The 72,089-nt window shown below is 31.8% G+C and overlaps 3 protein-coding genes across 4 annotated transcripts in view; 1 reads left to right on the top strand and 2 right to left on the bottom strand.

Annotated features, from left to right (window-relative positions):
* Positions 1–24,442: 24,442 nt before the first annotated feature.
* On the bottom strand, positions 24,443–24,796 carry LOC129225006 (protein GVQW3-like). The gene has a single exon (XM_054859553.1). The coding sequence runs from the start codon at positions 24,794–24,796 to the stop codon at positions 24,443–24,445; it is 354 nt and encodes a 117-aa protein (XP_054715528.1).
* A 3,951-nt stretch (positions 24,797–28,747) lies between these two features.
* Positions 28,748–57,315, top strand: LOC129224083 (zinc finger Ran-binding domain-containing protein 2-like). 2 transcript variants are annotated; one of them, XR_008580675.1, is made up of 10 exons: positions 28,748–28,950; positions 32,210–32,262; positions 38,839–38,944; positions 39,158–39,240; positions 40,266–40,342; positions 42,746–42,853; positions 46,225–46,493; positions 55,216–55,308; positions 56,952–57,069; positions 57,143–57,315. XR_008580675.1 is itself a non-coding variant. In XM_054858483.1 (9 exons), exons 1-9 carry the CDS (start codon positions 28,916–28,918, stop codon positions 56,986–56,988), a joined length of 861 nt encoding a protein of 286 aa, XP_054714458.1. In that variant the 5' UTR covers positions 28,748–28,915; the 3' UTR covers positions 56,989–57,315. The 2 variants fall into 2 exon arrangements, 1 of the variants encoding a protein (XP_054714458.1); XM_054858483.1 differs by having other exon boundaries at positions 56,952–57,315.
* A 1,693-nt stretch (positions 57,316–59,008) lies between these two features.
* Positions 59,009–72,089, bottom strand: part of LOC129224078 (chymotrypsin-C-like) — a 63,050-nt gene continuing 49,969 nt past the window's right edge. The window contains exons 5-9 of the mRNA XM_054858479.1: positions 67,688–67,910; positions 64,932–65,055; positions 62,822–62,981; positions 59,398–59,522; positions 59,009–59,255 (exon numbers count right to left, since the gene is read on the bottom strand). Of these exons, the coding sequence (XP_054714454.1) occupies positions 59,067–59,255; positions 59,398–59,522; positions 62,822–62,981; positions 64,932–65,055; positions 67,688–67,910 (821 nt within the window). The 3' untranslated portion in view covers positions 59,009–59,066. The remainder of the gene's footprint in view (positions 59,256–59,397; positions 59,523–62,821; positions 62,982–64,931; positions 65,056–67,687; positions 67,911–72,089) is intronic.

Genomic DNA, 72,089 nt, shown 5'->3' with positions numbered 1-72,089 from the left:
TAAGCAAGTTTATATGAACAATCGCTTGAATAGCAACCTTTTTGTGGTATTTTAACTCATTTTTAGCTGTTTCTCGCCAAAGTGTATTTATGCAATATCATCACAGTCTTTTAACATATTTTGGGGCACCGTTTTTCTCATAATTTCCAATATTGTACACATTACATAGCCCATTAAGCTGAAATAACGATGGTATTTTTGGTACTTCTTAGGTTTTTAGCTCCCCCCTCCCCGTTAAAAAAACGAAACCTGTTAAAAATAATACTAGATGATATTTACACTTTTCGAACTAAAATTTCACTTGTTCTACTTCTCTTTTACAAAAATTAGGATGCCTCTAAAAGTTCACAAAAATAGAATGATGCAATACTTTCACAAAAATAGGTAGCAAGAAAAAATTCCTGGATTGGCCCCTGGTAATATTTTTTTTTGGCATAGATCCCATTACCATCCCATCATAAAACTTTGCATGGCAGTTTATGAAAGTACTGTCTATTTATAGAATTTTTTTGAAAATTTTAAAAGTGGTACTTTTTGAAAAAAATCAAAATCAAAAATTTGATTTGCACCAAAAAAAGCTTTTTTTACTACTACATAGGACATGTTGCATATCTCTTAAAAGAGCATTAAAAAAGCTACAAAATAACACCGGTCCCACCTCTCTAACTCAATTTTGACAGCTTTTAGAGCAATTTGAAAATTGCTTGTTTGTAGTTTTTTCACGATTTTTTGAAAACTTTACAAGGCCGTACACAAAAAACTATTCAAGATAAAAATTTGAAATTTTGTATTTTTGTTATTCTTAGTGCCCACTATATGTGTGCCAAATTTTATCAAAATCTGAGGGGGTGAGGTAAAATGGGTGTGTTGAGTTGACATGGAATGACCCTTATGTACACAACTCAACTTCAAATGATTTCGTTATTAGTTGAAAAAAAAATCTTTTGTAACAAACAACATTGAAATGTATAAAAAACAATAATTAATTACAAAATTTATAGTGTATAACTTGGTTTTAAAATAAAAGAATTTTAAAGTCTGAAAAAAAAAACCTTTGTTTAATCTAAAGCTACAGCGAATAATAAAATGGCAAAAAACAAAGTTGATTTTCATTTAACATTCAATTTTAGCAATTAAATTGAAAATGTCAAGTAAAAAACTTCTTAAGCTCTTAGCAGTATCAATTAAAAAAAAAAAAAAGATTTTTTCTTGAAATTGTGATTACAGTACGCTAGCTACTTCAAGACAATGAGTAAAGGCAATGAAGCAAAGTCTTTAATGGCGGCTTCCTCTTTGCCTGTAGGGTTGTTCATTTTACGTAGCATGGAACGCCTGGCAGAAAACTTCAAAATACGTAAAATAAACAACTTTACAGACACAGAAGCTTAGGAAGTTTATCCTGTGGTTAATAACTTAAGATTCAATAGTTTGACCTTAAGGGGGGAAAAATGAACAAACATGTGTCAGTATATAATCGAATCTCAATATTTTTACTTTTTTTTTAACAAATAATTGGCGGAAAATGCATAGGAAATAAAGGTATTTAATTTTGAAAAGCAAAAAAAAAATTTTTTTTGTCTTTATTTGATCAATTTTCCCTGAATTTTTATTATTTTTTCCAAATTCCCTGATATTTCCCTGATCAATCAAGTTCCCTGACTCTTCCCTGGTCTCCCTGATTTATCGCCACCCTGGCTCAGGTATGCATTGCATTAGGATCTGACGGTCAATTGCATCAAATTACTTTACAAATTAAACAACAATTGCAAAGCCGAACAATAGATTTGTACACTGAACCACAAGAATAAACTTAGGATGAAAAACTGAAGCTTATATCGAACAAAGTTTGAGAGAATTGAATACTTTTTGAACAGAGGTTATTTTTGATGCAGAATTAGCACTACTGCATTTTAGTTGAGAAAGAAAAAGGTTTTTCTTTAAAAATCAGGACAAACTATTTTAAATATTATATTTATACGGATAATCAGGAATATCAGAACGGATGAAATCTGCAGCAAACTTCAAGAGAACACAAATTTTATTCCTGGTAAAGAGAAAATTTCATTGTACAGTCCCAAACTCAATTATCTTTAACTTGTCTATCTTAAAAACCTCCCTAGATGTAATTTTTTTTTTTTTTTTTAGTTTTGCAGGGTTCATACTCTATTTGGATGAAAAAATTCCATGACTTCTTTTGGAAACAAGTATTAGCAAAACTTCTACATGAAAACCACTACCTCATTAGGGTGGTCCAAAATTTCGAAGGTGAAATTTTTTTGAGTCCTACCCTTCCATTTTGTTCCAATGTATTAAAAAATAAATCAGACAAAATTTGAAAACATTTTGATAATATTTAGAGGTAGCTCAACGCAAATAAAGTTTTCATCATTGCCGAATAGAACACGTACGACACACGACCATTGACCTCACTAAGGTAAAACACAATTGCTATTTTTATTAACCAGAAAACAATTGCTTTATAAAATTGCTATTTTATATAGAGACTTAACAATAGTCATTATGAAAATACTTTTGCAAATACAAGTAAATACATAAGATTTATTACTTTAACAGTCGTGATGGAAAAAATTTTCAACTTGTTGTTGCTTATGTATGTATTCTTAATTGTTTTGGTTTTGATATCACCACTGTTACAATGGCAGTTTGCACTTATTTTTGAAATGCATATGTCTCTTTACTTAAAAATAACTGAGCATGGCAAATACATCAATTAGATTAAAATCAGAGGTTTATCTTCTTACTTCAACCAGAAGTGAGCTGACAGGTAGTAAACTACCTTCAATTCGTTTGGCATTGGATATGTTTCTTCATAACCATATAGAATTAAAGAAAACCGTAAGAGAATCTTCAAGAAATACAATAGAATAATTAACAAAATTTTGGCAGAAAGTCAGAATACCCGTACGAAGACCCCAAAACTGTCAGCCCAAGTTAGAAAACTTTATTAACAATGGAAGTTATTGAGAAAAAAAAAACAGAAGTACAATGACACAAAAATATAAAGAAGGTGAGCTTTGCAGGACTGAGGCATAACTGACAAAGTTTCTGCAATGTGCTTTGACACAACGCATGTCAATACCTGGGAAAGCAAGGGTACCCGTGTTTTACTAGAGCAAAAACTAAAGAAAAGGTTACTATATTTTCCATGTCGACATCACATTATGGAATAAATTATTGGTGCAGTGTTTAATAAATGTTTGGGTTTTCCTTCCGCACCAGACTCTTTTTAAACAATTCCAGGCCTGCTGAAAATTCATTAGACAAAGACAAATACATCACAGGCATCAACAATTAGGACATTTTAGCACAAGTGACAGATGTAAAGGATGATACAATAGTATTTGCTGAAAGATTACTACATGACACGCAAACGAGAGATGATTATCAAGAATGTCTTGAACTATGCTTAATATTTCTCGGTAAAGCTCCTCCACATGGTATCAAATTTGTAGCACCTGGGGCTATGCATCATGCTAGATGGATGTCCAAAATTTTGTATTGTTTCAAAATATGGATGTTTAGCTGTCAATTTACCATCATGTCAATAGAAGAAAAGGGATTGCAAAAAATATGCATATTTGTTGTAAGTGTGTATTCAAAGGCTTGGATGACTGCTTCTATGCCTCAAAATGCACCGTATAACAATTTTAATGAAATCTTTATTGAAGTATAAAAGAATTGATGAAGACATAAGCAAAACTGCAACACAGAAATTGCCAATCCTGTGGTATTTGTCAGAAAAGCTTGTGGCATTAGCCCTTTTTGCCAATTAAAGGCCACACTACATTAAAAGACAGATGGTGAAGGCGATGAATGAAGTAAACGGAAAAAATAATGTGGTGAAGAACCCTAAGATTTTGCTAAAATATTTTATGGATATGAAATTTGAAGAACTTGTGACAAAGGGGTCAGTTTCATTTTTTTCAAAGCATGGGTTTACCTGATACCTTCATTCACGTAGATCCAGAAATCTGGGAGCTTCAGGAGGATTTTAAGAAAGCAAAAAGGATTATTCAAGGAATTTCATTGGTTATGATAATGTTGAAAGAGGTATAGCCCTAATAAAAGAGTTTAATGGAAAAATGACACGCAATGAAGGAAATTCCAATTCTTGTTGCAAGTTGTCGCAGAACATTGATGAGCTTATCCCGGATGTAAAAAGCAGAGTTTGTAATGTGTACTAAGGAAAGCCATATACATAACTGTTGAAATATTATTATTATGTAACTATTTTTAACTTACAAAATGCTGGCAATTTTAATCAAATAAATTATATATTTTTCCTAGCGTCAATTTTATTTCTATCTATATTTATGGCATAAAATGGTAAAACATGGAACTTTGAGGCTGTTGAGCTACCTCTAAATGTTAAAATTATGAGCTCAAACTTCACAATATTTATTTTTTACTCAGATGGAACCAAATGAGGGGGTAGGACCAATAAAAATCAGGAATTTTTTTAAAAGGGCCTTTTTTGGACTACCCTACTACCTCATCCTATTTTACTCCCTTGTGATTGAAAGAAGAACAGAGTAAACCTAAACTATTCTTATTTGTCTTCATCATATAAATTTAAGTGAAGTAAAAATACAATGAATGGAATATAATGATGCTTTAATGGATAATAATATTTTAGAAACAGGCAGAATGAAAATGAATGGGACAAAGGTTGAATGAGTCATTACCAAGTCTCAATAAATTTACTTCAAAAACCTCTCAGTTTCAACAATGCATTTAATCATCCACATAACGACAGTAATGGTTCTTTAAACTAAAGTCGTATTCTTTAGTAAATTCATGTTTCTAAACCAGATATTTAATTTAAAAAAAAAAAAAAAATCAGTAGTGGATAAATCTTCTGATTCAAATTTACTTGTTCACTTTTTGTACATTTTCAAATGCAAAAAATTAATAGGTTCAGAAATTCCAGAACATAGTGTTTGATTCTTGACATTGAACTGTCGGTGGGGTCGCAACAATCAGTTTTGAGGGCTGTATGTTGGGTACTACTGTTTTAGAGTATTAGAAACAGGGTTGTCCTATTTTGTCGGCCCCGGGAAAAACTACCAAAAAAACCCATCCCGGACAAAATGTCATTTTGTCCACTTCATCAGTAAACTAAAAGTTATCAAATGATTGGCAATAAAAATTTATTTGCACCTCTCCCATTGAGGAATGTATGTGTACCAATTTTTATATGAATCCTTGTGTTATTGTTTGGCAGACAGCAGTCATGATAAAAGTGCAAAATTGTTCGTTTTGGCAATAATCTCCGTAAAGATTAGTGGCAAAACTAAGCAACACAAGCTCACATGGAGGTGCACGTGTATACCAAGTTTCTTTCAATTCCATGTATTACATTTTGAGTTTGATCGCCCTCAAGAAATCAAATACATGCAAAAATTAAAACAGAGGAACAGATAGTTTCCAAATATGGTTAAGGTAGGCTTAGCGCACCATAAAGCCTGTTAATCTGTGGAAATAAGAAAATTCTCACGTAATCAATAGTTTCTTCTAAGAAAGTAATCAAATGATGATCAGTTTTCAACTTTATCACTTGACTCCCATATTGTTAACATTTTGTCTTTTAGTTACAGTGCAGAACCTTTTATCCGGGAACCAATAAACCGGGAAACCAGAAAACCGGCAACTTTTTCCCTACTTTCCCGTTATTTTTTTAAAATAAGCAATTTTGGCAATTTTTGAAAAATTAAGCTTTTTTTTCTTTTTTTTGAAATACCAAAAAGAATATGAACGATTTCTTAATAAACAACATATTACTCACGCATAACTCGAGAAAATGTTTGCAAACACTAACTTAAAATGGTTATCCTTTATGCGGGTCAAAATTTCCGAAATATTTTCTTGAACTAAAAAGTACATTCGTAAGTTTGAAATTTTCGTGTTTTATTCTAATTGATAGCTAAGGAAATGAATATTGTCGCATAGAAAGCGAATTTTTTTTATACACATAGTAGAAATTTGCAGATTTAGGTTCAAAAACTTATTTTTTGCCCTTCCCTTCATTTTCTTTCGTTTTAAAACATCGAAAAGTGGTGGATTTTTTTTTCTTTTCCAAACAGAATGTGAGGGTCTCATGTATTATGAATAACTTATGTTTTTTAGTGTTTAAATTATTCTCACAATAATAGTTTTTTATATTTCGATATTCATAAGCATTTCTGAACTGTTTTCTTCTTATTTTAATATGCTTAATTATTTATTATATAGTAATTTAAATTTTACAAACAATCGGCCAATAACGCTTTTTAGCAATCCAGAAAACCGGGAAATTCAGATATCCGGGATAGCGATGGTCCCGAACTTCCCGGATAATTGGTTCTCTACTGTACTAACAAAAAATGGGGTTCCTTTAAGTAAGAGTAAATCACTAAGGGTTCTGTGGCCTAAAAAGTTTGGGAACCGCTGCTTTAGAGCAAGAAAAAATTAAAATCTTTTGATTGACTAAAAAATCAAACACAAAAATAAAATCAACAATAAGCATCTTTCTTGACAGAAGTTTACGATAGAATTCTTAAGTGGGGGAGTAGAGGAAATAGAAGTCCTTTCCTTGATGCAAATAAGAGTTTTTGGATGGAATAATGTTTAAAATGTTGTTTTTAGAAATCCAGTTTTACATTTCACTTTTCAGTCATTCTTGTTGTTCTAGACAATCTCATTTCATCAAGAGAAAAAAAATCCATTCTCAGGAAATATGGTTTTGCATCCATGAATTCCACCTTTGTTTATTTTGTACAACTCATTTGTACTTATGGAATTTATTTTTGTCAGTGTATAGGTAACAGGGTTGGCAAGTTTCTGCCGAAGCGGTTAAAACCACTGGTAGAAACCGGTTAAAACCGGCATGGCAAAAACCACTTTCTGCCACATTTGTGGCAGAAACTGGCAAAAACTCGCAAAATGACAAAAAATTAATTACTGACATACAATAGAAAATGCATGGAAAAACATAATTAGTTGTAAACCCCAAAGCATACTTTAATTACAATATCTTCTCAGTTAAAGCTTAAATGTGACATTGTCTTAACTCTGCTGTTGGCTCTTAGAAAAGGTGTTTTCTATAATCTAAACAGTTTCTCAATTTAACGTGCACAAATAAGAAATTTTAGAATAGTCTTGCTACAGAAGAGCTAGGAGGCAATGCACCAAGGAACAAGCAATGTTTGTGAAACTTTCATCTAGTGCATATGTTTCTAAACTGGTCTACCATGCAGTAACTATAAAAATGGTACAAATTTGACTGGAAAAATAAGTTTCGAGAAATAGGGTCAATTTATTTTGCAAAGCTATGACATAAGGGCAAAATATCGTACAATAATATTGGCAAGTAAAATTCGGGCACTTTCTTCTTGAAGCACACAATAATTTCAATCACAAGCAATTTAGATGAAGCTTACATAAGCATTCAAATTACAATCAGTAATGCCTGTTTAATTCTGTATGTCACTCCTCTTTCCTGAGCACCCGAATTATTTCTCGTCCTTTCTAATATTAATCCAAATTTTTCGGGCATCTGCAATTGAAAAGTTCCCTTTCTGAACTAAATTAAGGGCACTAGCATAGGATTTTATTTTTTTAAATGATGAAATAAAGTTTAATTTCTTAGTTGACTTAAACAAATATCATTTAATAATTACTTTAGTTATTAAAGACGCTTTTAAGTTTTTGCCGGTTTTTACCAGTTTCTGCCGGTTTTTACCGGTTATAACCAGTTTCTGCCACTGGCACGGCAAAAACTAGTTTCTGCCGGCAGAAAGCCAACCCTGATAGGTAAGCAGCAGAACAAAGATAAAAGAATTACCCATGGTAAACGGAACTGCAACAGCTTCTGTACAATAGTTCTTTTTTCGTGATTTTTGTGATCCTGAAGTGGCAGGCTCTCTCTTTGGAGAAATAGGTTCACTCTTTACAGCCTTCAATGGAGAATCTACGACAACATAATAAAATGCATTTAAAAATTTTGGAACAAAGATATTTTTACATCAAGATCAGAAATCCTTTTCAAATGGCATTACATTGTTGTACATAATCAAACTTAAAAAACATACATATTTATGGTTATCAACTTCTGAATCAATTCTCGTCCAAAAATTGGTCCAAAAATAAAAAAACATAAAATGCTGCTGGTATACGGCAAATAATCGGGACTAGACTGTTATACAATCCGAATTCCAAAGTCAAATAACAAACTAGGGTCAGGTGGGATAAAATAGGTAGTGGGGTAAAATGGGTAGTCAAAATATATGGTTTTAAAAACAAATTATTTTAAATTAAATTTGCATCTTTTTGAGTGGGACATTATACTTGGCTGTTCTGAATTCTGTTTCACAAAATATATTTTTGCAATAGATTATTTTTTAGTGAGAGGCAACACTTTAATTGAAGTAGATAAATTCAAGCCGCATGTTGTATGCTCAAACTTCTATCTCCCGCTCCTGATTTTTGAGAAATTTTTTTTACTGTGTCATAATATCTTTAGTTGGACATTTTTGTTGCTGCTTCAACTTACAGGGAAGAAAAAAAAGATTTTTTTTCTATTTTTAATCTCATATTTTGAAAATGGGATAAAATGGGTATATGGTTAGGCTTATCATTCCACCAAGTTGTTTTAAATGGTACAGCATATTTTCCTTTAAATGCATATTAATGCATTTTTTTAAATGATTGAAACATAAAAGTATGCAATGCCATGACTTTATGAAATAAACTTCGCTCCATCATAAATAAGAAGAAGCCAGCAGTATACTTATTCTAGAATTTTTGTGCACTCGCGCACAAAATAACAATTTCCTCAGAATATGCTGGGCCCAGCCTGTTGCTGGTTGTCACATTTGTATTTGATTGCAATCAGATGCTACCAATGTCTCTAATGTACCTTTAAATTCTCAGAACACATCCTAGTTTCAATCCGAAAATTATACGTCACAAAGCACAATTTCGTCATCTTATAAAGATTGAAAAGTGCAATATTGTCTGCAATTTCAACGAGAGCTTCAGATTTGACAACTACCTGCATGAGTTATTTAAAACTTAAATGTATGCTGGCAAATACAGGAAGTATTGACAAAGATGTTTCAGAAAGGCTAACAGTTGAAAGTGAAAAAAATAATGAATTAAAAAACAAAAAAATAAAAAATAGTGGAAAAAGAAAGTTTCCATCCAGAGGAAGTATCTGGAATAGAAACTGCTAAAAATATGCTTGTGAAGCAAAGTTTAACCACAGGTGCCTGGGTATAAATATTGTACTTAGAAGAAACAAGCAAGAAAGAATTTATTGGCAAATATATGGCTGTTGAGGAAAATATTATAAGATGAAATATTTTTAAAAAATCCGAGATGGGGATTTTTCTTATTTTTCCTGATATAGATGACATGGATTTCATTAAAAAAAACATCAAATAATACAAAAAATTAATGAGCCACAATTTAACAATAGATGCCATTACTTTTTTTAAAGAATGACAAGTATGGATATTGTGCATGAAAGAAACCTCATCAATATTTTGTCAAATTTACTGTTTGCATTATTTTTTTTTATTGCAAAATTTTGTTAACCGACTCTTAAGTCTATATTATCACAGTGCATTGAACAAATAGTGTGTTTTTTTATCACTTAGACTTCAATACCCATTTTACCCCACAGGCTACCCATTTTCACCTGCGTGGGGTAAAATGGGTATAGAAAACATATAGTCATAAACACTCCTCTCAAAAATAAATTTGTATCAACTTATGTGTGAAAATCATTTAATTCTACTCTCAACATATGTAATGTATACATAAAACAAAACAAAAAATAGAAACAAAATATTTTGACAAAAATATTTGAGTCAAAATCCAAAAGTTGGCTATTTTATACCAATTTTACCTTACCTGACCCTAAACATTCAAAGCAACCATTAATGTTGTGAAAGCAATTGGTATCACATCAAAAAAATTTCTGATTTGATTTAAGTATCTAAGCACAGTGAAAACATTTTAAACAGATTGAGTTAAATAACACTTCTATAATCAAAACTTTTCAAGATAAGAGAATAAAATATAATAAAAAAAGAATCAAAAGAAAAATTTTATTACCTTTATTTGGAGTTTTATCAGCAACTGGAGTATTTCGTTTCTTTGTACTTTCTTTTCCCATACTAACTTTAGCACTTTTTCTTTTGCTTGTTTTTGAGACTGAATCTTCTATGATAGGATCACAGTCAGAAGTCACTGGTTCAAGTTTTATTGTCACAGATTTCAAAGCTAATTGATTGTCACCAGGATCATTTGAAGAGGATGCAGAACTTTCACTGGGCTTTGTTAATTGTTTGGCTCTACTTGCATCAGAATCGATACTTGAATCTAGCTTAGGACTGGGAGAACTATCTGTATTAATTAGCACCTTTTGCTTATCATTTGATTTTCCCTTAGCAGTTCCTAAATCAGAAATATCTGACAGCACAGAATCTGTTGATTCCTTGCGTTGTGAGACATACCAATTCCGAGTATTTTTGGAACCATTCGACTGTTTTGCATCCTTAGCAACAGAAATTTTAAGTTTTGGACATTTTTTTCTTCTCAATCGCTTTGCATCTGGTTTGCTTTCAAATTCTGGTTCTATGGTGGCATCATTTACTTCTGTTTTCACAACTAATTGATCCGTTTCAATTTTCAAATCGCTATCTTCTTCCAAGCCAATTACATCTATAATATCTGATGTATCTTCATCAACAGAAGGTTTTACTTCAGAAATTGTTAATTTTTCTGAATGGGGATATGAGTCTGCTTCAGAACCTTTTTCCATTTCTGAAACATTCTCTGTAATATCCACTTTTGAAACATCTGCAGTCTCAGCACCAATACATGATTGTACTTCAGAAGCAGACATTTCCACTGTTGATTTTGAAACAGCTGATAGAGTTTGTAAATCAATACAAGGTTCTGTGTTCGCAATATTTTCTGTCCGAGTTGGCTTAGTTTCATTTGATTCAGTTAGTGAATTTTCATCGATTTCATCGAATGTTGAAGCATTTTCTAGTAATGAATCTAAAACTTTTTCAGTCTCTAACTCTACACACAACTGTTTTTCAGAAGTACTTTCTTTAATTTCTGATAGTGACTGAATTTCTAAACTAAGTTCCGACTCATTTTCAACATCAGATCTGTTCTTTAAAACGTTTTCAGAGTCCAAAATTATATCTTCAACATCTTTTTCTATTTCTTCTAATTGCATATGTAAATTATTAGATTCAGATTCAGGGCTTTTATAGGTATTCAATGTTTCCAAAGAAACATTTTCCTCCTCTGAGTGATTTCTCAGTGTCATTTCACTTTCTATTAGTTCAGTTTTACTAATCATGCTTACAGAATTACAGTTTTTATCATCATCAATGTCAGATGGTTCAACCTTTTCAGTTACTGATTCAGTATCCATGTCTGTATTTTCTAATGTGCATAAAGGATGTTGAACTTGATTAACATCAGACATATTTTGCATATCTTTAGTATCACTGATCTGAATGTCAGCATTTTCATTATCACAGCTAACAGGGCTATTTTTCTCATTCTCAGTTTTTAATTCATTATTTATTTCATCAAGATTTGAAGAAACATCTTTTTCATTAGTGTCAGAAATGTTTTGAGAAATTTCATTGTCAGAAATGTTTTGAGAAATTTCATTGTCAGAAATTAGACCATCATGCATGCTTTTCGGAAGATGAGCTTCGGAAGATAATTCATCTAGCTTAGTGTCTTCAGTTATGGTCTCTTCTGATTTTGCACAAGCAGCAATAGAAGCAGTTGTTGGATCCTGACACTCGTTAGTATGTTTGGAAGTTTCAATGCTATCTCTTTCTTCAATCTCTGGGTCTACCAGCTTGGATTCATGGACTGCGGCATCAATTTCATTTTTCAATGGTTCCCTGGATGACGCATCCATTGTTTCACCTTTTCCCTTTCTGAAAGTAGAATTAAGATTTTCATTATTTTCTGACAATGAACTTGAACTATTTGCATCTGATAATTTAAGATTCATGGCATTAGCTGACATTTTCAAAGAGTTAGGCAGAGTTTTACGTTTATTTGGCTTAAATAAAACTTTAAGAGTTTTTTTCCTCTTTGAATTGGAACGAGGGCTGCAATGTTTCTTTGTGGAATTAGTTGAGGATTCAAGTTCCGAGTCACTAAAATTATTTTCGTCAGCTTTACCGCTATCAATAGATTTATTATTTAAGGATACAGAATTATTTTTATTCCTAGTTCTTGACACATTACTTCCAGCAGTGATAGTTTTAATCTCTTGAATGATATCCTGGGGCTTAGATTTATTTCTTACAGAAACTTTACTTTGGACAACACTTCTTATAGGTTTAACCTGGGATTTCACTTGTTTTTTTCTGTTTTGAGACATGAAACGCAAGTAATTTCCTTTCCTATTCGTAACTTTCCTAAGAGATAAATTACCTGCATCATCACTACAGTCTGTAACATCAGGTGTTAATTTGCTTGGTGATTCAAGTTTCTTTGATTTGTCATTCACATCTAGTTTCCTCCTGGTTTTTTGGGGAGACCTTTCAGAGAGTTGCTCAGAAGATTTTGGAGCACTACTTAGTCTTCTGGAACGTAAACCTAACGGTTTAGTGTTTTCTATAACATCAACATTTAAATCTGATGAATTGTCTGTTGCTTTTAAAGAATTTAAGTTAACAGTATCATCATCAATACTGAGGCTTTGAGGTTTTTCCGTAGAGAATTCTGTAAGAGAAATATTCAAATTTGAATTTACTTCCGGAGAAGGAGAGCTAGATTTGACAACATTTTCAATTGTTTTAGTGTATGAGGACTTTCTAATATTTTTCATTTGACAATTTTCTTTTGCTGTACTTTCAATTTCACCTTCTGAAGCAGATAAAGTATCAGAACCACCTGGATTATTTGGTTTCTTTTTCTTATACTTTACTTTTTTCATATGTTTATGATGTATTTGAACAGCATTTTCAATGCTACTGTTTTCTTGATTTTGAACATCTGTTGTAGCCTGGATCTGATCATAATTTGCTTCTGAACTGTCAGCATTTTCAGAATTAAATTCAGAGTGTACAGGAGAAAATTCTTCAATGCTGGTAAAGGAGGATTCAAGATCGGTAAAAGCATCTTCATCAGTTCTGAACAATATATCATTTAGTGTGTTGTTGTAAGCTTTACATACACTAGACTGAAAAATTGGAACAACAGTGGGAGGTTCAATTACTTTTTTAACACTACGTTTGGGTTTTATAAATTTTTTATGATTTTGATTGCTAGAAAAGACACTTTCCATTGCATTTACAACAACATCTTTGGCATTTGAAATTATTAAGTTACCCTTATTTGGACTTGTGCTTTTGGTTGGAGAATGCATTTTACCATCTAATTCCGAATTCTTAGTGAAAGATTTCCCTTTAAACTTAGCACACGAATTTTGTAACTTTTTAGGCCTGCTACTAAGAAATGTTGGAGAATTTCTTAAAGGCTTTATCGGAGATTTTTCAGATTGAGATCCAACACTTAAGGAAATCATTCGTTTTAAAGGTTCTGGAGTAGGCACGATTTCAATAGGCACAGTGAGTATTGGTTTCGGTTTAACTGGGGAGGTGGGGTCTTCAACATAAGGTTCAATAACAGTATAATCATTCACAGGTGGTGGTGTAACAGCTGCTTCAATTATTGGTTTTGGTAATTTAGGACTAACACACTTAGGTTGGGTTTCAGTAGACTGTTTTGGCGCAATTAGTTGGAAAAATTTTGGTTTCTCTATTTTTTTGTTGATAGCAGAGATCATTGTTAATTTTTTTTCAACTTCTTTACTTTTAATTGGATAAACTAAGTTTTCTGCTACAGATCCAATTATGTTAACACCTTGATCCAATTTCGTATTACTTGATAATTTCTCCTGAGCAGGCAGTAGCCTAAACTTATTTAATAAATTTGAATTAGAATATATACTTCCTACTTTTTGTTTCCATGCTTCATTATTTATTACAATGGATTTTGCCCTTGCATCAAAAGAGTCTACTAAAATACTGTTGATTTTATTAAATGGAGAACCATTTTTATTTTTAGTAACATATTTTTTATTTATATTTATAGGCCTTTTAAAAATTCTGGTGGATTTTACTGCAAATTTTGGAATACTAACTTTTTTAGAAGAAAGACTATTTTTGGTAACAAGAATTTTAGCTTTGTTTCTGCTATTAATGAGATTTAACGGCCAGTTTCCAATCTTGATTTTGTTTTCTTTCACTAAATTTTCAATATTAAGCTTTTCACACTTAACAACTGGGTATTTTTCCAAACCATTTGAGTCTACTTGAGATGCTTTATTCAATTCTTTTGTTTTAATAAAGTTTTTGTACTTTCGAAGGGGATTTGAGAGGCTTTTAGTAAGTTTAGCTTTGATAAAGGACTTGTTGGCAATAATTTTTTTCTTGCTAAGAATGTTCTCTTTACTTGAAATTTCATCTTTAATACTTGTATCATTTGTCAACTGAGTCTGAACACTGTCTGAAACTGTTGTTGTTTTATCTGCAATAATGCAATTTGACACACTGTTAGACAATACATCTACTTCAGATTTTTCTTCAATGTTTTTTGAAAGTGGAGTTTCATCTGAAGGTGCATTAAAGTCAACCTGAGAATTAGTAACACGAAACTGGGAATTTGAATCAATTCCATCCACTGTTTCTGGTGCATTTTCTAAAGCTTGTTCGGCCAACAATGGATTTTCACTTAAGAAATCTGACAAGTCTATAGTGACTTGCTCTTCATCTCCATCTTCAGCATTTTCTCCATTAATATAATCGTAATCACTGTGATTAAAACTGTAATTACTGTCATCATTTATTATTTCACCAAGCACTTCAGAAGATTCACTATAGGCAGTCGGTTTTTTTACACACCGTCTGCGATTACTTGGGGGAAGGAGACTTGGACAAACAGAATTCATGATGCGAAAACAATGCACAAAGACTGAAATAAAAACATCAAAACACTAAATAAAAAATTCATGACTTTTAGCACAAATTATGAATTATTTTCACCAACTATATAAATTCAGTTAAATAGTACTTCAAAAGCATGAATAATTAAAAATAATGGAAGAAACAATACAGAAAAATACCAAAATATTTCTAAATCAAATGAGACACTCTTATTGCTGGTAAAAAAATAATTGTAGGGATCAGCACAACCTGTTTCAAAAAGGTCATTAACCAAATTAAATAACTGCAATTTGTTAATAACTCTACGTCTGTTTTTGGGCCATTCCAGTTACCTAATGCGACTTTTCGTTTCTTCAAAAAGAGCAACAGACACTGATATGAAATTATAAAATAACTAATACAGTATGATAAATTAATATCTTTGTGCTGAACAGTAAAGTAAGACAAACAACGTTAGAAAAAGCACAAATTTGCCAATTACAGCAGACACGTGTTTCGGCGTTACAGGGAACGCCTTTTTCAATGCAAAAAATAATGAGCTTATGGATGAAAAGACATCTTCTTACTTTAATACAGTACGACTTCGATTTAACGATACCCGATTTTTTCAATTAAATGATACATTTCTCTGGTCCGGATTTGACTGTATTGAATGTCTATGCTCTTCGATTTAACGACATCCTTGATTTTACGATAACTTTTTCCAGTCCCTTGACAATCGTTAAATAGAGCTTATACTGTATTTTCTATCATGCTTATGACATATAAACCTTTTTAATGTTACATGTGCGACTCGGAAAATCAGGCTACACCTCATTTTAGTTTATAATTGCATTAAAAAGCGAAATGAGCCTATCTTTTTTACATACATTAAGTAATTATGCCATACTTTTTTTTTCCCTTAAGTTCATGCATTGTCAGTAAAAAATATATTCATGTAATGTGTGAAACAAAAGAGTGTTGCTTCTGTGACCCTTCTCACAGCAGAATATGAAAGTACAGTTGATGGTATTAATACTTAGTCTGCAGTATTGAACAAAATAACTGTCTTTGTTTTCTTAGATTCCAGGGGTTACCCCTCCCCTCGGCAAGTGATGGTCCATCCTCTTCAAATGCTACTCCACCTGAAGAACTCTCACCTATGCACATAAAAAGACTTAATACCTCCTAAACGGGCACTATTTTTCTACGAAACATCCTATGCCCCATGTCCTCTACTTGAACATATGTGATTTCATCAGTTACGTTCATCATTAACGTAAATTTACGAAATGTTTGATTTATGCATTTAACTCATCCCTGAAGGGACAATCACCAAAACTTCTTTCTACTTCTGATCTTTCAAGTTGCGTATAGGATTTCTCCTAAAATTAACTCACTTCTTTTTAGAAAAATGACAGCACTTTTTACAATTTGATACATCATGAAAAATGCACATCAAATCTGGTGTATATTTAACATCTACATCTGGATCAACTTATCATGAATTGCCAACATAACATGCTTTCCTTACACATCTATAATAGGTATCTTTAATGCTTCCTCAAGGGTTATCTTGTTATAATTTCGCATCAACATCAACTGATTCAACAAAAATAATTTTGAGCGAAGAGAATTTAATATTATTATAATTTAATAAGAGCGCATTAGATCTTATTAAATTATCTTTATTGATGACTGAACAGTGAACATTTATATTTCTTGAAATACTCGTAATTTTCTGCTTCAGCGGAAATTTTCTTCTTATCCCTCACCGTCAACAACGCTTTACTATAAGAGGTACAGTGTTTCCTTCATATTTTTAGGAAGGCGTTGCACCCTGTCCCCTTTCAGGTAATCTTTGATGTTGCTTGAAAGGTAAAAATTCACTCTAGCATAGCTTTGAAATGCAATTCTTATTCCTCTAGTCCACTGGAATGGGTGTGGGAAAATTAAGCTACAAAACTTTTTTTTTTACTACTAAAGTCTTTTAAGTTTTTTTTTTTTTTTTTTTTTAAATCAAGAAGCACTCTGCCCTTTTTTATATCCAGGGGAAACACTAAGGTTGCAAAATATTTTGAGCACCACAAAGCTTCATACTTATTGGATCATTAAATGCAGCAGGAACATCTGCCATCAAACTGAAATGATGATCCATCACTGCAGATGCACTACATCAATGATTTTTCTCTCCATCTTATTTTATACTAATGAAACTCCACAACAGTTTCAAGCAGGAAGGCATTGATAAGTGTGCTTTTCTTCAACTGAATCAGAAAACATGTCCAGCAAAACTCATTCCCTTTCATTAAAATAAAAAAAAACATCAATAAGATGCTTGTTTGAGATCAGAATGCAGAGTCTACCTTTTTTCTGGTACTCACACAGTAACTGTATGCTAAAGCAAAATCAACTTGAAGGAAACAAGTTAAACTTATTCATTTCTAATGCAGATGACTAAATTTGCTTTACTTGAACCTTCATGAAACTGATAATGCTTCCATGTAATATTCTTCAAATGTATCCTATAGCACCAATCATGTGAATAATTAATTCTTCATTTAGTTTTCCTTACGCTCTCTCTTTTTTTTTTTAGACTGACAGACTTCGAGTTTTAGTGTTTGCATTTAATACTTTCAGATGAATCGTTGAAATTCCATTCCCTCTCATAACAAATGAGTCGAGTGAAATCACTCAATGCCACACAACAAAACTCATAGTTAAAAGACTCAATAAGGGTGGAACTAGAAAAAAGGTGGAATGACTGCCAAGGGACCAAGTTCGGTCCAATTCCTCCTATTGCTCTTCACCACTTAACAAAAAGCGAAGATGGTGTAACAATTTGGTTTGGGGAATCCGCTTTTGTTCTCAAGAGAGAAGAGTTTATTAATTTGGAAAAACCAAATTATTTTTAAAAAATCCTTCTTAGATTCACTCAAAAATTCAACTTGATTTCATAACAAACTATTTTTTTAATGAATGGATTTATGTCCATTTTTCTTTCAAATCATTATTTAAACACCTTAATTAAGCAATGAAAATGAAGGAATATTAAAAAAAAGTTCTCTCTTAAGTTTTAAAAAGATTTTACGATCCACAGAAAATATTACCGAAAGAGTTTTGTAAAACTGATTAAATTATTACAAAGCAAGTATTTATAAAGGCAATAAGTTTTCATTCTGTTTGGCTTCATAAATTGACTTAAAATAAGTTTGTGTTTCAACAAAAATTGAAATATTTATTTTTTTTAGCAAGCCGTTATAAATTTAAAAAAAAAATACAGTTCAAAATGTAGTTACTAAAATACTTTTCAAAAAGCTGCCCTCACTTAAATCAAAAGCTCTCGATGTTCTAAAATTTTACAATAGATTTAAAATAGGTTAGTGATGCATTTTATATTGAACATATTAATGTTTTTAAAAAAATGCATAACACTCTTTAATTGCGAAATTGAACTTTTATACATTAACACTAAGTCAAACAAATAATGAATAGCGGTATTCATGATAGAAAAATTTAAAATTCATCTCCCTCAGTGTATAACCAAGGACAATGTGAATGCTTAATGTTCCTACAAAATTAGCTTTTTATATACAAGTGAGAAAGTATAAAAATGTATTCAAAGTTCGCAAGATTTCATTTAAAGTTTCACACTAAATCAGGATGACCTAAGACACTTATCAACAATTTTTGAATTCTAATTCTGATGTACAACACAGCATACCTACTCCCATAAAAATTCACATAAAAGTCGACCATATAAATAATTTTAGTTTACATAAAACCTAAACTTTAAACTGCATAACATCCATTTACGAGATGCCATTATTAATGTAATATAAAGCACAATAAAACAAATATTTAAAAAATCATTCAACTTTTATTGATAATTTCTCTTTAATTTCATCAGAGACATGGTAGGCAAACCTTTGCTTGCAAAAATACTAAAATACTACACTTTATAATTATGATGTAAATTAACTTTATAATTTACATCATAATTATAAAGTTATTCTGATAAAAGTATCTAACGTTTTCCAATGGTTTCAATACGGAAGACTATGTTTTGCACTCTTGGCAGCGATCAGCTGCTTGGAACAATTTTCAAAAACCAGAACACATCTATAACATAGGGCGGGAAGGGGGGGGGGGGGAGCGCACTAGGCAGCAGTTATTCTATGTTCCCTATAGTTCAATAGTGACTGCTTTCAAAATGCCTAATTAAATATTTTACCAAAAATGCAAAGGAAAGTTGATTAGTTATGAAGTAAATTTGTCAATAGGGATATTTATCAAGTTTAATAACATATTAATTTATAATATCTTAGTATATTTTTCTTTTAGTCTACCAATTTCACCTTGAACACAAATAAAACATTTATATGTTATATTAGATATAAAATGTGGTCTAGTTTTATTTATTTTTCGTTGGGGAGAGGGAGGTTAAAAACTTATTAAATATCGTCAGGGATCTGTCCAAGATTTTTCACAGGGTCCGTTTTTTGTGAAAAATCAAATAATTTTGTGAAAAATGAATTAATTTTGTGAAAAATCAAAAAATTCATATCAATTAAACTTAAAGTTAAGTGTTTTCCTCTTCTATTTCGAGAAAATCATTCTGGAGTGTTTTTCTGATATTTGGCGGGGGGGGGGGGGGGGGGGGGGGGGGGGCATCGCTCTCTCAAGTATCAATATTTATCTACCATTTTTTTGTTACAATTACTTTAAATACTGTACAGAAAAATATTATACTAGAAATATTTCTGTACAGTATTTAAAATAATTGTAACAAAAAATAAATAAATAAAATAAAATTCAGAATAGGGGGTTCAGCATTTAACTTTTTGACCCAAGACGCTCTTAAAAAGCACAGAATTTCGTTTAAACAAAAATTCGAAAAATCGGATTCCCATAGCGGATGCAACGAGATCGCAATTCTCAAAGTGAAGGCATCAAAAGTATAAAAATGGCTTGTAAAAGAAATATTTTTGATAAAATTATTTTTAAATTGCATTTTAGAGTCCTATGATAAACATTTCATTAATATCTGTGGACACAGTTGACGCAAAAAAATAAATAAATAAAATAAACCCATCTATTCAGCATTTTAATTTTTGACTCATAACAGAAAATGGAATTTTGGTTTAAAAAACTTGAAATGAGAGTTCTAACAGTAATTAAGAGACTTTTCATTTATTTGCATCCTAATAAAGCGAAATTAGCTTGAAAAAAGAACAAAATATGATTCTCATATCGGATGTTAAAAGATTGCATTTTTCAAAATGTAGACATCTAAAGAAAAAAAAACGGTAATTAAAAGAGTTTAATCATCCTTGTTAGTATCGAAAAATCAAAACCCATATAATTTTCTCCCAAAATAACAGTTAAACATCGCACCACACCGCACCGTAAAAACGCAAATATTGACCATCTGGTAAAATGATGAGAATATTTTTTAATCAAGTCATTATAAAGGTTCAATGCCAGATGCTAAGTGGTGATAATTTTAAAGTTGGTAACCCTATCTGAAGCGATCATATTTCCCCCCCACCCCCACCCTTACTATCACTTTGCAGTTCTAAGTTCATTTCGCAGATATAGTATATTATTATTGTTTACTAGCCGCCTGCGGAGACCAGCTGGTCCGCCTTTTTACGCCATTCGCCTTTTTGCGCCAGAGTTGCCGCCTTCGGCGGCTGCTTAGACAATTTAGCGACGGTATTAATCAACGTTTTTCTCTTTTTTCTCAATATTATCATTCGCCTTTTTACACCGATGTTGCCGCCTTCGGTGGCTGCTTAAACAAATTTCGTGGCGGTATCAATCAATCTATATCTATGTATATCATTAGTAGTTTGAATAAAATATTTTCTAGATCTATCTCCAGTTCCGTCGTTTGGAATATTTTTAAAGGAGGGGGTACGACGTACTCTTCATGCAAATTTTGTCGAAAAATAACAAAAAGCACTTCCACTTTTATGTGAAAGCATTGTTTTTTTCAAAGTCATGGTGTGTGTGGGGAGGGGGGCACTGACACCCCGTTGAAATTCCTTAAATGACGGACATGCCTCTTTCTTGCTGTCCATCTGCTATATCGAACTCTATATTTGTCTATCTATCAATCTATACGATCTGCACATATCAACCTCCTGACAGTACAATCTTTTTTTATTTATATAAGTATTAATTCGAAAACAAAAACATTTTTTGTCTACTCAACCTCTATCTATCTCTGTATCTACCTAACCTAACCGCCAATTCGTAACAGAAACGAAGATCATGCAAAAAATCGCGGACTTTATTTATTTAATTAAAATAGCCCTCAAAAATAAAAGCTCTTTGTTCCCCGTAGTGTTCAAAAAGTAGCGCTTGCAAAAAAAAAAAAAAAAAAAAAAAGAAAGGTGAAGAGAAGGCAAACGATTTCAGTTGGATCACGTGATGAGGTAAACTCGGAACTCAGCCGGCAAGCGAACAGCGCGCGTTGTGTTCTGCCGTTAAAAAAATTGTAAAAAAAAAAATATTGCGTATTTTTCAGAACTTTTTTCTTCTGAAGAGGGCGGAATGTTTTTACTATTACCAACTAAAATTTTAGAATTGAGGGTTCAATACTTGTCGCAGGATGGGTTTCGAAAAAAACTAAACCCAGAAAAAAATGTAAAATAAAGGTTTTTTCAAAAATCAATAAAAAATACAAAAATTGCTCTATCTTCAAAATTTTTTCTATCATCATATTTAAAACTAAATTTCCTACATTATAGTACAAAAAATATTTGTGTGGTGCGATTGGTTCGGGGTCTGTGAGGTAAAAAGTACTAAAAAGTGCAAAAAAACGCATAAAACATTAAATAACTTTTTTTCTAATAAAAATATCAAAAATCGAAGCCCGAGGTGCACTTTTTCAGCAAAAACTGCACCTGTATACCAAATTTCATCTTTCTAGGCCTTACCGTTTTCCTGGGATGCGCGCCACAAACACACACACACACACACACACAAACATCTTATTTTATTATATGTATAGATTAAATCATGAGTGGAGAAAAGTGCTTACCAATGCCTTTTCAGAAAAGTTTACAGCAACACCGCTGCTAATTAGGTGTGATAAAACAAACAACCATTATATTTATTTGGCAGTAGCAATTATTGCTTGCAGGAACATCGCAAGAGTGCCCATTTTCTTTTCTTTTCTTTTTTTCAAAATTAGCCGATTTTGTATAAGCTGATCCCTCTAATTTGACTTATAAAAAAATCCAAAAAATATCGGTTTATACACAGAAATATGAGTAATTTTGCTTTCAGATTTGTTCTTTCAATAAACAATTTGTGAAAGATCTGATCTTGTTTATCAGAATTTTGTGAAGGGTCCGTTTCGTTTGATCAGGATTTTGTGAAAAGTCCGTTTTGTTTGATCGGGATTTTGTGAAAGGTCCGTTTTGTTTGATCGGGATTTTGTGAAAGGTCCGTTTTGGTTGATCGGATTTTTGTGAAGGGTCCGTTAACGGACCCAAATATCCTCTGGCCAGACCCCTGATCGTTATTAAAATTTTAACACATATACTTATAGTAGAACATCTGTATTTATGGCATTTGACAGTTTTTTTGAAAAAAGTTCAGTAATTAAGAGAAAAAAAAAGCTTTTGAAAATTTTCTCATTAAAGTGTTTTTTTTTCAACCTGTTTAAGTGCCATCATATATGGCAAAAAAAAAGATATAAATAATTCAAAACTCAAAATTTATAACAATGGTCATTTTGTAGTCTAGAAATAGGAATCACTTCCTAGTAGGATGTAAAAAATATTTCAGTGTGCGGCAACCACTTTTCAGGCTGAACTGACATTTTTTTCTATATTGCACCTAGATTTCTTCTGTGGTGCAATGGTCAGACTCATTCTTCAACAAGGTCCATGATTTTTTTTTTAAATCAAAAAAGTCAGTTTTTTTTTATTCAAACCGAATTTTTTTTTTATTTAAATCAGTTTTTTTTTTGTTGAAATGTTCAAAAATTAGTAGATATTAATTACTTTACATTTATAAACATAATATATTTCATACAATAGACGAATCCACTTAACTTACTTTTAAAATTAAGATACGAAGTTTTTGTACTATTCAATAATATTTTAAGATTTATAAATAGGTTATAATGCTTAGATAATACGTGATTTTGCTTTATGCTTTGCTTAAAGATAAGGTTTCAATGTACATTTTTAGTGTAAAATATTATGTTGAACAATTACTTTTCTCAACTATATTAGTCATGGTATATAAGAAAAACTCCAAATTTTTATTTTGTTCTAAACTAATTTTGACGTAAAAGCAATAGAGTGAAAATCTGTTACACACACAGAAAAAGGGATCTATGTAGTTTTGACAGTTGAAGTTAAGATAGAAAATGCAGTGTAGTTAAATTTAGAGCATTACATTCTAAAAATGCAAAATTAATTTATAAAAGTAAAATCAACTGAATTTAATTAATGATTTTGTTAAGAAATCACTTAATTCAAATCAATGATTAAAAAAAATCATTTGACTTAAATCATGATTTAAATCAAGCTGATTTAAATCAACAAACCCTGTTGTTCAAAGAAAAAAAAAATTCTTGTAGAAACTTATAAATGCAGCTTGTAACGAAAAGACAATATACAAGAAATACAGCATTTAATGCCAAATAGGAGTTACGATGGCCGAGTGTGTACGAGGTCTGTAAATTAAGTAATGAGACTGATTTTTTTTAAAAAATTTTATTGAAAAAGAATTACAATTCTATATTGTCACCTTCAAAATAACTTCCTTCTGAGGCCACACAGTGCTGGAGACGTTTCTTCCACTCTTTATAGCAGTGCTGGAACTCCGATACTGGAATAACCTTCAGCTGGTCGGTTACAGCCGTTAGAATGTTTTCGACTGTCCCAAAATGATTTCCCTTGAGGTGATTTTTCAACTTTGGGAAGAGAAAAAAGTCACAAGGACTCAAGTCAGGCGAATAAGGAGGCTGAGGAGCCACAGGAATGTTTTTACTGGCCAAAAACTCGTTTATTAAAATTGCTGTGTGACAAGGAGCATTATCGTGATGCAACACCCACTTGTTCTTGATTTTTGGTCTCACACGAATGACCCTTTTTCGAAGTCTTTCAAGAATCTCTCGGTAAAAGTGTCGATTGACCGTTTGACCTTGTGGTAGAAACTCTTTGTGGACGATTCCGTGAATATAAAAAAAAAACAAATCAGCATGCATTTGATCTTTGACTTCGCCATCCTTGCCTTTTTTGGCCTCGGAGAGGTTGAAGTGTGCCACTCCATGCTCTGGCGCTTGGTTTCTGGATCGTACTCAAACACCAGTCACCAGTAATGACACGTTCCAGAAAATAGGGGTCATTTTCAATTGAATTCAAAAAGTCAAGGCACCTTTCCTTCCTGATGTTCTTCTGGTCTTGCAAAAGGTTTTTTGGAACCATTTTTGCTCAGATTTTTCTCATCCCCAATTCATTGGTAGAAATTTGATGAACAATGGTGTGAGTCAAATTTAACTCTTCCCCGATCATTCTGACTGTCAACCGACGATCTGAACGCACAAGATCCCGGATTCTGTCGACATTTTCATCGGTTCTTGAAGATGAAGGCCTTCCGCTTCGTGGTTCATCCTCAATCGACTCTCTTCCTTCTGAAAATGCCTTAAACCACCGAAAAACCTGGTCTCTTGACAAAACACTATCTCCGTAAGCCTGCTGAAGTTTAAGAAGAGTTTCCGTTGCACTGTGCCCAAGTCTGAAGCAAAACCTGATAGCACACCGTTGCTCGAAATTGATGTCATTCATTTTTAGAACACAATGTGAAACTGTTATAGAAAATTTTTTTTCAAAAAATCAATCTCTATGCACAACTAAATGACTCGAGCGAGGTCAAATTCGTACTGAAGGTGGATAACATGTTCCTCTGCCGCCCCATCAAGCTCCGCATTTCCAGTGTTGCCAGATCAAACACAACGTTGCCAGTCTTATTACTTAATTTACAGACCTCGTAATATAAATTTTTAAGGAGGGAGACGTTTTAATGGGTGTTAGCCTTTTTTGTATGTATGGGTGCAAGTTGCTGTGTAGATCTTATAGTTTGCTGCCCATCGCTAAAGCTCCTGACAAGATTAGAAATTGAGAATAGTAGATACTAGCTATCAAAGTCACAAAAAAAGGGTAGCCACTTTTGCACTTTTGGTAGCCATTTTTTTTCTTCAAAAGTATGCACACGGCACAAAAAGTGCATGAGCTTTTCGCTATTAGTGACATAAGCAACAAATTTAAAGATTCTGATACTTAAAAAAACAAACAAAATTTCACATGATATATTTTTTAATTAGAGACGTACCGAGTAGCACTTTGGCCGAGTAGCCGAGTACTCGGCATTTCATTACTCGGCCGAGTACCGAGTACTCGGCCTTTCACTACTCGGCTGAGTTACCAAGTACTAATTACGTTTTAAGAAGGACCACCGACACACGTGATGAATTTTGAACTTATTGGAATAGTTGTATAGACCTCCTTGTATATATAATAGTTTTTAAAACTAAATTCCTGCTGAAATTTAATTATGCATTATTTAAAAAATTTTGTTTATGTCAAAAATTTTACAAACAAATTATATTTAAAATTAAAAATACATAAATAAAAGGTATGAATCAAGTTGGAATTAAAACAAATTATACCAATTATAGTTATTGTCTGCCAAACATAAATAATTTTTAAAAGCAAATAAAACAAATGTGCAGGAACACTGCAGACACGTGTTTCTGAGATATAAGGAACGTCTTTTTCAGTGCATAAAATGTGAGCTAAAGAATGTAAAGACATTTGACAAAAGAATCCGACTTTTGTCGGATGCCTTTAAAGCCACGAGCTCACACTTTGTGCATTGAAAAAGGAATTCCTTGTAATGCTATAACATGTCTGTAATGTGCTTTTAACGTTGTTTTATTTCCTTTTATTTTTTAAGCAAAGGTATTTTTATAATTCTTATAACTAATTTTTGTTTGTAGCAAAAATCCATTTTTAATATAAAAATTCCATATTTTCTATACTTACTTTTTTTGCACAATTTTTAATAAATAAGTTTTATTTACTTTGGGGACATTAAAATAGAGATTTATTCCATTGAAGCATTACAAACTTCATTATTCTCAAAATTTAAATTTGACTTCTATAAATGATTGCAGAATATTATATATGCTTGCACTTTTTTATAAATTTTAATATCTGTCTTGGACAATATTCAATTTTTTGCAACTACTCGGTATTGGCCGAGTATCGGATCAAAATTTGGCCGAGTACCGAGTAGTTACCGAGTTCTCGGTACGTCTCTATTTTTAATATAAAGGCAGACAACAACAAATATTTTGCAAATTTTAAAACATAAAACAAATGTAGGTAATTGTAACTAAATGAAGCAACTGTAAGAACTCATACAGACTTTAGTTCCTTTATTACGCAGAAAATTTTTGTCGCCTGACAATATTATTTTTCAAGGAATTTGGAATTGTAAGAGGTGCTAAACACAAAAACAAACCCTGTACCAAAAAGAAAAAAAAAAGATGAGAGAATATCGCGATTGTAAAAACGAACAATTTTTTTAAACAAGTTGATGCCTGAAAAACATAGTTGATTTTTGACTTTAACACTTTTAGCGACTGGGACTTGGTTCTTTGGTAGCCATTTGCAATAAAATGGTCGCCTTCTTTGGTAGCCATTTGCAATGAAATGGTCGCCTATTAGGGATAGCTAATCTAGAGCTTCATTCATCACTCTTGGAGAGAAGGGCACCCACGAAATAATTACACAAAAAGTAACAAGGAAGTGGGGTATCATTACTACCCTCAAATTCCAGGTCATTCTACGTTTGTATAAAATCTGAATATCAAAGTGTGGGCCCCAGGGTTTAAACCCTGTTCAAAAGTTTTTTAGCGCAAAAATTAAATTGAGGGAAATTTTTTAGCAAAATGCTAAAATGTTACACATTCTCAAATATTTATATTGTGTTTCATCTCCATTTGAAAATAAAATTCACATTTCATCTGTGGCATCTTTGAAGAATTAAGAACAGCAGCTATTTTTTTAAAACGTAAAATAAAAAACGAAAATACATTATTGGTTTTTTGAACGTTACAGCCTAATAAAGCAGTTATTGGTCGAACATAATACAGGATAAAACTAAGTGCTACTGAACTTAATAGTAGTTTAAACATCTTACCTAAGATTACGTTGATTATTACAATGCATGCTTTCTCCCCAGGATTATACATTTATTTCTTTTTTTAATTTATTTTTTATTTGAGCAAAAAAACGAAAATGCATTGCTTTATCTTCGCAATTGAGATAGTGTTTTCGCATTTTGCGAAAAATGCAACCTAGCGGAAACCCTGGTGGGCTGATTGCTGTTTCAATAAGTGTTTGTTCTAAGAACGCACAGCTACGAGAGACTTTTAAACACAACGGTCATTACGTAGGTCAAACATTGTGCTAAGCCCCTGTCCGGCAGAACATCTTCAAAATCTGAACCTTTTAGAAACCTTGGACATGACCCTGGACCACATCAAACACACGATATTGTCCTAGCAATTCCAGAACATGGTAAACCAATTAGACGGGAATTAGCCAGCAGGATTTAAAAAAAAAAAAACAGGACTTTAAAAAGTTTATTTTGTCTGGAGCTTCTCGACATTGAAAGACATGGAAAATAAATATTTATAGTTAGTCGTAGTCAGTTTTATTTTACAAGGAAAATTTCATAATTGATTTAGAGATCTGCAGAAGAACATAAATTACATTTAACTGAAAATTAAAATAATTTTATCAAGAGTGATTCCTAGGAAATATGGACATGTAATTATTTAGTAATTAACAGTAAAATCTGATGTGAAATTTGAGGACAATTTTGATATCTTTAGAGCAGAGGAAATTTAAATATAGAAAGTCATGGAGACACCACTTCAATAATTAAGATTATTTAAATATGGATCGTACAAACTATCAAAATGAAGTTACACTTCACAGTTCAATTCATTATAATGGATCCAAGATTTATTCATACTTAAACAAAGCAGAGCTATTGTAACTTCGCGACGCCCTTCCGCATACGAGCATTCATCGAAAAACGTCTGAACAATGGCTGCTACTGTATTTAGTTCAGGTTATCTGAAGGAAACCATTAAGAATGGATATGTACATGGACCGGACAAGTAAGCGTAAGCTATTAAAAACAGTAAAATTTTTTGAAAAGTCAAATATGAAATGATCTATAGATCGTTTAATAAAAAAAAGTTATCAAATCTGGCGCGCAATGACATTTTAAAGTTTCTGACCCATGACAGGTATATCGTAATTGCAGAAACAAATAAATTTTTACTTAATATGAAAATTACTCACATAAAGCTTAATTTCAGTCAGAAAGACATTATCGAAGCGTTTCAACAACAATTTTCCAGTCACAGTACCTTGCACAGCACATACGCTACCAAATTTTAGAATGAAATTTTATCTTTTGCACGTTACAGTTATTAACATATTTTGACTGTGAGTTGTAGAAACACATTAGAGTAAAAACTTAATAAATGGTGTTAATAAAGTGTCTTTCATCAACACTATTTTCTTTATGAAGATCTACGCTCTCTTTATGTAATATTAATTTCCTTTTTAAAGCAATAGAGGTTGAATAATTTTAAACACTTCCTTATTTTGATGGTGTAAATGGCAACTTTTTTTCAATATCGATAGATTCTCGATTCGCCTGTAATGTTTTTTACTACGTGATACATATTGTGTATATGGTTAGGATTTTGTTATGCATTTATTTGACAATAAATACATAAAATTAATCTCTCAGTGATTTAGGTTTGTTCATGTAATAGTAGTTCAGACAGCCTGCTTGTTTGTAAACTAAATACTGAAAAGATGAATGACGGTGACTGGATATGCTCTGACACCCAGTATGAAAATTTTGCTTAACATTTTTAATAATACAATAATAATTAAAAATTATAGTTTGTTTGATGCTGTAGCACCCCTTTCGTAATCTTTGGCACTAAGAAAATATTGATAAAGCTTGTTAAAATGTAATTATTTTGCCTTTTAAAATGAGATTTTATTACCAAATTGTTAACTTTACAAATTAAATTGATTGAATTCTTCAATAAATCTGAATCATGAAGTTAGATTTGTCCAAATATTGATAAAATCAATCGTAGATACATGAGATTAAGCCCAAGATTTTTCATATTTAATGGGACGGAAATTTATGTTCAGTCTAAAATTTGAAAACATCAGGCTGATCTCTGAATCTTTTGACATTGTGACCCATCGTGTTCTGTTCGAGGTTGGTCTATTAGGAGGCAGATTTTCCTCATGTTTCAACTTGTGTCCTAAAAAGATTCATTACCTTTTACTGCTCCAAATTTCAGAAAAAAAATACCCCCCAAATGGGGCAAACCACCTCAGTGTAATCTTAACTCTGTTTGAGATAAACATGGGGGGAAAGGTTAACTATATTTTTAAATAATTGAAAGGACCCTTGTAGCATTATTTCATTGCATTCTAGTTTCCGAACAATACTGCACTTAAATTGTTCATATGTTGACTCTGATGCATCATGATGCTTAAAAAACATTCATGCAAAAATATCTTTCTTCTTCATGAATGAAGAATTAATAGGGTAACCGTAAAGAAAAATATTAGCTGAGTTCAATGACTGAGACTAACGTATCTGTGTTAATGACCATAGTGGCAGGGGTACCCCCCCCCTAAATAAAGCAAGAACCCCTCTCCCCAAAGCAAGAGCTTCCACCCAAAAATGAGAAAAATACCCCCACCCTCCCTAAAAATTTCAGTGGCACACTCTGCCCTTGATAGTCCAGGCTTCCCTTGACAAACGGTTAAAGACATACTATGAAAGTTAAATGTTTTCATCAATTTTTATGTATAGTGGAACACAGATTTTACGGATTCTGTCGGTCCAGTGACAAAAAATACACAAAGCAAGAAAAGGTAAAATTGGGATCAGGGGTAAAATCAAACCATAATCTTTAGAAATCCAAATAGACTAGTGAGAGAATATCGTAGTCTTTACTTGCTTTTTTATTTTGTTTTTCTTATGCAATTTTATTTATATCAATCACGTTCTATGCAAATTTTTTGTTTATGCTTTGACAAAGATAATATATGATGGAACAGAAAGAATTCTGGAATGGCTTCAAATGGCTAGAAAACAAATTTATGAAGAAAAAAAAATGTAGAGAAATTTGATCTGTTATAAAAAAAAAAAACTATAATGTACATTCGTAATATTTTAGGAACTGATGTGATATACCCCCACCCTTGGCGACTTTTTCCTGTTGGCGCCAAGAAAGCGTCGCCAAGAAAACGATGTATGACGACATATGTCATACATCGTTCTTAGCGATGCTTTTTTAGCGCCAACAGGAAGAAATCAGATAAAAAAACATGATCAAAGCACTTCAGAACACAATATATATAAAAACAACATAAAACCACACCAAAAATATCACGAATATATGCTTCAAAAATACCAGAAACTACAAAGTTTTTGTACACAAAGAACAATTACTAGAAAGTATTTAAAAAGCTTAAATTGACAAATTACTATAACAGCTCACCAATGAAATATGTACCAATAGAAATAAAAGCTATTTCCCAACATGCATTTCATCGAACAAAAAATTTTCTCATACTCTGCTAAAAAAGAGCAAAGCGATTCAAATTGCGATGTTTAAAGCGGAAAACATCCCCAAAAGCAATAACTATTTCAGCCAAAAAAGCGCTTAGTTACTCAATTTTTGATGTATGAAAAGTAGAAATAGCTCAACAGAACATCCTAAGCATAAACAATGCTAAAATGCCATACATTTATTTGTTATCGAGACATGCTTTCAAAATACCTATTATATTTTACATAAAATAACACCTTTATATTTTTTATAAAATGCTGGAGTCAACTTATTTTCAGAAATTCAGTAACTAAAGTAGGCACGTTAATAGAATGTCTAAATAATTCGTGGCATCGATAAGAATTAACTTTTAGAACAAAATAACCGTACTATTTTTGTAAAATTAATTTACATACAGTAAAAATAAAGTTAAAAACTACAAGAAACCCTCAAGGATTTGTAAAAACAAAGAATTTCGGAAGTGAGAGTTTTTTTTTTTGAATTCTAAAATAAAGAACTTACCTTTTTATGGTATAAATTCTCACACTCAGTCTAAAACAATACATCATATGACAATGGCACGTTACAGATACACACCACGTTGAAGTTAACTTTTAATTAACCTTCAAGTTTGAAGAAACTGGCATTTTCTAATGTTTTTACTTCAAAACACAACTGCTGAATTTAAACTAACACAAAATAAGCATTCCTTATTGCACGAAACAACACCACGTATCTCTCCTGCGTGAAACCGAGTAAACAACCCAAGTAAACAAGTTTGAACAGATCTGTAAGATTGCCTTCGGGTTGCTAAACACAGGTTAGTTTCGCCAGGGATGCCATGCTTAAAAAATTATCGCCTCATTGGCGAGAAAAATATTTCAATTTTGTGGAAAAAAATCGGATGTCGCCAAATGGGGGGGGGGGGGGTATATCACATCTGTACCATATTTTAACATTACCTGTAGAGAGAGAGAGAGTAGTGCTCACAGATCAGCAGAAAAGAAGCGTTATATGTATGTATTGGTTAGTAAAATCTGGGTTCTGTATTGACTGTTATAAAATTCTGATAGCTTTTCTGTTTGTATTTTCATTTATCAGCATTGGTAATATTTAGTTTTGTCCAGGCCCGTCATTCCAAAGTTTATCAGATGAAAAAAGGTATATACTCTTTGCATTTTATAGTCGAAGAACATCAAAACATATGCAAAATGCATCATTACATTATGTTTTTAAAATTCAGTTCCTTCTCCCCCCCCCCCCCTCCCCCAATACTGATCACCTAAATGACAGGCCTGACTTTGACACCAGTACTTTAGTCATTCAGCTGTGTGTAATTTATTGTGTAAAATATTTGATTGTAAGTTGGAACACAACTGTGTATGATTTTCAAGTATTTGTTTCTATTTATCTATTTAGTTGCCTTTTATCACTCATATCTATGTGTTAGTTAAATAATGTATTGAGTTAAAAATTTTAAGTGAACGAAATGGCTATATCTGATATGTTTTTTTTTCTTTTGCAGGTGTAGCAATATCAATTTTGCTAGAAGAACAACTTGCAACAGATGTAGTAAAGGTAACCTTCTATTAAATAAAACATTTTACATTCAAACCATTTGGTCATAGGGCAGTTCTCAAAAGGTGGGAGCAAACACAGACCTCAACTTTGAAGCTTCAACACCCAATAACTTTCTTTGAATTGACACAAAAATTTTTGAGTTAAATAATAATACTGTGTAGAGACAAGAATTGACATAAATTATGGAAAAAGTGCTCTTCAAATACCCTTAAAAATATTTTTTCTTTGCTAAAAGGCACAATTTTGGACTTTCAAAACGTTAACTGAGCAAATGTACCATCAAAAAACATTTTTTTTAAAAATATTTCCAAACATTTCATAAAAAAAGTAAGGGTATAAATCTCAAACTGAATATTTTTTTGATAATGTTTTCTACAAATTAAAAAATTAAAAGACAGATTATATTTTGTTTAAAAAATTTAGGAAAAAAGGAAGTTGGAAGTTTTATGTATGTCCAAAAGTTACAATCTTGACAATGCTATTATTTGAGTACTAAATATATGATTTATATGTTTTAAAGGTATTTTTCGATCCTCAAAATTAATCATTTTATTTTTCTGTTTTCATTTGTTTTCTGTGTACTATTTACAGCTGTTTTGAGCTTCGCAAAGTATCGCATTGCCAGCGTTCGCTTGCTTATGAATACACGTGCTATTTACACGTTTAGGCCTTTAGGCGCAAGTCGGCACGGGTTACCGCGCTTCAAATTGCATGAAACTTTTTTTACAACGGTTTTGATATAAAAGGGAAAAAATAAGAGGGTATGCGTTTAAAAAAAACTACTTTCATTTTTTTGGGACACCCTAATATATATATATATATATATATATATATATATACAGGGGTCTGTCCAGGATTTTTCACAGGGTCCGTTTTTTGTGAAAAATCAAATAATTTTGTGAAAAATGAATTAATTTTGTGAAAAATCAAATAATTCCCCCCCCCCCCCCCCCCCCCCCCAAAAAAAAAAAATTTTTTTTGCGAAATTATTTGCTTGAAATTATTGTTAAAACGAAATTTTAGAATTTAGAGATGGCACAAACTGCATCAATTAAACTTAAAGTTGAGTGTTTTATTCTTCTATGTCAAGAAAATCATTCTGGAGTGGTCTGATTTTTGGCGTGGGGGGGGGGGAGATCGCTCTCTCAAGTATCAATATTTATCTACTGTTCTACATTATGTTAAATTATACTAGAAATATTTCTGTACAGTATTTAAAATAATTGTAACAGAAAAATAAATTAATAAAATAAAATTCAGAATAGGGTTCAGCATTTAACTTTTTGACCCAAGACTCTTAAAAAGCACAGAATTTCGTTTAAAACTTATAAATTCCGTGATTTTAACAAAAATAAAAAGATATTTTAATTGTTTACCTCTTAACAAAGCGTAATAATCATCAAAAATTCTAAAAATCAGATTCCCATAGCGGATGCAAAGAGATCGCAATTCTCAAAGTGAAGGCATCAAAAGTATGAAAACAGCTCGTGAAAGAAATATTTTTGATAAAATTATTTTGAAATTGCATTTTAGAGTCCTATGATAAACATTTCATTAATATCTGTGGACACAGTTGAAGCAAAAAAAAAAAAAAAATAATAATAATAAATAAATAAATAAAATAAATAAAATAAAATAAACCATCTATTCAGCATTTTAATTTTTGACTTAATAACAGAAAATGGAATTTTGCTTTAAAAACTTGAAATGAGAGTTTTAACAGAAATAAAAAGACTTTTCATTTATTTGCATCCTAATAAAGCGAAGTTAGCTTGAAAAAAGAACAAAATATGATTCTCATATCGGATGTTAAAAGATTGCATTTTTCAAAATGTAGACATCTAAAGAAAAAAAAAACGGTAATTATAAGAGTTTATTTAAAGTCAATCATCCTTGTTAGCATCGAAAAATCAAAACCCATATAATTTTCTCCCAAAATAACAATTAAAAATCGCACCGCACCCCCCGTAAAAACGCAAATATTGACAAGCTGGTAAAATGATGAGAATATTTTCTAATCAAGTCATTATAAAGGTTCAACGCCAGACGCTAAGTGGTGATAATTTTGAAGTTGGTAACCCTATCTGAAGCGATCATATTTTTTCCCCCACCCTTACTATCCCTTTGCAGTTGTAAGTTCATTTCGCAGATATATATTATTATTGTTTATTAAATCATGAGCAGGGAGAAAAGTGCTTACCAATGCCTTTTCAGAAAAGTTTGCAACACCGCTGCTAATTAGCTGTGATAAAACAAACAACCATTATATTTATTTGGCAGTAGCAATTATTTATCGCTTGAAAGAGCATCGCAAGAGTGCCGTTTTTTTTTTTTTTTTTTTAAATTAGCCGATTTTGTATAAGCTGATCCCTCTAATTTGACTTAAAAAAAGGTTAAAAAAATTTTGGTTTATACACAGAAATATGCGTTATTTTACTTTCAGATTTGCTCTTTCAATAAACAATTTGTGAAAGATCCGATTTTGTTTATCAGAATTTTGTGAAGGGTCCGTTTTGTTTGATCGGGATTTTGTGAAAGGTCCGTTTTGGTTGATCGGATTTTTGTGAAGGGTCCGTTTTGGTTGATCGGATTTTTGTGAAGGGTCCGTTAACGGACCCAAATATCCTCTGGCCAGACCCCTGATATATATATATATATATATATATATATATATATATGTGTGTGTGTGTGTGTGTGTACATTTTTTTAGTATGAAAAAAATAAGAGGGAGGTGAATCTTACATACTTTGGAATGGAGTGCCCCAATTCCAATACTTGTGTCAAACAAAACAAAAGCAAAGATTTTTTTTTTTAATGTTATGGAAAATTCAACTTTTTTTTCTTTTCCCTCCATTTAATTTAAAGTGAAATTTTCTAGCAACGGTCTTGTCAAAACCAGTCTATCCAAATCAGGAAGAAAATCAAATATCTGATGAGCGTGTTCCGTTCATTTCAGTGTGACTGCTTAATTTAGAGACTAACACACATCTACAAAAGCTGGCAACCCTTAAAACTAATAGATACTTCCATTTCCGCCTGTAAACTGGATGTTTGACTTTCAATCTCATCCGTGATCAGACTATAAAGACTTTTTACTAACTTGGTTTGCACTAAAAGTATGAAATAAAATAAAAAAAGACTTCTTGAATTATAACCCGCAAAAAATGAAATTGCTTTTCATATCGTTATATTTATATGTTGCTTTTTATGTATTTACATTTATGCTAATTCTAAAGTAGCTAATAAAATTTGAATGAGAAAAGTTAAGGAAGAAATATAGGCGGTAGAAAGTTATTCGCTCAAATGCATACCATCTGTTCTCCTCTCAAGTCTTTATTTTTAATTTTATTAGCTGCTTTAGAATTTACATAAATATCTATTTGGGAGAGCAACAGCAATTTTCGTGTATTATAAACAGAAGTCTTTTTTATTTTCTACTTTTTAATGTGAACCAAGCTAATAGAAATAATCTAGATTCATTTCATTTTTAAACATTTTATTCCATGTAATGCTATGCAGTTTTTCTTTTGAATTAAAATAAAATTACCTTCAGAAGGGTCCGATGGGACTAATGCTGCTTTGCAGACTGTACTTCGTTTTCTTCAGATAACGTTAACTTTCTCTTTTTAGAGCAATCCTTTTCGTCATTTTAATTTTTTTCTTTGGGTTTAAAAAAGCTTGTTATCGGTTTTGCTCGCTTCATTATGCAACAACTTTCACTTAGAATGTACTATTTTAACCAGACTGTACGTTTCCAAAAGAATATGCAGTAAATACTGGCTGAAAAATCAATGTAATTGTAATGGATTCTCTAGTTAGCAAAGGTCGTTTTGACTATGACCTATGACACACACGAGACCAGACCAACAAAAACCTCTATCGCTTTGAATTCCGGTTATGCTATCATTTTTGAATTCGAAGCCCAATGATCTTTAAAGCAGCAAACAGAAACATTTTCTTCAACTCAGAAACAGAGAAATTGTCTTCAAGAGCTGAGGAGACATGGAAAAAAGGGAGAAATGCATTCCACGAATAGGCTTTCCAGGAAGATTAACCAAAGGACAGTCATTTCGCGCACTTTCTTGGCAGAAGAGTAAAGGGGTGAAATTCACAGGTTTGACATGTAAAAAAAATGAACATTTCAAGTTCATGGTTAAAGGTCATTCAAGTTAAAAGCCATTTCGCTCTGTTATCTGGATTAGTACTGTTCTTTGGTTGCTCTCTTTCTTAAAATTGTGATTCCTTAGAAAACGAAATGATTGGAGTGAAAAGAAAGTATAAGTTTTTTTCAAGTGATGAAAAAAGGAAAATCGTAGAATACTGGCCAAGTTAGATTTGCAACAATTGCTAACCTAAAGAAGATAAATAATGAATCAAAAAAAAAGAAAAAAAAATCAGGGACCAAAAAGCAATAAAAGACTTTCCTAAAAAAGTCATGCTTAAAGTTTCTTTTACTGTCAAAATGATTCCTTAAACTCGCAATAAAGCACTTAATAATGTAATAATAGAATAAATACCTAACAAAACTAATAAATAGGAATTTTAATCAAGAGCCCATATTGTCTTTAGTATCGATTTCAAATTTTCACCATCATATTTCAAACTTCTATAAAAAGTTTCTTAAAGCCCCCGTATCTCAAAATCTCTTTATCTCGATTTTTTTTCTTTAATGTGAAATTCAATGTATATAGATTCGACTGTATGCAATATTCCCACTGCGCGGCTCATAAAATTAAATATATTTAACAATTTGCAGAATCTATGACAAAGAAAGGCTGCATATGCGTGGATTTAATAAATCAATCTCATTTCTAAAGCAAAGTGTCAAATTTCACTCAATTATCAAAAAATTGTCGCAGCAAAGGGAGGCGTCTTTATGCTTGAGGGTCACACATGGAGCAGATTTTCAATGGCATTGGGGGGGGGGGGGAGCAAAGTGAATTTTTGACCTTTTTTACTCAGAAAAAAGTCGTTTTGATTTTTTCTTTCTTTTCTCTCTTCTTTTTCCCTTTTTTTTTGAGACTAACGTTTCGGGGGGGGGGGGGTTGTCCCCAAAAAACCCCCTTAGCTACGCCCTTGATGCGATTCTATCGCTTAGTAAACGATTGTTAACTTTCTGTTGACAAGTGTTTTCAATTCTTTCAATTTCTTTATTTCAATTCTGGACTTGACACCATGGGTGCCCATTTGAAAAATTTTCAGGGGGGCAGGGCTCAGATTTTTTCCCCGTGGTTTAGCAAGATATTTTCCTTACAGAAACCGATTTCAGTACAGATTAGTGTTATTAAAATTTGACATTTTAAAATAATTTATTCATTGATGGGTGGAGAAAAAATGATTTTGCATTTTTGCAATAAAAAAAGTTCTAAAAGCAAGGAACTTCAATTGATTAAAGTTTTTAAAATTTGAAATTTTTAATAACTTATTCATTGATGGCTGGAAAAAAATGATTTTACATTTTTGCAAGGAAAAAATTACTAAAAGCAAGGAACTTCAAATTTTTAAGGTGGAGCTTGAGCCCCCACTCCCCCCCCCCATATGAGGGCCCATATTTGACACTCATTCTTTTGCCAAGTACATTTGAACATTTTTATCCAGTTTGGAAATGTAAATTTCTGGAAATTTTGAAGCAACGAAATTTTTTTCCCTTGCGTTCTTTTTTTTTCTGGAAAAATTCCTTTTTGACATATTGAAATGTACTTGTTAGGTTTTCAAAAGAATATGCAATCAATATTGTTTTTCTTTTCAACAGAAATATACACAAAACGTTTACAATAAAAAATTAGCTTTTCGATTTCCTTTTTTTTTTTGTTGTTGTTGTTGTTTAGAACGCTAAAAATTATCAAATCAGTCAGTTTGTCATTCAATGGTAATTTTGAGTAGAATTTGATTTTTCTAAATTGTTAAAACTTTTTTTGGTTGAATCATTTACATACATATGTGCATACATATAAGGTAAAACACCAGTAGTGACCAGTGAGTGCTTAGGCAGTGGCCACATCAAGGTTTATATTTAAAAAATAGGCTTCTAGGTCTCCAAATGGATTCAAAAGTGCATCAATGTGCAGGAGGCGGCACGTTTGAATCCATTGAGAATGCCTCCTGCATGTTTGAATCCATTGAAAAACCTGGAATCCTATTTTTTTAAAAATATAAACCTTGATGTGGCCACTACTGAAACACTGACTACTCCTGGTGTCTTTACATTATGTATGCAAACACATTAAATAAAAATATATTAAAATTTTAACTTAAACATTTTTATTTGATGAAATTCCTATGTAATTCTAGTGAGAAAAGTAGCAAATAATATCTTGGTGTACAGGGAAATTAAATTATCTTACAGTTTGTGTTATCGAAGTTGGTTTTCATGTCTAATACTGAACATAAAAAAATATTTAAACAAAAAAGCATATCTCTTCTTACTCTCCTTTATTCAAGGTTACAGATTAAGCATTACGCTTTCTTGTATAGTCTTGAACAATTATAATATTAGTGTGTTATTCTCAAACATATTGAAAAACAGCTAACAAAAATGTACTACATTTTAAAAGATATTTTGTTCCTTCCTAGAAAAAACAGCTATACCTCAGCGTAAAAAACTAGGCCATGAGATTGGTAAAGCTGCTGCAGAAAAAAGCCGTGGGCTGTTCAGTGCAGATGACTGGCAGTGTGGCAGGTATATTTTGCAAACAACTTGGATTTTACTTAATGCAATCAAACTTTTTCCTTGTTCATCAAAATGCTAAGATTGCAAATGTGTTGATTTCATGCTGCATGTTTGCTTTGTTGTAAAGAAATAATTTATTACTTAAGCAAAAAACTTTAAAAAATTGTGTTACTAAAGGTACTTTGGCTGTGTAGAAATTAATAATTTTGTTTTCCATATAAGATGTGGCAATGTAAATTGGGCTCGAAGGCAACAGTGTAATATGTGTAATGCTCCTAAATTTGGTGAAGTTGAAGAAAGAACAGGTTAGTATTGATACCTTAAAGAGAACTATAAATGCATTTTCAATCATAATGAACTACCATTTTGAATAGTGTTTTGTGCAAGCTGCATAACTGGCTGTTACTTTCTTTTGAGATACATAAAATGAGTATTTTATCATTAACCTTTTGAAGTTTGTCATTTGTAATTTGAGTCTTTTTTTACATTCACTGAGCTGATAGTTTGATCTAAACTCTTACTATACCAAATTTGGACAACACTTTTAAGCATTTTTTAGAGCACAGTAAAAGTACTAATGATGGTTAATGAGCACTTTAATTTTCACTAACTCATTCATATCCATTAAAATTTAAAGCATAATATTTATTAAAATTCTTTTAAATTGTGTTTATGTCATCAACATTAAGCTATCTATTAAATGACATTCCAATCTAATTGTGTTGTAAGAATAAATGTACTTTAGGCAGGATTTGCAAAATAGAAACATTGGGAGCAAAAATTTTTTTTCTTACTAAAGTGAAGTAAAACTTATGACTCTGCATGCTAATGGGTTAAGAGCAGTTAAAAAAGGAAGGAGGAGTCATTTTACATTTTTTATATTGTATTTGAACTCTGAAGGGAATTCCATGTATCTCTCTTAAATGCTTCATAGGCAAAAGTCGATAGAAATTGTAAAACCTTAGGAGCTAGGAAATAATTTTAGGTGCCAGGCAAGTTATTTCTCATAGTTTGTTCAAAAAATTAGTGTAACATTTCTTCTGAAAGATTCTTGTTCTAAAGAACCTGAGGAATAATTAGCTAAAAAAAGAGGGCAAGGAAGTCTTTCTCTTATGCAATTTATGTTTCCTTCATTCATATCATCTTTGCTTTGCATTTGATTTTTGCACAAGGACTTTTATTTTTCATTTTGCTTAAAGAAATGAGGATATTTAGTTAATTATCAATTGCTTTAACTTCGTTGTTTTCATGCATTTAACTTATTATTTTATGCTTATTTTTTATTGACTTTTGCTGCATTTTGACAGTATTCATGTTTATAATTAATTAGGTCTTGGTGGAGGTTATAATGAAAGAGAAAATGTAGAATATATTGAAAGGGATGAATCTGATGGAGAGTATGATGAGGTATTATAGTTAACTGGTAAACTTTATTTTTTTGAAATTCTTAAATTTAAATTGTAAAGAACAAAATTTCTAAGGTTTTAATTTTTTGAATGGTTTTTAAATCTTTTATTGTTTGTTATGTAATATGTTTCATCTAAACTTTTAACAATCTTGTAAAGTCTGATACAACTATTTTCACTTGATCAAAGGTTAGCGTTTGCTCTCAATTATCAATAACTTGAGTCCCAAGGACCCATTAATGAACTAAGTGGGCGTCCATCCAGAAGAAAAATGAGTTCCTTATATTTTAAGCAGAAAATTATTTTAAAAAACATATTTAACCCTAGAACTATGAACCTATTTTTTAAACCTGTAAACTACAAAAACCGGGTAGAAATTCACCCCATGGGTTTTTACTCGTAAAATTGTTCCGAAATCTATAATTTGATTCATAACTGCATGAACTTTTTGACATTTTCATCCCGAAGAGACCAAAGAATGGTGAAGAGCAAATACAATTGTATCAAGATTTTGTTGGTGAAAATACGATTTGAACTTAAAGTGCTGAAAACCTGGTTAAAAGTGCTGAAAACTCAGTTTACCTGGGGTAGATCATCAGGCTGTAACCATAGATGTCAAGGCCGTAACCAGACTTTTGCTTCAGGAAGGGTTTGAAACACATTTCTTGTGAAACTACAGTAAAATCCCATTACAACGAACTTCAAAAGACCGTAAATTTTGTTCATTGTAACGGAAATTTCCTTTTAATTCCAAACAGCGTACTAGAAAGTAAATCGGGACTGAAATTTAATTTCATTGTAATGGAAACTTCATCGTATTGGTATTCGTTATAACTGGATTTCACTGTATATAAATAAAATTTGATTTTATTTCTGTATTCAATTGCTTTTTGTTAGAATAAAATGTTTAAATGAGGGGTGCTACTTTAAAAGCATTTACATCAGCTAATACAAAAAATGGCACATTTAAGTGAGGGTAAATTTCTGGTGTGTGCACCTCACCCATTTCAAATATTCAATGTCTTTTTAACAACTCAAAAGAATAGATACGTATATTCACATAGGCACATTCAAAGCAATGTTTCTGCCCACTTCCATGACAGTGAAATTTTCTTAACCAATGATAATTTCTTTTCAAGTATCATTGTGTATTATTTGTGAAAAATTCCATTTATTACTGTGAATAGAAGTTCATTGAATGGAATGTTGGTAAATATATATCTAATGAAACTGAACTGAATGAATTTCAGTCAATCCTCAGTGAGAAACAAAATAGAATTTTGCTGAAAGTATTGAAATGTTAAATTACATTTTATCTAGATTTTAATATCATGCGTGCATTTTTTTTTTTTTTTAAATTCTATTTTCAATTTTAAATACAATTTTCCAATCAACAATGATACAATTCCAAATACGGAATTGTATCATTGAACCGCTTCAAGTTATAAATCTGTCTGAAATGTCAATTAAAAACTATTTGTTTCTTGTTTACTACTCTTATTGTTACTATTTATATTGTAATTTTTGTTATTTAATGTGTGCCTGCTACTTTAAACCTTCAAGTTAAGCTATTTGGTCAAATATAGCTCTTGATGAAATGATTTCATCTGATCCACTAAATATTTTGTGGAAATGTCCAGTTAAGTTCATTTTGTGAAATAATAAAGTCTACATGGTAAAATCATTTTAATTTGGTTTTAGATGTATTTATTTGAGTACAGCAGTCCTTACATAATCAGGTAATGGTTAAAAAATACTCTTATCGAAATTTGTAATCAATCTGTCAAAACTTTTTCATATGAGAGTAATGTTAAGTTTTCCCACTTTTAGAACTTTTTCCCCCTTTAATCTTGCATAATCTTGTAAATTTTCTTGAATGAAATTCTTTATATTGTAAGCTGATAATTTCCTTTCTCTTAAAAGGAAAATCAAATCCATTCCCCCCAAAGAGCAACTTGTGCAACTCTCAAAGCTAGATGGGTCAGCATTCTATCTTCAAGCTCAATAGCTGTCTGCCTTCTGCTTCTTAAAAAATGGTTTTTCCCGTAATTGTATAACTAGGCTATTTTGTTGCAATTGCTACGATCCTGTTGTTCAAAATAGACGGGCTGAGAGTTTTATTTTGGATTCTCAAATTGTGTGTTGTACAGCACTTCTAAAGCTGTCTCATGGAAATATTAGAAAAGTTACCAAATTTAGTCAGTATTGCTTTTGAATGATTATTTAATATACATATTGTTTTCATGAATTAAATGATATATAATCTTTGTCATATAGCATTTAATCATCTCAAATGCAATCATGTCTTAACTATTGTACATTTAAAACAGTAATTTTTTTGTACTATACTTTTTAACTTATATTTCAAAATTTAATTTAACTCATTTACTTTTTTTTTTTAAAGTTTGGAAGGAAGAAAAAGAAATATAGGGGAAATGACGAAAAGCCAATAAAAAGTGTTCCCATCATAAAAGAAGAAAAACCAAAAGTACTTCCCAGTGTTGGTGATGAAGTAAGAATTTTTATCTTGATTTTTCATAAATTTCTGAAAATTGTGTGACCATGCTTGATTTAAAGAGCAGGGTTGCCAACCTTCAAGGAACATTTTGTGGAGCATCTGTGCCGATTTTGAGGAGCAATTTAAAATTTTGGGGAGCAATTCGTTATTTTGTATAAAAATAACTAAAACCACTTATCTAAAATTGTTTTAGAGCTTTAATAATCATTTTAAGTACAAGTATAAAAATAATTATCTTTAAATTAATAAAAGAGCTTTAAACACTATTTCAATCTTTGAGTATAAGCATCTTTAATTTCCCATATCAACATGTTTGTTATGATAAAATGGCAAAATTTGAGCTTGAATGCGTTTGCCCGGAAAATGCGGAGCAAAAGAACTTCTTTGCGGAGCTGCGGAGTTTCGCCATTTTTGAGGAGCAGTTGGCAACCCTGAAAGAGGCTAAAAAATCAAATATCACAAGCAAGTTCTAGAAATTCAAATCTCAGTGCCATAAGCTGGTTTTGTCTACATCTAAAATTTATTAGTTTTTCTGTGGAAAAGCAGTTTTTATCCTCATTATCTTTCATCAAAAAGGGAAACATTATTCAGAAATGCTTGTTTTGCTCAAGATGCTAGGAAAATGCCTGCACTCTACAATATTTAAACACTGGTTAAAAGTGGCTGAAACCTTTTTCTTGTTCTGTTTAACTACCTTTAGTCAGTGTTTCTTAAATTGTGTTCCTTGGAACCTCAGAGTTCCATAGAGCTTAATCAAGGATTCTGCAAAACTCGTATTTTCTTTTCCGAACGTTCTAGTTAGTCGATTAAAATATCTTTAAAACAATGATCTTTTTAAATTTAGAAGAAGAAGAATGTCTACCAACCCTCATTTCCAATCATCAATCTAGATCAGGAGCCTTAACTTTTTGGCCAAAGGGCCATTTTTGAAATGGGGGTAATTTTTTGTATTAGAGCTAATTGACTTGTGTTATAATTAAATTTTTAACTAACCGTTGTTGTAGCTTCCTAGAATTTAAGTTTAAGGTTTCAAATCTTCAGTTGTCTTTCACTAGATGTTGGATTAATCATTAGAGGAAATGAAACACTTTCCTTTCTTTGCATCAAAACAAACATTTATAAATTCACTGGGTTAAAATATTAAACAATATAAATTAATGAAAAATTGATTCCCATTTGGTTTATTTCAGTATCTACCAACTCCATGATAATGGAATTTTCTTGATCAAACATCAATAGCTATTATTTGAAAAATTCCATTTATTACCTGTTAGAAACATTTTGTACAACTTTATTAATCCCTTATTTTTAATTAAATAAAGGTCAGACTATCCTTAAATTGTAATGAAACAAGCATAAAGGTTACAATGAATTTTTCAATTGTTAAATTAAGGCAGAAACAGAAGCTGAATTACCTGATGCTATTGAATATTTTAACAATTGACTGTGCATTTTTACTTTCTTCTATATCTAATATATAGAAGAAAGTATTGGATTCGTGCAAATTTTCGAATTTCGAATTTTGACGGATTCGAACGTTTTGAGGTGTGCTGAGTCCATTTCGACCATTTTTGGAAAATGTCTGTCTGTCTGTGTGTGTGTGTGTATGTATGTATGTGTGTGTGTATGTATGTGTGTCACGTCTGTGTGTGACCAGTTTTTTGTGGCCGCTCTACAGCAAAAACTACCGCATGAAATCGAACGAAATTTGGTACACATATGTGCCCGTATGTGAACTTGTGCCCATTGGTTTTTGGCGCGAATTCCTCCAAGGGGGGTGGAGCAATGGGACGTTTTTCGAGTTACGCGTGCTTGCTATTCCTCAGGAAGTAACTGGCGGAATCAAACAAAATTTGGTCCATATGTTGGTATTAACAGGAACAGGTGCTGATTCAATTTTGGTGTCAATAACTCAAACGAGGGTTGAGCTATAGAACGTTTTTTGTCGTCAATTGTGACTGCTGTATCTCAAGAAATAATGAACGGAATGAAAGAAAAATTTATCGGCAAGTAACCCTTAGTGGGTATAAGAACTGATTTTATTTTTGTGTCAACAGCTAAAAAGGGGGGTAGCGCAATCACCCGTTCTTTTTTTCCATTTTGAGTACTCTATCTCAAGAAGTAATGCTACGTTCTGGTTGAAATTTGGAATATATGTGAATCCATATGTAAACAGGCTTTGGTTCGATTTTGACGCCAATCACTCCAAGAGGTGTTGATTTTTTTTTTTTTTTTTTTTTGCGAATAAAAAATATTTTTATTAATGCAACAATAAGAAAGATAAATCGTAATAGATTGTCGTCTGCGTATTTCTCGTGATTTTAATTGTATGGAAATGATAGGAAATATTATTTCAATGATTTAAAATTTTTAACTGTTGCCATCTTATGTTTGTTAATAAATAAAATATTTGTAATTAATTCAAGTTAAGCTTTTAAAGTAACTTTCAATTTTCGCTCTTTGTTTTGTTTTTACAATAATTCAGACATTGGGATGGTCATCAAGTTTTTGCATGTGTAATTTTGTTTTTGTTAGGAATATTGCTTCGTCGTCAAGCATGGGGAGGGATCAGAAAAAGGAAAAATATAGAAGAAAGTTTCGTGATGGCCACAACATACTAGTTTCTAATGTGTGCAGACAGAAACTTGCAAATATGAATACGCAAGACAACCTTACAGAAGACTTCATTGTGATATATGCATCTAAAATCTAACCTACATAAGTCCACCAACTTCATCTTTTCATATTCATCATATGAGACAAACTTTTCTTATTCCTTTTTCATGTATGCAAGAGAAAGAAGGGAGGTTGGGATTCAGATTGTGCTAGTGAAAATACTCATGTTATGAACTGCAGAAGTGGGTAAAGACTGAAAATCTTGCTTCACCTGTGTAATCTCAAAAACAATGGCTTAGTTTTGCTAAAGATTGTGCCAGTTCACATAAGTTTCGCAGTTAAAAACCTTAATATTTTTGTTTGTTGAGCTGGGGCCTTCACATTCTCAATTTCTGCCGTGCTCTAATTTCTCTTGTTTTACAGAAAAACACAATTTATTATAAAACTCAGGTTGCTCTTTGCTATAGTAAAGCAACTATTAAACATGCGCAAGAAATCACTCAAGTTAATAATGAACGTCACGTCTACACTTTCTATGACTTGTCTTAAAAAGGACAGAAAAATACTAAAATCTTTTTATGCTCAATTTGTTGCATGTCTTTTTTCCTTTTGAAGCTCTCTGATTAAATTTTTTTACTTAAAAATTGTAAAAATTAAGGTTTAGGATTTAATCCTAAAATCCCTTGAAAAATATTTTAAATATTTATATCTGCTCTGTATTAAAAGTTGATTTTGTTTCTTTTGTCAAGGAAGACGATGAGGAAGATGATGACGAAGATGGCGATCTATCTAAATATGATCTTACAGGATGGGGAGATGATGATGATGAAGAAAATTCTACAAAGAAGAATAAACAGTCACCTTCTAGATCACATTCTTCTGCGTCTTCAAGAACTGAAAGCTCACGCTCTAGGTCTAGGTCATCTAGCAGTTCATCTCGTTCTTCAAAGTCTTCTCATTCTAGTTCTGAATCAGAAAAGTCAAAGTCAAAAAATAAAAGACATTACTCCAGGTCCAGGTAAAAGGGAGGGTGGTAATGGTTCAAAGGTCAATATCGCTATTTTTCTGCTTTCTTGTTGTGTTTTTTTGTGTCAGTTTGATGATATAAATTTTGTACTTAGTTTTATGAACTTTAATGTGAATGTCTTTTCATATGTTTCTATCCCCCATGTTATATTCTTATCCTAAATAATTTGAGGATGGCTTGAAAATGAGAAAAATGTGGAAATATGTGACAATGCAATATTCATATACTTTTTGCTTTTTTTTGTGATTTTTAATGATTTTGAAACTGATCTTTTTAAAAATTAAAAATATTAAAAGAAATTTACTGGTTACACCAGGAGTGTTTTATCCAAAAATTTCAGAAATTTTGGGCTGACAAGACATGATAAAACTGAAACATTATTAAAAAAAAAAAACTTTGAGATCTTTTTTTTTTCAATCATTTTTGAATGCATATTTGAAGAGTTTATGGTGGGGGGTCTAGTTTTCTCACAGTTTCCAAAAATTTCACACTGTCTTTAAAAAAATTTCCTTGAGTCCATTATCACCCCTCGGTTATACTAAGAAATTGTTTGGGCAATCATCAGGTGCTATACAAAAAAAAAAAAAAAAAAAAAAGAAACGTGCAAATGAGGATGAAAGTGCAGTCAAAAGAAATCAAATAAAATAAAAACAAATTTACATAAATTGCATTCAAAAATTTTTAAAAGTTAGATGTATAACTGAGAGAGATTTCTGAATCAATGAAACTAGAGCCCAATTAAGCTATTAATGAGGTACTAGGTCAAACACCTTTTCAGGGCCTTCTGTGGTCAAATCTTGCACAAGCATTCCCGGGGAACCAGGAGTGCAGTCTTCAGGGTTGTGGCACAGAACAACCACTCACATAGAATATTTGTTGGGGTGCAAAGCATCCCACACCTTAAGGAAGTAAAATAAGTTGGAATTAAGTAAGTTGGAAAATCGTATTTTTATTCCTTTGTCTCAAATAATAGACTAGAACTCAAACAATTTTAGTCATTTGGGGGCTCCTAAAACTCGGAGATTCTAAGCTACAGTGGTGGACAAAATTATAGACTCAATTTTTTTCTCTTTTGTTTCAATTATAGCATGACTCAGTTTAAATTATTTTCATTGAAGTTAAGATGAATAGTTGAAGAAATAGTTCTAAAATTAGTAAATCTTATCAATTAAGTTAAAAAGTTCATGAAATTAGAAAATTTGCTAATTTCATATTTTATCATTACGTGAAACCTGGACAAAAGTATAAACTCAAAGGCAAAAAATCCAGGATTACGAGAAAGTTTCGTTCGAAAATGTTAATTTAATGCCATAGAATGAATAAATATTGCCATCAGTGATTGCTAACAGTTTTGTTTTTGGAAATTAATGAGAAACATATAAATGCACCGCTGGACAAAATTATAAACTCATTTTTTTTTTCATTTCACTCAGTTAAAAAAGTTTTTGTTCCAGTAAAGATAAATAACTGACTAAATAGTCCTAAGTTCAGTATAACTCATAAAAAATATAAAATAAATAATTTAATTAAAAAAATTCTCAACTTTGAAAACTTAATAACGCATGAAACCTGGACAAAAGTATCAACTCAAAAGTAAGAAACTCTGAAGTTTGGTAGAATTTTATTCAACTACTTAATCATTTAATATCCAAAAATGAACAAATGCTGAATTAAAAAATGACAAACTTACGATACTGCATAAACACAATTATAAGCTGACAAAATTTAAATTTTTTAAGTTTAATTAAGTTACATTTGCAATTATTGTAAAAAAAACCAAAGCATAGATTTATGAAAATGTAATTTTGCTATTAACATGGATAAATTGAAAAAAAAAAAACCAATATTTGAAATGTTTTAAAAATTAACACTGCATTAAATCTAGCCATTCGTATAAACTACTAACTTTTAAAAACGAGTTGGGCCACCATTTTTCTGAATTACTTCGAATATGCGGCTGGGCATAGATTTCACAAGAGTTTCCAACAGCTGCTGTGGCATATGGTTCCATGCTGAAAGTATTGCCCTTTTTAATTCCTCTGTGGTTTGGTACTGGTGCCCATCATGATAAACTTTGCGAACCATGGTCCCCCAAAGATTTTCAATCGGATTAAGATCCGGACTACGAGCTGGCCATTTGATAACTTTGATACCCCAGCGCTTGAACCACTCTTTTGTACTTTTCGCTGTGTGTACACTCGCGTTATCTTGCTGAAATAACCAGTTACCTCCAGGAATTAGATGAGCAAAAGGTAAGAGATGATCTTCCAGGATTAATTGATAATCTTCAGCGTTCTGTCTTCCATTAAGAAACGCCAATCCTGCTTTACCATGCTGAGAGAAACCAGCCCAAACCATTACAGAACCTCCACCAAAGTTTCGGCTAAATATGTGTTGTTCTTTTTTTCTAATGTCATGCCAATAGTATCTTAAGCCATCTGGACCATCCAAGTTGAATTTTTTTTCATCGGACCAAACAACTGTATTCCACATTTTTTCCAAGACATATGTCTCTGTGCAAACTGTAGTCTTTCAGCAATATGCTGAACCTCCAGTTTTGGCTCTGTTTTCATTTTTCTCCACTTCATATTCTGAGCTTGTTGTAGAACTCTTCTAACTGTCCTAGAGCTCACCTTGAGTTTTAAAGTCTTCACAATTTTGCTGGAAGAAGCTCCAGTGTTTGATGCTGTGCGTAAAATATATCTTCGATCTCTCTCAGTTAGTTTCAAATACCTCCCTGTCCTTTTTCTTTTTCCATAACTTGGGGGATCCTTGGCGCTGGGTTTTACCGGCATCTCTGTAGGCCACAATTTTTCCTACTTGTTGCTCTGTAAGTTTTAAACCTTGAGGCATTTCAAAACTCAATGAATACCAAAGCACGAAGAACTTAACAACTCGACAGAATGAAAACTTGCACTTAAAAAAGCTCAAATCGTTCTGAACATGAAAACCAGACGATAAAAAGTTTCACTTGAATAATAAAGAAAAATTAATCTGATGATAAAATATTGTCTGAAATGAAAATAAATGTTTTTTATTACTTTTTTTTCAGTGGCATTTTTTTCGTTTGACATAATGATAAAGAAAATAAGCAGTAGCTAATGACAAGAATGTTTTTATTTTATTCTTCAGAAAAAAAGTTAATGATGAGAAAATCCAAAACTTGGAATATACTACACAAGAGCCCGTAAAGTTTATTTATATATTAAAGTTGAGCATTTAAATTGCATTATTTGTTTCATTAAATAAAAAATTAAATTAAACTGGGTGAAGTTATGATTGAAAAAATGAAAAAAGGTCTTGAGTTTATAATTTTGTCCAGCAGTGCATTTAAATGTTTCTCATTAATTTTCAAAAACAAAATATTTAGCAATCACTGATGGCAACATTTATTCGTTTGATAGCTTTAAATCAATGTTTTCGAAGAAAATTTTTTTGTAATCCTGAATTTTTTACTTTTGAGTTTATACTTTTGTCCAGGTTTCACGTAATGATAAAATTACGTAATAATATTAATTTTTCATATTCTCTAACTTCATTAACTTTTTAATTTAACTGATGAGTTGTACTAGTTTTAGAACTTTTCTTTTAACCATTCATCTTTACTTTAGTGAAAAAAAGTTAAATTAAGTTAAGCTATGATTAAACCAAAAAAAATATTTTTTTGAGTTTATAATTATGTCCACCACTGTATGGCCTAGTTAGCCTATTCCAGCAATCAGGCTCTGAATGATGCATAAATAAAATTTAAATAAGACAAATATTTCAACATTTTTGATCTGGATTACCTAACAAGATCCACCCAAACAAGTGAACACTGCATAAAAGAGTACATTTAAGTGTAAAAAAAAATATTATTTCAGAAGTCCCATATTTCTATTTTCAAAATTTTTGACTTCGCAATTAATGTGAAAGTTTTAAAAAGTACTATTGTAGTAATTTTAGACAAAGTAAGAACTTAAATTAGTGAATCTGTTAAAGCTGTTTAGTGTTATCATTTATGTGTGCATTCAACTGAAGGAATTGATTTGTTTTACAAAACGTCTTTGTCAATTCATGAAGACTTTTTTGCAATGCATAAAAATGTTCTTATTATTATCATTACTTTTAATTTTTGAGTATGAAATATGCCATTATTCTAATTATTGTTTCTTTAATTTTGGAATCATGAAGATAGATTGGAATAGCAACAATGATCTAAAGCCCCCCCCCCCCCCAAGAAAAAGCAGGAATTAAATCGATAGTGAAGGTACCAAACCTCAAATGTCAAAAATGGAAGTTTACTGGGGAACATTAAAACTTTTTTGTACTGTGATTTCTGGTATCAGTGCCATCATACCACAGCTCATTAATTAGTGAGTTTTTTTTATTGGGAGAAATGATATAGGAGGTTAGAAAACTAATATAGTAGTGTTATAACATTACATTTGTTGAAAGAAAAAAGATCACAAAATCCAACTTTGGAGGTTGGGTATCTTCACTATTGCTATCTTATTTATGTCAATTATTGTATTAATTTCTTGAATAAGAGCATGTTGTATGTTTGCTGTAGAGTAGCACCCTGTTATACTGTTTTTAAAATTTTCCAGTGAATTTGTTGTTTCTATTTTAGACCATTTCCAAAAGAATTTGCTTTTTTCAGAGGTAATAATGATTGAAGCAAAATTTGTCAATGTAACTAATTACTCCTGATATCAGCTTCCCCCTCCCCCCCAAGCTTTTGAACTTGCTGATGCTTTAAACATCCATTAAGATTTGTAGAGTGTTACCCCTTGTAGCTACTTTTAATGAATAGCTTATATGAGGCAGTGAGAATCAAAGGGATGCAAGTGGCAAAATTAAAAATTTGGTGATAATCAATACACACATGGTAGGTGAACTTCTCCTCTGTCTTAGGGCAAGAGATGGTACTAGTAGCCCTGGTAGTTGCTGCTATGTAGCATGATTTAGAAAAAAAATTTCAATGAAAGCCTACCGAGGATGTTATCTTTAAATGCATTTAACTCAAAACTTAAAAATGTCCCATTACATCCCTTTGCTTCTCACTGCCTCATATTTAGAATGATAAAGAGCGATACTTGCTTAAGAAGGGGTTTTTTCTTCTCCTATTTCTGTTGAGCTTATGTGTGCTCAAACGTGCAATCTTTTGTTTTTTAAATTCTTAACAAAAGTTTGCATTTTTTGCATTCAAAGTGTGTTAATCTCACAAGAGCTGATCCCTCCTTTTTACATTAATTTGACTTTTTTTTTAAATAGATAGAAGTAAATTGAAAAATACTGAACACCAGTTTAATGTCACTAAACTTAAATAAAAAAAAAAATCAGTATGCTGCCTTGCTAAGCACAGATGTGATATCTGCACATTTTATCAAAATTGAGTTATTGTCACTAGGTGGTCGTTACTGATTTAATTTACCTAAATCTCAAGTTCTTTGGCGATTTGTGAATGCGAAATATTAAAAAAAGCTTTAAGAAAAATGTCGTAACTGCAAATTTGCTTACTTTGCTAAGGCAATTTGAACGTAAGTAACAAATACTAAGCCTTTAAAGTGGTATCAGTGCAGTTACCACTTTTTTGCTTAGTAATTTGGAGATAGGACTTTTATACCTTAGTAAAGCAGCATATTTAATAATGTAGCAGTTAATTGTAACAGAAAACAAAAATTAATTTATCGTTAAATAGTTGATATAGGTCGAAAATAAAAACTAATACTACTTTGGATGAATGTTCAAGTAAATGTTCAGCTTTTTCCATTCAAATTTTTGTTTAAAAAGCTAATTTTAAAAAATGAAATGCATTCAAAATATTCTAATCTAATTCTTTCATGAAATTATTTTAAAAAAAAACGCATTTCATTCTACGGCCAATTATATTTTTATTTAAGTATCGTCTCCTGTCAAAATCATCTTCATGCTGAGTAAAAATGAATCTAGAAAATGAAACATTATAAATGATAACATCAACACATTCTTTGAATATAAAAAACAGAAAAGTATTATGGTTTACGTTTTTAAATGTCCAAAATTTTGAAAAATGGTATTTTTCAGAAGGTTGAATCTGTTAGATTTGTATTAACAAAATAAAACAGAAGCTAAGTCCAAGTAAAGCAGAGCATAAGCATTTAAAGATACATTAAGCGCATTTTACTAAGCTATTTTTATCGTATCTGTGCAGATACCCCTAAAAATGCTTAAGTAATAGTCACTTACTGTGAAATTAACCTAGCATATGAAAAGGTTTTGAAGAGAAAATTTGTCGTAACTGCATTCATTAATTTTAAATTAAGACTTTTATAAAAATGCGCTCTTATGTAGGTTAGATAAGTTATTTGCCAAACAACTACCGCGAGTTGAACATTTAATTAAGTCACAAATCAAAGAAACGTGTTGCAAAACTTTAATCATGAATTTCTCATTTTGAGCTCCACTGCAGATACCACTTTTGCGCTTAGCACAGCAGTATGGTTTAATATTGAATACATATTGAATTTCAAAATATTTGTAATTTTGTGAATTAAAAATTTACACCACTGCTAGCTATAAATCTAAATAAAATCATACATACAAGTAACAAATTTATTTTTCATGAATGGCTAAGAGAAAGCTTTGTTTTGAAAATACTTTTGGCTTATAAATTAAGAATTGTATCCAGTTCTCTTTGTGAAGAAGGTTTTTTTTTTCTTTTTTGTTACATCTCCTTATTCAATGCAATTGGAGTTTTAATAATTAAAATTATTTTTTTTTAACCTGTTTAAAATGCAATCCTAGCTATTTTGAGCTGCACCTTCAGTGCAAAATCTTCTTTAACTTCTTGTTTACTGGCTTCTGACATTAGCAGGTACATAATTTCGCTTATAATTTTGTTTGCTGTAGTTTAGTTTTCGATTTTCGCTACTACATAACTGGATTAAAAAAGTGTTATGGTCTTTTAAAATATCTCCTGGCATATTTAAAAAGTCTTCTGTTTCTTTTGTGTTTCAAACATCAATGTTCCTTTTTTTCACTTGAAGAAATTTGCAGGTATGTACATAGATTCACTATATGTACAGTGTTTTGATAAAAAAAATTTTGTTTTGATAAGAGTAGTTAATATCTTATTTGCAAACTGGTACACAATATCATTATACATTTTATAGTAGCATAGGTATCATCTGAAAAAAGCAATTTCTTACTTTTATTAAGTATAATAAAATATATATTTCCATAAGCTAATTTAGACATCATATATACAGTTGGCTCTCTGTTTAACAACGCTCTATTTAACAACTTTCTCTATTTAATGAAGGCTTTTCACAGTCCCAGATGGTCCACTATAGTGTTAAAAGCATTCTATTTAAGGACAATTTTTTGTGGTCCCTTGAAAGTTGTTAAACAGAGAGCCAACTGTATGTCTCTTATCATATTTTGTGCATGCTACCCTGCAAAGTATTAATTTAAAAAATGTAAATTTGTTTAATTTTATTTTTATCAAGTGTTCTTTATTCTTGATTATATGTATCAGTTTTAGTAGGAAATATTAAAAACAACTTTTGCATAACGAATAAATAGTGCTGTAGTTGAGGGAGGAGAGGAAGATGTTGTCTCTTAAAATGTTTGATCTTTATTGTAAAAATAATGCAGATGTAATATAAATTAGTACCACACTACTTTTTCTTTTGCTGAGTCCCCCCCCCCCAGGCTCCTAGGTTCATGCCTCAAAATATTTTTTTGAACTGCAGCACTACCTATAACAATATTATATATCCATTCTGAAAATCGTGCATTTTATTGTAAGATGTTATTTAATTCATCTGGGAAATAATTATAGAATTTTTCTTTTTAATTTCTTATCATGCATTTATAAAATGTTTATTAGACATGAAAGGCTAGTGTTGTTAAACTTGCATAATCTTAAAATTAAAAAATATTCTTGTTTCTGGAGTATGCAGCGACCCTGAAATAATGCAATGAAAAAATATTTTTTGAAATCATAAAAATACATTCCATAGTCGAAGTTTTTGAATACATTTTGGATTGTATTTTTAATTCATGAAGTTTATTGCATATTTTTCATGTGAAAGAAATCATTTGTATAAGTATGAAATACCTTTGTGCTACAAAGTAATAGTGTGAAAATCCAACCCAATCACACGTTTTGAAAAAATTGCAGACGTGTTTCGAGCAGGGCATGGTTGTCCAACTGCTTTTGGGGCAAAAAAGTCGAAGGCCTTAAAATTTCACGAGTCTGTGTAGTTTATTTTTCAGCAGGGTGGAATCAGAGTCTGACTTGATTTTGGAGCAAAGGAGTCGAAGACTAAAATTTTTGGAACCGGAATCTGTCATTTTCCCTCTGACTCCTCTACCCTGGTTTCAAGAAACCACTTTTTCAGTGCAAAAACATGTGAGCTTCTGCATGTAGAGTCATCCAACAAAAGCAAAGGTTGGATGAGTTTACATTCAGAATGACCTCTTTCAGCATTGGTTTTTCTTACTAATAATTCATTTATAATTTTTTTGAAAAAATATGTATAGGATTTTCCTTTAATTTATTTATGGCGATGTACATGTTTTATTTTCACTAATTTATTTATTTTATTTATAAACATTTATTGATTTTATGTATTTATTTATTTGATGACATCAAATTTTTTCATTAATGTAGTAAGTATCACATTTGTAACTTAATCTTTTGATGGAAAATTATATGTAAATAGTGTCTTTTTATTATTTTCAGGTCTGGCTCACCAGTGAACAGGAAAAGAAGTAAAAAAGAATCTAGTAGTAGCAGGTCCTCTACACCTTCATCTAAGTCAAGATCAAGAGACAGGTAGGGCTATGTACGATTTTGTATGAATGAGCTTCAGTGTGCTCTATTGCCTTGCTAAGCAAAGAAAGTCATGCCTCAAGAAGTCAATTTTCGGCTATGAACTTCTTTCTACATATTTGTTTTGCTCCGGTTTAGTATTTATACCTAGCAACTGATTATTCCATTATTTATTTTTATTTAGATTAATATGTTGTTTAGTTTTAAATCAACTTTTTTTTAATGAGGATCATTTACACGATAAAAATTGAGAGATACCTATCTTGCTTAGGAATGCAGTATAGTAGTTAGTTTGTAAGATGACTGCTTTTTTTTCTACAGTTAATTATGTAATAATACATGGGTTGCCAACTTCTCCACAAAAATAGCGAAACTCCGTAGCTCCGCAAAAAAGTTATCTTGCTCTGCATTTCTCACCGAATGTTTTTTCAAGCATGACATAGTCTTTGAAGCTCTTTTTTTTATTTTTATACTAGTGCTGAAAATGATTATCAAAGCCGGAAAAACAATTTTGCATAAGTGGATTTAGTTTTTTTTTTATTGAATTTTATACAAAATACTGAGCTGCTCCGCAATATTTCAAAATACTCCTCAAAATCACCACAGATGCTCCTCAAATTGTTTCCCCAAGGTTGGCAACCCTGTAATACTCACATATAACTTCAAGCTGTAACTGTTTCAACTTGCACAGTTGTTTTAATGTAAATGAAACTAGTAGTTTTCAGTTAACTCAGATGTTGTTACAGGGGTGTTCATTTCTAAAAAAATCTAAAAACTTTTCTCTGCTTATCCTGAAAGTTGATTCATTTGTTCTCAAGAAAAAACACCTTTGCAAACCTTTTTACAAGTCTGGACTTTGGAATTATTCGATTTTCTTGTAATTGCCTCTTTTTACTCTCAATTTTTCAATTTCATCTCTCATCTACCTATTTTAAATTATCAGTGTTATTTTTATCAGTTTTTCTTATGTTTTCTGTGCACCTATGTGTTGTCATACACAATCTCTTTGCACCCCTAACAGGGGTTGAAAAATTTGCTTTCATTTCATTTATCAATGACCTCCTAAGTGCATATCAGTATTGTTTTATATTATTTTGTTTAAATTTAAATTTTTTACCAGCATGGAAGCAAATTGCAGAAAACCATTCTTAAAGCATTTTTTACAAGACCTGAACTAATGTAATTTCAATTCCACTCAGTTGCAAATTTAGCTAAAAGTGTTTGTGATTTTATTTATCTTTTTGCAATTGGCAGCATTTGTATATTTTTCGTGGATAAAAAAACTATGCTGTTAAGAGTTTGAGTAAAGAGCTTTTCAAGGTCTTGAGGAAGCGGTTTCTAGTTTTTCTTTTGGTATTTACCGTAATTAATGAATGGCCTGCTTAATGCAAAGAAAATTCAAATAGAACTTGGCTTAACTCTAAAATATGTTTCAAAAATGTTGCAAATGCGTTATAATTCTTGTTCATTTGGCGCTATGAAATGTCATACTGCAACTAACATTAAGCAATTTTTGAGATCCGGTTGAAACATTTGTTTCCATTATTTCCCATTTTTCTAGTCACTAAATAATTTGCTTTTATTTACAAACAATAATTTCATAGGGAAAAAACAACTTTATTCTTATATTTTTATATCTTTTCTAGGTCAGCTTCATCTTCTCCAGTTAGCCGAAAAAAGTAGTCAACTTCGGACCAAGTAGCAAGAGTTCAAGCTCTAAGCAGTGGACAAGAGATCAAGTGCTCTTCTTTATTGAAAATGCATGTGCGTCCCTCTTTTTATATCACTTCTTTTTTTTTCTCTCTCTTAAAAAAATTGAAAATCTCTTCCTTTTCAGTATTCTATTTAAAAGCGTTGCTTACCAATCCGTAGCCCATTACAGAGTTATATTTAGAACACACAAATGTACAATTTCATCACAAGTTTGCTTCTTCATATCATCCTGATGCATGTTTTTCTACATGCTGAAAATTTTAAAATGTACTCCAATACAATAAATTATACTTTGAAAGTGTGACTTTCTTTGTTTTTTCTCATAGTTTGTGTTTTCCTATTTACAAAAATTGGCACAAAAAAATTAACTTTTTGATTAAAAGGAAAAATGAAAACTAAGGAACATGTTTACATTTTTTGTGTGTGTGTGATTTGCAGTTAAACTTCCACATATCAAAATTTTCAGTACATTTAACTTCCAGCAAATTTCCATTACCTAGAAAAATTGTTTTTAAATAACCTTTTTTTTTTTTTTGAGACATTCAGAGTTTTTTTTTTTCCCTCTTGATGGGACTGTTTGTCTCACGAAAAATGAAGTTCAGTAAAGGTCATTACGAAACTCACAAGGAAACTAGGGTTGTAGGGGTGTGTAGATAGGTTGTTGTTCCATTCTAGAGTTCTTAATTTCCCCTAAAGTTTATTTTAAACCTTGGTTGCAACCAGTAATACAGTAGAATCAGTTTCAAGCTATCCCTTTTGTCTGTTGATTATCTTTCCTAGTCTTTGCAGTTTGCACTTCAGTGAAAACAATTCAAATTGAAAAGCGTTGTATGTTAATCTTTTACTTTTCTCTTGATATATTGTCAAAGTAAGAATCCCTTAATGTTGCAGATAAAGTTGAACTGCCCAAGAATGAAAATATTTGAAAGCGAAAAAATGTCATTTCTGGTAAATTTGGTACTTTCAGAAGCAGAGTGTCTACTATTATAAGAAATCGGAAAGCCGTAATGAAATTATTAATCTTTACAGAAAACTTTCACCCATGAACATGAAACTATGTAATGCTGAGTTATTGTTTCCCCTTAATTCAATTATAAATTTTCATTGATTCTGATTCTCATATAAATTAGACATTAAGTTTCATGCATAAAAATTAGCTTTAATTTTAATGTTTTAGGAGCAATTAATGATAAACTAAGATCACTTCTATATCAAAATTTCTATATATTGAATTTTTTTCCGCCAATTTGCTACTTCGATGTATAGAGACTATACATTGACGTAGCAAATTGGGGGGGGGGGGATTCAATATATAGAAATTTATAACTACATAAAATAGTTGCATTTTTGGGGCAGAGACTTTTCATTTCGTTTTCACAAGTAAGACTTCTTGCTTCTGGTTTATATTTCAAATTAATATCAGTGAAGATTTGCTTGTCATTTTTTAGTAATCTTACTATGCTCATTTTTCAAAAATGAGCGTAATTTTCATGCCATTATCAATATGATAAATTTGTGACTCCAGCACTTTTTGTGTAGTCTTCTACTGTAATTAAGGAGTTTTTATTCAACAGTCAGACAGTATAAAATTAGATCCGAATGTCAGTATCAGTATTAATTTCAATAGTGCTTATTGAAAAAAGTTGAACGGAAATCAGGAGCATGCCCATGATAGAAAAAAATATTTACTGATGTTTTAAAAAACAGTGCAAAAACTGAAACTTGCCATTTCAGGCAACAGCCTACTTTGCCTCAATAAAAATTCTGCTCTTGGTTCATTTCCAGGAGTGTGTAAAGTAAAATATTTGATATTTTACTCAAAAACCTCTCACGCTTTCTTTTTTTGGTATAAGTTTTCGAAAGGCAATTGAAATAGAAAATTATTCTGTTTCAAATACACTGAAGGGAATTTTAAATATATAACAAAAAAAAAAAAAAAAAACTCTGCTTAAAATGTATTTTTATTATTTTTATTTAGAAGACTCTCTGGTTCATTTGGCTGTTTTTGCTCAACTCACCGTCAAACGCACAATTGTCGTGTTCACCTATTAGCTGTACTTATTCACTGTATCTTTTATCCAGTTAGCCTTATCAGAGACCTTGCTAAAGATAACCTTATTTTCTGGCATCCCACACAATCCACCACTCAACATGTTACCATGCGTTGCATAACTCGTATCGCCCATCACGTACCATCTTCCTCCAAAATTACATGCTAAAGGTCCACCACTGTCCCCCTGTGAAAGAAAAATCAAGTTACTAAAATGATGCAATAATTAGATTTTCTTCATTTCTATCTCAGTCAACATAGCTAGTGTTTCATTTTGGTGCAAGCAATTTTTCTAAACTTTTATATGCAGAGGTATCAAACTAACTTACATGACATGGGGAATTAAAGTGGTTTGGATGCACGGTGCATATTTGATGTGAAGTGTCATGATCACATTTGTCTGTAGACTGTATTGTTTGCAGAGTTTGTTTTAATACATGTGCAAATCCAGAACCTGCAAAAAATCATAATTGAATACTTTAATTGATTTTTTTTTTAAAAATTCAATTTTAATTTGCTTTTAATTGTATATGGTGTTTAAAAAATTAACAGCTGTGTTGCACATTAGAACAGAATGCTGATAAATATTATGACCTAGCTACTAACTCTCCTGATTTGTTCGGAAGACTTGCGAGTTTTGATGCCTTCCCCTGAACTCGGTAATGAAGTAATCTCTCGAATTTTCATCAAAACAATGAAATTCCCCAAAAGAGGTATTTTTCAGTGAATCCTTACAACATACTGCCCAACTCTACTGGTTTTTCCGGGAGGTTCTTTCATTTTGAGCATTTCTTTCGATTGTGTTTGTAATATAAGGAACTTGCATTTTATTGTACTTTGACGGATATTAAAAAAGTTCTGTTTTTCCCTAAATAGCAATGAAAAGTGTGATATTGCTGGGTGTCTCAATCATAAAAGTAGATGTTGGCAGGTATGCTACAGTAAAATGATCGATCGCAAAAATAAAACCTTTTTACTCATGAGTAATGAAAATTGTATATAGCGTAGAGTGAAAGAAACGAATTTAAGAAATACTTACTGACTGTCTGTGGGAAGTTGCCTCCTACCAAGCCTATTTATCACACAAAATTTCATCCAAATCAAATAATATCTTTATCTACCCAAATAACTCTCAATTTTAAGTATGTAGCCTGATTTTCCTCTAAACAGGTGAAAACAGAATGATAAAATGTGATACATTTCATTTGAAGCTACAAATAGTTGGAATTAAACTCTAGAGAAATAAATACTTAATTTGTAGTTAGTTGAATGACCTAGGCAATTGCAAGATGGCCTTCAAATGTGTATTAAGCTCGTATATGCTCTGCCGACTCTGGCCAGTCTTTTCTCTGCATGCATTGATACCAACTGCATTCTTTCTTCTCTTTGTTTTTTTTTCTTTCAAAGCATTCGATTTAAATTATTTCAAACTACTGTGTTATTGCTTCAAACGTTAATGAATATGCTGTTCTTACTCATAAATAACTTGAAAAGAAAGAAAAAATACAATTATAAGAGGGGCCTGATTTAGAAATTTCAGGACTGTAAGTAACATACTTGTGGGGACCACCTTGACTTGCAAAACCAAAGAACGTGCTCAATCGCACATCTTTTTGTCTTTTGATATGTGCCCCCAAAAATGTTTTCAAATGTCCCCAAATTATCCTTGGAAAGGAAGTTCTAAAGCTATTTAATTTTTGAATCAATGTATTTATAATTTGAAACTTACGTAAATAAACATTACAAAAGATTTAAACATCTTGAAATACTATTAATCAACAGAAACAAAATAAATTCCTTAAGCAGCAATAGTGAGCTACGTATTAGCATGGAATGACTCCTGAACAGGGTTGGCTTTCTGCCGGCAGAAACTAGTTTTTGCCGTGCCAGTGGCAGAAACTGGTTATAACCGGTAAAAACCGGCAGAAACTGCCAAAAACTTAAAAGCATCTTTAATTACTTAAGTGATTGCTAAATGATACTCGTTTAAGTAAACTAAAAAATTAAACTTCTTTCATCATTTAAAAAAATAAAATCCTATGCTAATGCCCTTGATTTAGTTCGAGAAGGGAACTTTTCAATTGCTGATGCTCGTATTGTTTGGATTAATCTAACAAAGGATGAAAAATCATATAGGTGCTCATCAAAGAGGAGTGACATACAGAATTAAAAGGCATTTCTGATTTTAATTTGCTCACTTATATGCTTCATCTAAATTGTTTGTGATCGAAATTATCACATGCTTCAAGAAGAAAGTGCCAAAATTTTACTTGCCAATATTAACAGATTTTGTACCTAATGTCACAGCTTTGCAGGAATATTCTAAAGTTTCTCATTTGTACATATATTAGATTGAGAAACTGTTTAGAAACCACCTTTTCTAAGAAGCAACTGCAGGGTCCAAACAATGTAACATTTGATTTTAACTTGTGGTAATATAGTAATTAAATTGTGCTTTGGTTAATAATTATTTTTTTCCATGCACTTCCTATTGCATGTCAATAATTTAATTTTTTTTCATTTTGTGAGTTTTTGCCAGTTTCTGCCGCAAATGTGGCGGAAAGTGGTTTTTGCCATGCCGGTTTTAACCGGTTTCTACCAGTGGTTTTAACCGCCTTGGCAGAAACTTGCCAACCCTGCTCCTGAATGATCTCATTCTACGCTAGATGTCACTCCAGATAGTTTTTTTACTTCATGGGATAGAATTTTCTGCTGAACTTATCAAAATTCATAGTACAAAACAAATGAAAACATTCATTATGAAAAGAAAAAAAAATATTTGTAATTTTTTGGAGGTTCCAAAGCCCATGCTTCATGGGCTTACACTTAAATCACACCCTAAATTATAAGTAAGTATGTATCCAGCTCAACATGGAAAGAGGCAGGCCCGGCGAGCCCTGATGGGAGGTCACAGTGAATTTTGTCTGACGATTCGGGAAAATTATAATCATTTGACAAAATTATCAAAAGGCAGCGATAATTTGGAGTTCCATTTATCATCATTCGGAGAAATTTGAAGTTCCATTTGGCAAATTGAGTTTCCGCTCTCCCAAAAATTTAAGTTTGGACCTCATCATTTGGACAATTAGGGGACTGGTCTATTCCCCCCCCCCTCCCCCAAGATTTTGGAAGCAATGTAATTCTAAAATGATAGCGACCAAACTAAACATCGATAACTTGCCCTTTTCAATGGCTCCCAAAGAAGATGTGTAAAATTTCAAACTCTCACCAATTTTCTAAAGCCAGAACTCTTTGATAAATTTAGAAATTTAACTGTCAGTTTAAAGTTTTTTTTTAAAACTTTTATTTTAAATATTTTTTATTTTGGAAGGAGGTGGGGCAGCTGTCCTCTCTTACTTTCTTTTGAATTCGACCATGATTATTTGTGAAGATTTTGTTTCAGTATCATAGATGAGAAGTAAGCTTCTAAATGTAGCACAGGATGGTATGTCTGGTAGATCAACGTCAATTGTTATAAATGCTGCTTAAAAAGATATAAGAATAATGACTAAAGAAGATTTCATAATGTAATTGATCGTAAGAAAATAAGAAGGCAAAGAAGAAAACACCCCTTGACTTGAAAAGAAAAATGACTCTTCTGCAGAATAGGCTATACTTTGACAGTGGAAGTACAACATGCATGAAAATTTAATTGAGGATTATTGGATTTAATTAGCAAACTTAACTTAAAGGTATTGCCTTTTTCTTTTTTAAATTTTTGATGACTCTTAAAAATGAAATTATTCTGGTTACCTCTTGTTTCGCCCCAGCCTGTGGCATAACAGTTAGTTTCTGCTGGTAAATTCCATCCAAAACTTGGAACACATGCTGGTTGGACAGTGTTGGTAAATTGAACAGGAGCATTCAGTTTAATCAATGCAATGTCATCTTTCACTCCAAAATGTCCTCTGAGCTGAAATGTTAGAAAATAAAATGAATGTTCTTTTTTAATTTCAATGCAATTTTCATCAAGCTTCATCCTTCATACATAGATTAACAATAGAATTACAGCAGTCTTTGTACACCTAGAAATACGGGAGGGGTCATTTTGATCCTCAGAAAAGAAACCTGCGTAGTTCCTACATAATGATATATATTTGTAAAAATTAGTTTAAAAAAAACTAAAACTATAGGCAAAAAAATGCATCAGAATCACACATGATGTTAGTAACAGTTTCCTCAAGAAAGAGGCAACCCCAGAAAGTTGGATCCTTATTGAAACCCATTAAAGCAAGGTGCCGCTTTAAGGTGCAATGACCAATAAAACTAAAAGCCTTCCTAATACTATTTTTATTAAGAAGCCTTTTGCATTTTCGGCATATGATGCCCAGAAAGAATCGGGACTGTCCTTCTTAGGATGACCAGCTGAATACGTTCAATGTCATTGTGAAATAACTTCTCCGAAGGGAAGGTTTCTCTCACACACACATAAACATACTCCCTGCTTGAGCATAGGACTGTGGTTGACCTGTCCTTACTCTTAAAGATGCAGCAGCTTGTGCAGGGGAAGAAGTTGAAACCTCCGACCAAAGATGTTGGGGATTCTCCTACCTTCTCGGGAATGGCTTTTGCCTCATGTACCAGCCTCTGTCTCTCCCGCCCGCGCCTATTGCATTTTTGTGTAAAATTGAGTACCCCCTGCCCCCTTACTGCAGAGTCGGTGGGCTGCAGACTCGCACCCTCACCTCCTCCAGCAGCAAGGTTGCTGGTTTTCTCCTTCAAGCCAGCCTCCAACTCCATGGGAGCTGTAAGGTGGTAAAAGGTCAACACCAGCACATCCACCCTGTACGAGTGCAAGGCTAATTACTACGAGGTTTCGCCCGGTTCCTCAAGGGGACTGTTTAAGACATCATACAACCCAGATGCCATCCATCCATCAGCACGGTGCCTTACACCTTAGATTGGGTGTCCATTTTAGTCACCTCTTATGACAGGCATGGTCTATGTCGGGACTATTCTGCTCCGGTCACCACACGGAGTTGAAATGCCCTTAGAATAACCATTAGTGTTTCAGTTTCATTTCAGAAACTAGCAGCTAATGTTCCCTTTTATGTACAAAAACATTATGCATGCTGAATGTTCTTGCAATGATATGTTGCAATAGACATTTTCGACTTGCTGCTCTGTTTCAGCATTAATCAATGTATTTACATTTCTTTTTCCTCAAGGAGGTTAAGTGAGACTTGCCCACACTTCTAGGTATAACCGTTTAGCTTTGGGCTTAAAAAAAAATACTATTTCATGAAAACTGTGTATTTTAAAAAAAAACAGCACGATGATTTGAAAAGTCAAAGAAGGATTAAGCTTTTTATGAAAATATAGAGGAGCAGTTAGTGAAAAATGTTCGCTTGGGATCAAAATGACCCCTTCCGTAATTCTAGTGTTAAAGAAAACAATATACTAAAATCCAAGCTTGCAATGAAAATTGCAGACGTGTTTCAGCATCAGAGAATCCTCTTTAAGGGTCTTGAGTCACCCCAATCACACTTCAGTTTCGTATATCAATCATTTTAATACATGTAACAGTTTCAAAAATCTAACTTTTTGAAATGTTGTCTTCTTTTGTGCTAATCCTATATATTATTCAGTCTTGAAGAGTAAAGTAGAGTGTCATGAAACCAGCAGTGAATTACTTGACTCAATCAAGAAAATGCAGCCACTTTCTGGCTGCCAAACCCCAAGCAAAAGACATGTTGCATGTGCACTCCCAATAACCTGGCATTCTGTTTACGGATCTTATTAAATTAAAAATTATTCACAAGGCGTTAAAAATATTAAAGATTTTGCTATTAAAAATAATGATTTCATTCATGTAAAAAAGTATTTTGAGTTCTTTTTTCTTTCCACATATACAAATACTTACTCTATCCATTTCTAAATCTGGATATCCAATAATTCGTTCTGCATATCGAATCTGTTCTCCAGAATCTTTCTTATATTTATAATGACTTCCAAGATGAATACGGTAGATATATGGGTCAGCATTGCTTTAAAAAATTTAAAAACGAAATTACATACATTTTTATGAAGTTAATATGATGTTTACTAAACTCGTATTCTTCTCGAGATGCAATATAAATCACAAAGCATCAATGTTTCAAAGCTTCAGTGTTTGAAAATTAAAATATTGATGATATTGATACATCGAAATGAAAACATTGATGCTAGGAAACATCGAATTTTTAAATGCATGTATATTTATACTTGCCGAGCCCTTACAAATGCTGTTACTAGAGACAGGAATTCAGTCTATGTTTATTAATTTAACAAATGAAGTAGTACTAGAGAAAAAGTAATTCATTTATGCATTTAAAATATAAGACATTGAAACATCAGTATAAATTAGTAGAAGTAATTTCGTATCATCCCCCCCCCCTCCCCTGTAGTAGAGAAACTAAAAATAAGTTATTTATATAACGATTAATTTGAACCAGCTGCAAAAATTTGTAATATTTTTTTTCAATTAGGTAAAAAAAGAAAAAAAAAGAATTAAATTAATAAATAGTTGTTCTAGTAGTGCACTGATTTCCTACAGAATTACTGAGGAAAATTGTACCAATTATATTTAAAAAGCAAACTACAGTCAACTCGTGATTACTTAAATACTCCTTGATCTCAAAGTTTTCAATGGATCCCAAACTCTTAGACGAATGCTTTGGAAACTTCCCTTGGGGGTGTGGGAGTTATTGAGAGTTGTTTGTATATTCAAAAACAATAAAATATTTATAGCAATTTTAAATATGGTCGCCTCAGAGCACCAGTAGGATATATTAATGTTATTCCTAAAGCTGAAAATTAGCGGCCGCCACTCGCGATTAAAGTTGCAAAAGTGACAATTAAAAAATGTGTCATCCATCGCCATCCCTGATCGTCGCTCTTGCTCAGTCACTCTACTTGCATTCCCAATCGAACCACATTCCCTTCGCCCTGTTTAGTATCATTTACCACTCATATTTAAAAACTAAAAGCATTTTGCCTACATCTTCTAAGACATACTCATGAATAGTTGGCAGGTTACATAAAACAATGTTTAATATATTGCTCATGCACAAAACAAGTAACGCAACACGCAACTCAAAACACATTTTCACAGTTCATTTCAACACAGTTCATTTAAAAATATATAACAGTTTGAAATGTTGCTTACAACAGAAAAAACATCATAAAGGTCCCTATGGTTTGCAAAATGATTTACTATGCTCTAAAACCGAACTTTTTCCTCGTTTTGCACTCTACTAAACGGTTTAATTTTTTTTTTTTTTTTTTTTTTTTTTTTTTTTGTCCCTTCTGTAAAATATTATGCTTTTTGGTTGTGCCACCTTTCTTGCAGGTGAGCGATATTCTGATGATACTTTTTTTCATTATTAATAAAAATTTGAAACATAGTTGCAGTTTTAAAAAGTAGCTACTAACTTTAATAAGTGGCTATTAATAAAACCGAGTCTACCTGCCAATGGCTATGAACCAAATTTCCCAGTTTTCAGCTTTAATTATTTCTGGGATTAGATGTCTTAGTGTTGCTCTGAGGCGACAATATATACTGTGTATAAAAGTATGGAACATATTTAAAATAAGATTTTATTTTAAGCATTTAAATGAATTTTTTTGAGGAGAATACAAATACAAATGTGACGACCAGCAACAGGCTCTGGGCCCAGCTATAATATCAGCTCCATTTTTGGGAAAACTTGAGTAACTCAGTATTAGTTAAAAGTTGATAGTGCCTTAGAAAAAAGATATTTTTTTTCTCCAATCTAAGTCATTAACTATTGAAATTGTTTTCCAATATAAGAGCTGTTACTATCACTACAGCTTCCATCAGAGTTTTTACTTCTCGTGAAATATCAGCAGTGATCTCCAGAGTATGACATTTTAAAGAAGGTATGATATTTTACTACTATAAAATGAAAGTAACTGGTACTTATTTTTTAATGAATTTGCAAATTTAATTAACATTTAAAGTATTTCTTGTATTTGTAAAGATTACGATGTTTGAATAGCTCTGCCAGTAACTGTTAACAACTAGTTTTAGACTAATGGTACCAGGTTCTGGTTTTGGGGAGGGTCATTTCGGGAGGAGGTGGGGGCTGGATCATAAGTGCCTTTTTTGGCATAAATGGGGGTTCAGGGGAAAAATTTTTGAAATATAAGGTCACAAAATGCAGCTATATGCTATCTTTTGTCAGTTTTTTGGAGCCTTCTCGGGGATCCGCATCTGAATGGTACATGCTTTGGAAAAAAGAAAGAGCAATACTTAATTTTAGGCATTTATGTACTTATTTTGTCAATTTGGGTGCACATTGCTCATAATCCTCACTGTTAAGACTGCGGGTTGCATATAACAAATTTTAGGGTAAAACGCTTCTAGCACGAAAAGCACTCCTTATGGATGCTATTTTGGCTCCCTATGGCACTTCATGGACAAACATGGCACCCTTAATTGCCAAAATGGCTGCCTTGAGGGCGTGATGCTGGTGCTACAAGTGTTTTACCCTCAAGTTTTCATATGCAACGCACAGTTTCAACTGCATATTCTAGTAATTACAATGAGTAGGTATCATTTGAATTTGTTGAAGAAAACCATTTTACTGAATACTGTGGGAATAATTAATTACTTACTATTTAAAACAATGAGCTGCGGTAAGAACCCATTGCGAGTTAATTAGAGTACCACCACAAGAATGGGAATTCGGTTCAATGTAGAATTTCTGGAGGGAAACTTGCCATGGCCAGCTATGAGGTTTTGCAGGCTCACCACCTACAACTCTATCTCGACTGCCATAAATAGTGTTTGGTATTATCGGGGTTGTGCCGCAATTTGATGGAGTAACTACAGGAAAGTCTGCAAAGAAATAAAATTATACTTTTTTGTAGTGATTTTATATTTCTGAAATTTATATATGTCATATAGATATTAGTCCAGTCATATTTGACATTAAAATCGCAAAGTACGGTGTAGTTCTGATTTATTAATATGTTGTTTGGGTTAGTTATGGTAACGTAAATCTAAGTTTGCAGTTTTCAAAAACCTGTGCACGCTGCGTAATTCGCGAAAACATGCGAAGTTTTCGGACTTTTTTAGTTTTTATTTTCTAACTTCCTAACTATGCAACTTTTGATGCTAAATGTATGTACCCGTTTTAAAGCGCATTAAATTTTAAACAATTTAAGCTCAAGTGGTGACCAATAGTTTAAGAGCTATCGTAATTTAAAAGTTGGCCAGTTTTGTGAAAAATGAAAACATTATGCATCGATCACATTTAAAGTCAAATATCGACAAAAATTCCTACTCTAAGGGAAAAAACTGGATATGCAATTACAGCAATTTAATTGGCTTTCATTTAATTCCAAAACGAAGTCTGTAGATTCAATAGTTTTTACAATCGAAAAACAAATAAACAATCGGAAAGTTCGATTTTTGAAGAAATGAGACACACACAAAACACTTCTCAAGACAACATGAAAGATCCTATTCTAAAAACAAGGGGCACAGAATGATATAATAAGACTCTAATGTGTGTTTATATAAGTTATCTGTGTTGGAAAACCACGCTAGTTATAAAAAAAAAAAAAAAAAGGTCAATAGCTAGCAGCCCTATGCTGCCGGGCTAAGCGCAAAAGTCTTATCTGCATCTGAGTTCAAAGTGAGAAATTGTCGTTTAATTGTCGTGTACCTTTTTGTATTTGATACGTAAGCACCTTTTTTCCAGAATTTTTTAAAAAATATTTCCCATTCACAAATGACCATAAAACATTGTATTTAGGTAAAATATGTGACAAAAAGAATCACTTGGTGATCGTAACTCAATTTTGATAAAAAGTGCAGATACGACTTTTGTGCTTAGCACGGCAGCATGCAGGTAACGCAAACATTTCTTCCCCAACGTACCTACCGCTTTTTGCTCACCAAGCAACCACCTCAACTAGAAAAACTTCCCGCCAAACAAGATAAACAATTTAAAGGATCTATCCATATTTCTGAGGAGTTGAAGGTGGGAGGAAGATCTAACGGAAGTAGGTGTGATGAAAGAGGAGAACAGGGAGGATGATAGTTTGGCAGATACTTGGCGGACAAACTAGATGTTACGACTTTTTAAGACTAAGGTTTTTTTTTTGGTTTAGGATTAACGCTTTCTTTTTTGTGGGGAAGAGTTAAAGGTTTACTTGGCGGGAAAATTTTTACAATAGGGTTGTTTTTGCTGAGATATCACATCTTTTTGCATTGATATTATTACTTTGTCTGTATTTTTAGAATTGAGAATTTCAAGTCATAAATATTCAATTGAAACAACGTTTTGTGTTTTTAAGGAACAATAATGGCAAGCTTAATTCTACGTCATGTTATTTTCTGACCAGTAAGATTCTATGTTCATTTGGTGAGAATGGGGCCTTGTAAGGCATTTAATTGCAATCCTTGTATCCTCTCTGTTGCAAAGAAAACTACATGGATAATCTTAATATATAAAAATCTTTTGTGCGGACGTTTGTCAATATAAGGCTTGTAAACGGCTGGACCGATTTTGATCAAATTTTTTGTGTGTAGTTAAGTTGTGGCAAGCATGGTTTCGAAGCGCGATGGATCGAATCGGAAACGTTTTTGTTAATTAATTAATTAATTAAAACATTGGATGGTTATGTCTCCCAAATGCCACGGAAATATAAGTTCGTTTCTTGAGGCACCTGGGGCCCGAGAATTTGCCGGATCCAATGGATCGTAATTTGGAGTAGTAGATTGCCAACACGGGGGATGTTGTAGTGAAATCTCTTGGCGGAGCTTTTTGCAAAAGTTGTGGAGCGTCGGGATGCCAACCTCTTCCACCAGCTTGTCCGTGTCTCCCAAATGATTAATATTTATTTTAACCTATTGTTGCGCGAGAATTGAAATAAATATTTAACCCGTTGCCAAAGGACAATAAGAAAGTCAGCTCTGCTTTTCGTAATGAAATTTCCTACTGTGATATGTCAAATGAGACTAGATAAAACGTAGAGAGAAAGAGTGAAGCCTTCATTTCTTAAAAGCAACGATTTTAGGTCCCGAGATATTTTAAAGTAAAGTACTGGAAGTTTCACGCAAAACGTGTGTGTGTAGTTGAACCATGTGATCGAATCAATTCTTTACTAGACGTTAAATCCCGGTTATCACAAATTTGCCATTTCAACTGCGCTTGCGCGCGGACTTAGCTTTTTGCGCTTTCTGTTTTAAGATTTCGTGTTGCTTATTTATATTTAGGCTGAGCTAGAGTCCCAACAAATTAATGAATGCGATTAGAATATTTTCACAGCGATTTCGTGATATATTATATGAAACTACGGGTATGAATAACTGATAATCTTTATAATGTAAAGAGCAAAATGACACTCCGATATTTATTGGTATAGAAATATTTAACATAAACGTAAAATACGTTGTGTACTTCAAAAATGATTGGAATATGAGTACAGATGTCCGTCTTTGCGGATATTTTACATTAGGCGTAAACAGCTTGGTATTATACATTTTTATTTAGGTTGAGGGTTCGGCTTTGTAATAGAAGCGATGCTGCAATTCTAGTATGCTCTTCTGAGGTTAAAAATTTGGCCCTGAAAAGGGACAGAAAAATCAGACACCGAATCCATTAATAATTAAGACGCAAAACTCAATCTTTACCGAGGCCTAAAAACTAAATCAGAGAAAGCTTTGTGATTTCTAATTTTTATCTGTTGCCATCTCATATTTATTAACAAATTTAAAATGTTTGTAATTATTTTAACAAGATTTTTGAAATAAGCAAAGTCCGCGAGCAAGAGCAGTTGAAATGGCAAATTTGTGATAACCGGGATTTAAGGTCGAGTAATTCTTTAGGTTTTCCTAACCAAATGATCAGAAAGTACCATACCTAGAAACATTTTTTTCTCGGCTCAAATCCATCTGAGTTTTGGCACCAATATCAAGAATACTTTAAAGATTATCAAACTAATCAGTACATTATTAAAGGAAAATATGATGGAATTTAAAGACGAAACAAATTCGATTTTCGGCCAGATAAATTACAACAGTTCTGTACACAAAAGATCAGTGCAGTGGAAGATATTTTTCTTTGCAAGAAAGAACAAATTAGGCAATACATGAAGTTTTAAAAGTTTTCGTTCAAAAGATCGGACCGCTAATCGGTCAGAGTTAGCTTCGCTCACTGATCGGCTGGATTACAGCAACGTGGTGGCTTGGCGACTTTGGCTACAAACAATAGAGTTGCGTGATCATTTGTTTACATTTTAAAGCTACTGTTAATGTAATTTATGGTATTTTTTGGTTATTTAGTGAAATATTTCAAATTGCAAAGAATTGTTTTTCGTTTTTTAAAGAGTGTTTAGTCATTTTAGTTGAAAAATGTGTTTATTTTACATCGGGAGGGGGAGAGGGGTGAGTGATTTTTGCTTATTCAAAGAACTGTTTTTACTTTTATCGTTTTTTTAGACGATATCCTTTCGATTGTTTTATTCTTTTCATATGGGGGATGTTGCAGCGGGATTTCCCCTTTGTTCTAGATAGGTAGTTAATTTTTTACACTTAATATCAGAGGGCGCTTTTTATCCTTTGAGCATGGCTCAAGGAACAAGCCATCAAGTACGGGAGAAAAAATAGTTAATAAAACAACTGCTCAGTGGGCATTAGATAAATCAAGTTGCAATAAATATAAGCATTCTGACCTCATCGCAGCTTAAAACATTTTTTTTACTTATTTTTTTCAACAGAACGGTTCAGAGACTCGATAGTTCATTGAATTTTTTTAACTTCAATTTACAAATTTTGAACAGAACAGCGTCTGTCGGGTCTTCTAATAAAATACTATATTTTAAATTATAGTGTTTTCAAGTATTTTACAAAGTCGCAATAAATTCTATTACAGTTTCTTTATTTGATGGATTATTCAACATTTTCGTGAAGCAAAATATTTTCATGGTTTTAACCCCAGTTTCGCCGACATTTAAAATTTCTTACCCCTTAAATATATTGAAACTGAGAAACAGGAAGAAAAGGAAT

The sequence above is a fragment of the Uloborus diversus genome, chromosome 6 (assembly GCF_026930045.1).
Source record: "Uloborus diversus isolate 005 chromosome 6, Udiv.v.3.1, whole genome shotgun sequence".
In the NCBI taxonomy this organism is placed as follows: Eukaryota; Metazoa; Arthropoda; class Arachnida; order Araneae; family Uloboridae; genus Uloborus; species Uloborus diversus.
The sequence above is the reverse complement of the archived record's forward strand: the minus strand, read 5'-3'. Positions and strand labels throughout refer to the sequence as shown.

What these genes read in the sequence shown, in the direction of transcription:
- LOC129225006 (XM_054859553.1), bottom strand. Translation starts at nt 24,796, where the DNA reads ATGAATGACATCAATTTCGAGCAACGGTGTGCTATCAGGTTTTGCTTC.
- LOC129224083 (XM_054858483.1), top strand. Translation starts at nt 28,916, where the DNA reads ATGAATGACGGTGACTGGATATGCTCTGACACCCA. An exon ending in TGGATATGCTCTGACACCCA is followed by an intron (nt 28,951 to 32,209) that starts GTATGAAAATTT and finishes TTTCTTTTGCAG; the next exon opens with GTGTAGCAATATCAATTTTG. An exon ending in TGAAGTTGAAGAAAGAACAG is followed by an intron (nt 39,241 to 40,265) that starts GTTAGTATTGAT and finishes ATAATTAATTAG; the next exon opens with GTCTTGGTGGAGGTTATAAT.